The sequence below is a fragment of the Camellia sinensis genome, chromosome 10 (assembly GCF_055761805.1).
Source record: "Camellia sinensis isolate YWXY chromosome 10, ASM5576180v1, whole genome shotgun sequence".
Taxonomy (NCBI): domain Eukaryota; kingdom Viridiplantae; phylum Streptophyta; class Magnoliopsida; order Ericales; family Theaceae; genus Camellia; species Camellia sinensis.
The window spans coordinates 36,208,959-36,281,047 of NC_138970.1; the positions used below are offsets into that span (position 1 = coordinate 36,208,959).

General features: G+C 35.8%; 1 protein-coding gene and 2 pseudogenes across 3 annotated transcripts; all 3 read left to right on the plus strand.

Annotated features, from left to right (window-relative positions):
* Positions 1–7,516: 7,516 nt before the first annotated feature.
* LOC114264233 (calcium-dependent protein kinase 13) lies at positions 7,517–17,076 on the plus strand. Of its 2 annotated transcripts, XR_003629888.2 has the most exons (8): positions 7,548–8,399; positions 9,644–9,787; positions 10,044–10,196; positions 14,038–14,153; positions 14,232–14,399; positions 15,121–15,351; positions 15,431–15,736; positions 16,573–17,076. XR_003629888.2 is itself a non-coding variant. In XM_028204827.2 (7 exons), the coding sequence occupies exons 1-7, from the start codon at positions 7,769–7,771 to the stop codon at positions 15,575–15,577; spliced, it is 1,590 nt and encodes a 529-aa protein (XP_028060628.2). In that variant the 5' UTR covers positions 7,517–7,768; the 3' UTR covers positions 15,578–16,230. The 2 variants fall into 2 exon arrangements, 1 of the variants encoding a protein (XP_028060628.2); XM_028204827.2 differs by lacking the exon at positions 16,573–17,076 and having other exon boundaries at positions 7,517–8,399; positions 15,431–16,230.
* Positions 17,077–27,009: 9,933 nt separating this feature from the next.
* LOC145800302 (jasmonate-induced oxygenase 2 pseudogene) lies at positions 27,010–36,390 on the plus strand (annotated as a pseudogene). Its single transcript, XR_014341443.1, has 3 exons — positions 27,010–27,461; positions 34,932–35,267; positions 36,072–36,390. The product of XR_014341443.1 is annotated as a jasmonate-induced oxygenase 2 pseudogene (transcript).
* A 12,652-nt stretch (positions 36,391–49,042) lies between these two features.
* LOC145800303 (eukaryotic translation initiation factor 6-2 pseudogene) lies at positions 49,043–51,376 on the plus strand (annotated as a pseudogene).
* The last annotated feature ends 20,713 nt before the right edge of the window (positions 51,377–72,089 follow it).

Below are 72,089 nucleotides of genomic sequence, written 5' to 3' on the forward strand. Positions count from 1 at the left end.
AAAACAACCACAGCTTTAGCAACTTCATGGATATTCTCTACACACAAGCATATATGAGTGTGTGTGTGCAGAGAGGGAGAGAGAGGGTCACCACGAATGTGCAACAGAGGTGGAAAGGGTAGCAGAAAGAATAGCTTGTAGGCAATCTAGATGGCCATAGAAAGCAGCATAATGCAAACAGGTTTTTCCATGGAGTGAATCAAACATCAAAATCTAATGAAATTTCATACACAACCAATGATCAATTTATCTTCTACAATTCAACCAATGATAGTATTTTGTTTGCATAAAAAACAAGTATTGCAAGTGGGGGCGACATAAGCTAGCGGTAAACCAGGCCCCTACCGCACAACCACCGCATACTGCCAGCCATATATGTCTAAGGGCGGGCCCAAATTGCTAATGGTAGAGACAGAGAATAAGCACAGAATCAAAAAGTGAACAAAGACACCTCTCTACCTCTAATCTAATCTAATCTTACAGTGAGGAAAATGACAGTAACTACCAAAAATAATTGCCGAGACAATAAAAGAGATGTGTGCGGTGTGGAGGGCTCACTCCAATTGATTATATCTTCCTGTTATTTTGTGATGGTAATGAAACAGGATGATTCAAGATGCTTCACAGGGCTCACACTCTATTGTCAGCAATTGCACCCATGATTGCAAAAATTTCACAATGTGAATTGTAAGGAGTAATCATGACAACCAAAATAAATATTAAAAAATTAGAAGCACATCTGGTTATTTATAGTCACATAACAATAATCAAATTATTTATTTAAACATTGCCACAAAATCTTTTTTTGTATGAAATGGGGCTATAACTTAATTCTCATTATCTCAAAGAAGTTCGAGGCAAATGAACCCAAAAAAAAAAAAAAACTCATTTTGATATGAATGATCATCAGAGAAGTGATGAACCAAAATAGAGCCAGCATATTCAAATAGTTATCTTGCCCAACCAAATTGCCCATTTACAAGTTTATTTACTTTCATTACAAATCTTTGAGGGGCCAAGCTGTGTGAGAACATGTCTGTTATCAAATAGAATTGCAATCCACGAAAAATAATTTTAGTTTAGGTAATGGTCATAGAGCAACTGCAAAATATGCAATGGCCTTAAATAGGTCTAAATTCCATGAATTTGGCTGGGAAATTCATGACACGTCTTCATGAATAATTTGTAAGATTTTAATTTATCATAATCAAATCTTTCAAAGTCTATTACAAACAATAATTTACCATTTGTATTGCTAATCAGTGCTTGTTCATTGTTCAATAATTGCATCTACTAGCTTTTCAATTTCATTAATAAGTGCTTGTTCATTCAAGCACTTAGTGCCAAACAATCAGGTTAACAAAGTGATTTTATTTATTTATTTTATTTTTTTTGTAGGATACATCTCAGTTTTTTACCTTTAGCATCTTCTTTGCCTTCTCAATTTCAAGATGAAATGGATGGCTTGTAACAAAACCCCCTTCCATATTTCTTCTTTTGGGATGGTGACTTTCAACTTCACCATCAATATGTTAATCGGTTATGACTGAATATTTGTTCTAGCAATAATCTCTTGTCTCTTCACTTTATTTATTTGTTTTTAATTTGCCTATAATTTTCTGTTAACACCAACCAGCTTTTTGACTTCGAATGAATAGATATAAATAAAATATATTATTCTATATTAAATATTTGTATATAAATTCTATTGGTACATTATAGTATTACCTTACCTGATTTTCTCTCAGTGATGTCAATTTCCAACTAGCCAAACAAACAGGCTTTGTCAAACGGGCCTTGTGATTCTTCATGTTTATGGTCCTACGATGTGCCTGTTTGGCAGAACTTAAAAGCAGCTTATTTCAGCTTTTAGCTTAATTTAAGCTATTTTGATGTGTTTGGTTTAGCTTATAGCTTATAATTTATAGCTTTTTGGAAGTCAGAAATTAGCTTATTCTTTGAGTGGGGCAGGAGATGCTTAATTTATAAGTCAAAAATCAGTTTATGCTCATAATTATAAACTATAAGCTGTTTAGGCATAAGCTATAAGCACTTTCCCACAGCTCTACCAAACAGGACCGATGTACAGTCTGATATAACATCATCTTTCAGGAGAACAAGTATATTCCTACAGGCTAAAGCATATTACTCACTAAAAATAGATCTAAAAGACATGAAAGGCAATTGTAAAGAAAGGAAATGACAGAGACAAACACTAAAAAGCCTTTTGCAGAGACAAACATGATATATATCAACTCAGAGAATAACAATTCCTGCTGGTCCTATTGTGAAAGTTTTGCACCATCGTTATCTTTACCAAAACACAAATGACAAAAATGCCTAATATATGGTTGGTCTAAATGAGAAATTTCAACGAATTACGAAAAAAATTTCTTAGAGGAGGTGGAAGGCCCCATGATCACATTGAAAGTCTATGATCCGTTTATATCTAAAATACACTTGACTACTACTGCAACCCGCATTACAACACGGTAATGACTGTTAATGAAAAGGTCTATTGTCGTGTTCACATTTTAATTTTTTTGAATTCATTGATCACAGCCCTATCACAGGTTCACCATGAATTTCCATAAAAGCAACATTTCATTTTATCAAAGTGAACAATTTTAGGGAGGTGGTTGGAGGTTTGGCAGTGACGGCTACAGGGCTAAAGTTATCCAGATTTAACTAAAAGATAAAATAGCAGGGAAATTGCATAACATGCCACAAAAAAATAGTAACTTTTTCTTATAATGTGTGCACTTTGTAAATCAATTAAGAACATTGAGACATCATTTAAGTGGCTAGTATAAAACATTTGTTTTATATTGACATAATGTTATAAAAAAGTACAACCTTTTTTTAAAAGCACATTAGACCTTTATACAGTAACAGAAAAATGTTATACAGCTCAACCACCCTTTTTCTACTCATTTTCTACCTACAAACCAATACAGACTAAAAATGCATCGATAGGTAATATTAACTCAAACTGTCTGATCTAATGCATGTATTATTCTTTTGGTTTATTCTGCAGAATTTTACAATACCTCTACAATTTTAATTTTTTTCTTGGGGCAATGTTTTTTTTTGGGCTTGCCATGCCATTTATCACTTCCTTTACAATGTAACAAGCAACCTGAAAAAAACCACCAAAAAAAAGAAGAAGAAAAAGATGCACACAAAAGAACATGCTCTTTAATCTTTATGATGACTACAATTTAACATGTCACATTTTATAATTTTTCAACTTCTCTTCACAAATTGGCCCTCAAAAAAGTGAAGAAATGATATTGAAAAGAAAAACACTATCAAAATCATTTGCAATAGCTAAAACATTTAAACATGATAGATTAATTACATATATATATAATGTTTATTTACCTTCATACGAGGACGCTTCTCTGCGTTGATCTTTCGAACTTCATAACGGATACCTTTGAAGAAAAGCCAGTTCTGCCTCTTCTCCTTGTACCTCAACACACTAGCTTCTCTTTTCCCTAACTTCCACTCCTCTCCTCCTCCACCTTGAAATACTACTTCCTCTTTTACCTTGATATTATTGCCACCATCACCACAGCCATTGCTAATGCTATATTCTGGAACTGTCCACAACCCTCCATTACTTCCCCAACCATCCTTCAACCCCTATAATTCTTTTAATTTTCCTCCAAAGATCAAAATGGTGGTACATATAATAGCTTTACACATTCACCAAAACATGAACATTATTAGACAAGTTTAATACAAATTTTAATGAAACAATTAAAGCTGTAATAGATGGGTTAGTAAATCATCTAAAGCCGCTACATGTATATATACATATATATTTTAGGGGGAAACTGAAATATTTCATGATTTTCAAAAATCATGGATTTTCAAAATAAGGGGTACTAAATAATATATTTATAAATGCTTTAAAAATGATCACAAAGCAAGGGACAGACATTTCAGGAAATGTTCTCTTATAGAGTACAACAGATCAAAATACAAAATGAGGGCATTGATATACAGATTTTATTCTAAACCTAATTCAATCAAATACCTATAAAAGTTACTTTGATTTCATATCAGTAGGTTAATCACTACATATAGCTTACCGACAGTGGCATTTCGAACAGCAAAATCACATGGACATCAAAGACAGATCGAAGAAAACCAGATTAATAATAAAAAACATAGATCCACAACATACGAGAGAATCGATTTGAGCAAGAGACAAATAGAGAACTATAAGTTTTTTTAGTCGAATCTTCACCTGGTCTCGCACATCAGCAGCAAACGGCGGAAACCTGATAATCAACAAACGTCTATGCGGATGTGCGATTGTAAGGGTAGGGACCTACGAATTATGAGAGAAGGCTGTGCAAGATGGAAAATCGGGTAGAGTGATGAGGGGGTTTGTTACCTATCCTGGGAAAAAAAAGAGGGAATTTTGAGAGGGAACATTCACACCGCCTGAATAAAGCAGATCACCAAAAAAAAATGAGGACAATAAAAACAATTTTTAGATTTTTTTTTTGGAAAAACTTAAAATTAATTTGAGAACAATAAAAATCAAAAATATATTTTTAAAATTTTAAAAATTATTTATGGCCTCCCAAAACATAAAATTATACAAAAATAATAAGTATATTTTATTTTTTCACCAAATGTTTTTTAATTTTTTAGAAATTTTGAAATAAGTTTCTAAAAATACAACCAAATATATTGAAATTGATGATCTAACCACTTTGGAAAAGTTTAGATTATCTTAAATTAGCCATCTCAACTTAAGAACGTGTTTGAGTTTGACGGGTTTATTTTGTGATATAATTCGATGATCACTTTAATTTTACAATTCAATAATTAGAATATTTAAAAATTTTTGAAAAATTATAATAAAAATACAAATAACTAGATCACCTCATTTCACTACCAAAACTTTTACCGACGAATAGTATTATCATCGCTAAATGTTTAACTCTTTGCCCATGCCAACTTGTCGTCGCCAAAAGTAAGCACATTAATAGCGACGCTTATTGTGTTGCTAAAAATTAAGCCTCGTAGCTAAAATTTATGAAATTTTGGCGCCAACCAATATTTTTGGCGCCTAGTCAGTGTTATGCTTTTTTAGCGACGATAGTAAATTGCGTTAGTAAAGGTCTACTTTTCCTAACAAAATTGATTGCTGTGTCGCCAAAAATATACTTTTAGCTACGAAAAATTGACGTCGTAGCCAAAAGTAGCCGCCAAAAGTGCAATTTCTTGTAGTGTGTATTGTTGACCAAGGGCAAGATCTTTTGATTTTGAGATCGTCTTCATGGATTTCACAGATCATCTTCACTGATTTCGCAAATCCTTCTCACTAAGCTCATGTATACAAGATCTGTGCATATATGAGCTGAACCGTGTATGTAAAAGGGCAATATGGTAAAAAAAAATACAAATTATAGAATGTCCTTATTGAGCCACGCGTCTCCTACTCAGGGGCTTTTTGAAGAGAAATTCATTGAGTTGTCCTTTATCCTAAAAAAAGGCCCCAAAAAAATTAATCTTTACTTGAATGGAGAAATTATTTGAGAATAAAAAAATGCTCAATTAATTTGTTAGGTATGATACTTAAAATCTATTTATTCATCTTTATTTATCTCATTTAAACTATTTTTTATTAAATTAAATCTTAAAATTTATTTATCTCCTTTATTTATGGTTGAATTTGTATTTTATTTATTGTTTATAAAAGTTCAAAAACTTATTGTGAAAAAAATAGAGTCAAGAAGTTACATTTATATTTTAAAAAAATTATGAAAAATAAATAAAAATTTCATATATATTTAATAGGGTAAATTAAGTTACATTTTGATATATATTTTTTCTTAGAAAGTGCTTTATTTCATTGTGTTTAAATTAATATTAGAGTCTGATTTTTCAATCTTGCTAATAAAATTATATGAGTGTCAGATATACGGAAGAAGTAAAATTAGATAATTTAAATAATAACACTTCGCTACAAATAATAATAGAACAAAATAAAGTTATGAAATTAAAAGATAAAGTTAAAATTCAACCACTAATGAAGGTGAAAAATTAATTTTAATATTTAATTTAATAAAAATGGTTTAAATGAGAAAAATAAAAATAGAATAATATATTTTAAGTATCATACAGCAAATTAATTGAGTATTTTGATATTCTAAAATAATTTTTTCATTGAAGTAAAGATTAATTTTATTTTTAGGTGTAAGAAATAAGAAATTATTTGAATTGTTTATTATCCTCAAATGATTTTTAATTTTTAATCTTCTATTAACTACTTTTTATTTATTGTGAGTCGATTTTTTTTTTTTTTTTAAACTTCTACATTTATTTTTTAATTTTTTTAATCATGTAAGAATAACTTGCATTTTTTTTTTAAATATGCATTGATTAGAAATTTAAGGACTCAAAGATAAAAATTAAAATTTGTTAATAATATTTTAACAATTTAGAGATAAATAGTTTTCTTACATATGAATAAATAAGTAGGGCAAATTGCTAGAAATAAAAATATAATCCATTTGTTTCAACTTAAAAAAAGAAAAGAAAAAAGAAATTTAAATAATAAATATATTAATTAAAATTGATAAATATTTATTTCTTTAAATAGTGTAAAATAAGTCTTATAAGTATTATATTAATTTTTAGAATCTTATATTAAATAGCTTATTAGTTTAAAAAGGTAATATGATCATTTTGGATTGAAAAATAACAACGCTTGTGCTATATTAATGGACTGAGAGAATTTTAATATTACCAGTAAAAATATAGGAGGTTTCTGTAATAAAGAGATAATATAATATAAAAAAAACCAAAAAAATAAAATAAAAAATTACTCTTAACGGAATTACCAAAACAAGCATTAGTAATTACCCAAAAAGAATTCTCGCGGTATTATGCCGTCGTTTGAGATATGGATTATTAGTTTTTAATTTTTTGGTTTTTTTTATTATTTTAATTTGGAATTAAAAAGTTTTATTTGAGATAAATTTTTTAATTTTTTAAACTTTAATAAGAGAAAAAATGAAATAATTATGATTTATATGTGATATTTTATCTTATTGAATTAAAAAATTTATTTTTATTTTTTGTGATTAAAGTAGTCTCAACTCAATCCAAACTTTCATGTCAAACTATATATATATATATATATATATTAGGATATGCTCGTAATTGTTGAAATAAAAATATAATTATTGGGTTAAAATAAAAATTATGGAGCTAAAATGTAATTTATTCAATTTGTTGAGAAAAAAAATTGAGGTAAAAATATAAATAAATGATCTGTATGATTTTGATTTTTAAATTAATTTTATAATTAAATTTTTAAAAAGAATTTGCTCAACTTAAATTTTGTTTGATTGTATATATTAAAAATTAAAAATAATATTTATAAATTTAAAATTCAAAATTTACTTGGTTTAAAATTTTCAAAAATAGTTTTTAAAATTTTAATTTGTATTTTATATATATATATATATATTTAAAAATAAAACGCGCTCTATAAAAATAAAAAAAAATTAAAAACTCTGTGCTGTTGCCGTACAGAGCAAACCCCCTCTCTCTCTCTCTCTCTCTCTCTGCAAATCACATTCAGTCTACTACTCTACTCCTTACCCTACAGCTCCAGATCACTTTCTCTCTCTCTACAAATGCTGATTCTCACTGTTATCATGTGCAGACCTAGTTAGGTCAGGGTTAGGTGGCTTTGCGGAGATTCGATTTTGGTTCCAAATCTGGAATCGATTCCATGGGAAACTGCTGCAGATCTCCGGCCGCAGTCGCCAGGGAGGACGTCAAGTCTTCAAACTTCTCCGGTCACGGCGACGCCCGGAAGGATCGCTCCGGCGGAGCCACAGCGAAGAAGACGATCACTGTCCTCACTGACGTTTCAGAGGAGAACATCGAGGAGAAGTACTTGGTCGATAGAGAGCTCGGTCGAGGCGAGTTCGGAGTCACGTACCTCTGCATTGAACGCGACACGAAGGAGTTGTTGGCTTGCAAGTCGATTTCGAAGCGGAAGCTTCGGACGGCGGTGGATGTGGAGGATGTGAGGAGAGAGGTGGCGATTATGAAGCATTTGCCGAAAGATTCGAGTATTGTGAGCTTCAAGGAGGCTTGTGAGGATGATAATGCGGTTCATTTGGTGATGGAGTTGTGTGAGGGAGGCGAGTTGTTCGATCGGATTGTTGCGCGAGGGCATTATACGGAGCGTGCTGCGGCGGCTGTTACTAGAACGATTGTGGAGGTTGTGCAGCTGTGTCATAGACATGGAGTGATTCACAGAGATTTGAAGCCTGAGAACTTCTTGTTTGCGAGTAAGAAGGAGAATTCGCCTTTAAAAGCGATTGATTTTGGCTTGTCAATCTTCTTTAAGCCAGGTGAGAATTAAACTGTTTTGGGATAAATATTTCAATTTAGCTGTACATTATATCAATTGTTTCAGAATTTAGATATTAAAGTATATTCTAATTTTAGTTGGATGTGTCATAATAACAAATTTTGGTCATTTTCTTGATCATTCACGTGAATGGAGAAGTTCTATAAACAAGTGGTTAAGTTTGTTGACAAGTTCTATTTGGCTCATTGGAATGAGAGGGAATGGAATGGAATGGTGATTCCTTAAACTTTCTTCTGGAATGACCCTTACCTTAAAATGGTGAAAGATGATTCTGTTTGTAATGCATTTGTCATTATTTTTTACTCTAACCAAACACGATAATGAATATTTTGATGGAAGGATCATTCCACTGAACCAAACATTACCTAACAACTTTTGTTTGTACCTAACAACTTTTGTTTGTGTGGTAAAATTTGCAGAGATCATATAGAAAGAAAATCATAGTGATTTACACTTATAAAGTAATTTTTAGAAACGTGTTATAAATGAGGTCTGACGAGTTTGCTTCGATATAGTGAAGCTAGAGTTGGTTTGCACTCTCATTAGAGCACATAGAATGCTGTTGCGGTCACCTTCTCAAATTTGTAAATTGAGAGGTTTCATAAGCAGAGATGCCTAAAGCACATAGACCATGTTTTACTTTGGCTGAGGTGAGTTTGATGCCTCAAAGCGAGCTAATATTGTTATACAGCAAGTACTGAAATCTTTTCTGAAAACATAATTTAACAGTTTTGCAGTATAGGAACTTGATTCTTACTATCAATGCTGCAAGAATTGCACAACAATTCAACAATCTGATGTTGATTCTACTGAGATTTTACTGTCTATAGATTTAGCTATGAGCAGCATGGTTTTTGAGTCAAGAATCTTTAGTAGTCATTTTTGAAATCATTGTCTCTCACTTTTACATTTATATATATATGGAGGCCAGATGCATATGTACGTAACTAGCAGATTTCCCATGTTCATTGACATATTGATTATATGTTTCCTTCAAATGTGGCCTCCTTTCTGATTTATGGTTAATGAGATGTTTGCAAAAGAAAATGGGTAATAGAGCCATTTAAATAGGAGGCTAGAAATCCTTGGCATTTTATTTTATCTCTGTACTATACCTATCAAAGGAAAAAAAAAAGAAAAAAGAAGAAGATAAAGAGGCCAGTTATTTTTATTTTTGTATTTGCAGTTATGCTATTTAGCTCTAATTTTTTCAAACATTTTTAGGTGAAAGGTTCTCTGAAATTGTTGGAAGCCCATATTACATGGCACCAGAGGTGCTCAAGCGGAATTATGGACCAGAAATAGACATATGGAGTGCAGGAGTAGTACTCTACATATTATTGTGTGGGGTTCCTCCATTTTGGGCTGGTAAATATATTCCTACAGACTTCTCTCCATCTGTCTGTGTTTGTGTTTGTGTCTCTGTGTGTATGTGTGTGTGTGTGTGTGAAGGTTTGTTGTGTTGGCACTTGGCATATTTACATTATTATGTTTTTGCTTCATGGGAGCAGACATTTATATTTTTGTCACCGTGATTCCCTTTCCATGATGTGTGACCTAATTCTATCCTCTTCTACCAGTAGAAATTGTTTCCCATCTGGCTAAAGCTAGTTTTCCCATGCAGAATCTGAACAAGGTGTTGCACAGGCCATTCTTCGTGGGATAATAGATTTCAAACGGGAACCATGGCCAAATATTTCGGAGAGTGCTAAGAGTTTGGTTCAGCAGATGTTGGAGCCTGATCCAAAGCTTCGACTAACTGCAAAACAAGTCCTTGGTATGTTAGCTCTTGTTTTTCCTTTCAGATTGCCGTGCATGAAGGATCTATATTGTATTGTATCTTGAAAATATTTGCATTTGGTTAAAATTTAATTTCTCTTACCCTATTTTCTTCATATTTCCTGCTACTTAGCATATTACCTGCAGGGAGGATGCATGGCATCTTGGGATAGTCTGCATTTGAATGTTAGCTGCATCGTTTGTGTGATAATCTTCTGGTAGAGGTGTAATGCCCCTTTATGAACAACAATGGCAAATCAACAATTTTACCTAGAGCATGTCTAAGGCATCTTCTAATGAAAATTAGGTTTAACTTGACTCTTATTTCGATGTTTCTTTTGAGTTACTTTGGCTTGGTGGGGGTCATCAATGAGTCTTGTGATCTGTGAAATTGTGTTTTTGGGTCTCGTATAGGAACTTTGTTATTATGTCTATAACGTTCTTCATGGTCTTAGTAGTGGAGTTGAATTTTACTTGCAAAAAAATAAAATAAAAAATGAGGAGTTGTTTTTGAGAATCTATGTCGAGCTTTTGAAATTTTGTTTGACGTATTATCTATGTTATGCACTCGTTTATGAGTATTGGATGTGGGCACGTGTTCAAGCGTCAGATCTTCTTAAGCCAAAATATTTGGATATTGAGATATGCATCCAAAAGTTGGATATGAATGCGGGGACACACCATAATCACTAATATATATTGCATATTGTATAATATTCTTAGATAAGATGTAAATTATTAGAAATTATTTTGAATTAAATGAGATTTAAGGAAAAAATGAAATTTATATCACATTCATGTGAGAAGCTAGAAAAGTTATTTTTACTAGCAAAAGTGAGTGCCTTTTCTTAAAACATCATAAAAAATTAGAGGATGTTGGACGCATAGGCCATACCCTTACCTATGTCATATCAGGTGGACATGGGTACACTGCTGAAGTAGATGAGTCCATGTGATGTGTTATGCAGTCTTACCTTAAAGAGGTAAATTCTATGGAATTTTTGGTGAGATTCGTATATCCCCTGTTTCCTATTCATTTTCTTTTTCAATAAAGCACAATTTTCAGATTATTATTGATAACAACTCTGATTTCATCCACAAAGCCCTACCTAATCAATCCCCAATCATTTCCATTCCTTCCCCCAAAAGCTTTGGCTATTGGCTTGAAGAAAAAGACCATAAAATACCTACCAACCTTATGCTGATTCTTGAAATTATTTTTTGCAACCACCCACTTGCAAACTAAGCCATAATTACCCTTTTTTTATGTAGAAACCCTAGAGACCTTCTTTTACCTTTTAGAAATCCTAGCGACTTTCCGTAGCCAAAGCCCACTGATGTCCACTTGTTGTATAGGCAGTCTTTTGTCATTGTCAATGGAAGCGACTTTCCTAAAGTTGTTATACATTGGATTTTTTTTTTTTATAAATTTTAGAATTTGCCAAATACTAGGAATGTGAGAAAAAAGGTCTAAAATGAACCTAGTCCTCCTTTGTGGTCATTGTCAATGGCTACATTTACAACGTTCTGTCAATACCAGTGTTGACAGAAAACACTAATACCCTAGGGAATTACATTTTGGAGCACAAGTTTTGAAAAACATGATACACTTGCATTACAAAACGGTAAATTTAGTGATGCGATCTCAAAAATTTTTTCTAATATATTTCCTAAAGGTTTCCTTAAGAGTAAAAAAAGTCAGATGTAATGAACTAGAATGCAAACTGAGTGAAATTTTGACAGGACAAATCATAAAAAATGAGTCATAATGCTTATAGAAATATGTTGCTACATGACTATCTTCTTTTTTTTTAAAAAAAGCCTACATTTTGTTAGATGTTTTATTATTGTTAAAAGAAAATTGCCTTAGAAGTACCTTCAATTCTTATAGTGTAACCTGTACAAGTCTACTCCTATTGTACCACATTTTAGAGCATGTGGCATATCACATTCCCGTTCCACGTATCAAAAAGGTCCGCATCCCAGGTGACATAGTCCGATACATACTCCACCACTATGATAGATTCTACTTTACTTTTAGCATTCTTATTTGTCATGTCAAATTTTACATGCATTTTCTACGATTCTATGTAGCTTACAAGCAAATTATTTAAGAAATTTGAAACAAATCCATTTAAGAGTTTGATTTGATTTTCATGAAAATTAACAACATATATTTTTTTTTTCTTTTTGATTTCAGAATTGTATTATATTGGAACTTGGATAATACCCATAAAGAATTCATCAAATTTAATCTACCACTATCAGCAACATGTGAAGACTCATAATCTGAGACGAACACTTTTATGGAGGCTTGTGGACACACACACTCTACGGACACTCCTAAAAGCGTGCCCAACACTTATTCAATGTGTCATAATATTGGATCCTTTACAAACACTTTGTGGACACTTGAATCTTCTATACACTCGTATGATGAATCTATTCATAGGAACAATATTATGCATTCTTATTTATCCACAAAAAAAGAAAAAAAGAAGCAATATTATGCATTCTTCATAATGCAACTCGTGCACTTCCAATATGCTTAGAAATATTTATAAGATGAATATATCATGTGTATTTCAATGTTTTACAATTGCCTTGCATTATTTAGAATGCAATTGTTATGTGAATGATATCTTGATGTTTAAGTTAAGGAATATATGGTTTTTAATTCTAAGTAGCATTATGTTGTTATTATTTTTATTATATGTTTGACATATAATAAATTCATAAAATATAAAATTTTAACATGTCCTATGCATCTGCTTTTTATTTATTTATTTATTTTTAAATCGCCATGTTGGAGTGTCCATCTCTATGCTACTTCATAACAGATCAGGACCTCTCGCAGACGAATACACCTGTAAGAATTTTGTTAAATTTAGTCCAACACCATAATTGGTTAAGAACTGTCACTAATCACTAATCATCAATCAGAGCTCCTCCATTTACCCTTGCATAGTCACCACTCAAAGACAGATCTTGAAACTTTGTACCATCACATCAACACAAAATATTGCCTTTATTATGTTCATATATTATATATATGTGTGTGCGCGCGCCCTAGTTTTGGGTTAATTTGAGAATATAGGCATAATAATAAATATTTTTGTTGTTGAATGCAAGATTTTTTCGGGAAATTTCAATGTGGATGGTGTTTTCTTTATCAGTCTATTTTATTGTTGATAGTAATTTCTTTGTTGTGGATGTAAAGTGATGGAATAAATGATAAAATGATATTTATTAATATTTAAATGAATATTAATATGTGACAGGTATCTCATGTTCAGCATACTTATGCATTGGGAAGTAATACATGGCTTTAATATTGCTTTGCATATAGTATGATATGGAAATGGAAATTTAAGCATTATACTATATAAATGTTAATCTTTCAAAGTAAAAATCGCTTTAGCTCCATATTCTATTATTTGGGTGGTATATAATGCTCTAAAACATAGAAGAGCACTTTATATTTTGTTGTTTAGTAAATTTATGACTTACAATGTCTTTTTAAGTTCTAGCTGAAAACCAAAGAGAATGCCAGAAACATGACATTAAGAGAAAGGGTCTTGGTGTCTGATACACTTGTGAATGTATCTATAGATTATATATGGATATATTGTCATGTGTTTAGGTATTTAAAACATTAATGCAGCATACCTGCTTTAGTAGATAATGAATATTGTGGATGGAGTTGTACCCACAGATTGTGGGTTAATGTTTTTTTTATGGAAGCATATGTATGAGTGTTAAGTACATGTTAAACAATTGAAGTTGCATGTTTGGATGTAGTAGTGTCTCGCCTTAATTTAGGTTCCCTTTTCTCACAGAGCATGCTTGGCTTCAAAATGCCAAAAAAGCTCCAAATGTTCCACTTGGTGATGTTGTCAAGTCAAGATTGAAGCAGTTCTCGATGATGAATAGGTTCAAGAGGAAGGCCCTGAGGGTTAGTTCATCAACACCTTTATATTATTTTTTGTGATACTTGTTTCAATAAACATCGTAATGTAACTTCCATATGTAGGTTATTACTGATTTCTTATCCATTGAAGAAGTTGAAGACATCAAGGAAACGTTCAGAAAGATAGACACTGATAATGACGGTATTGTTTCTATTGAAGAACTAAAAATTGGTCTTCAAAAGCTTGGTTCACAGCTTGCAGAGTCTGAACTACAAATGCTTATTGAAGCTGTAAGTCTTAATGCACTTTGTGCCTGAATATCATTTATCTTTTCAACTTTCATCAATTGTGCAATTACAAACATCAAGTATGTCTAATAGCTAGTTAATCCATTGTTGGCAAATCACGAATTGAATTGTGAATCGAATCATAAGATTCTCTTTATTTAATATAATATATAATTTTATGTATATACATATATATATATGAAAATGCAGAGTGTTTAAAATGAAATAAATATCAATATAACTAAATTATATATTCATATAAAATCTTGTCTACCAATACGTTCAATCTTTTGATAGAGGCAAAAAAGAGTCTTTTTATGCATTATGGAATTGAACTGAATCGCAGTGAATCACATTCAATTTTCAATTCAACATAAAGATTTGAATTGTTTTTGTTGAAACTAGAATCTAATTGTATGAATTTCATACGAATCATGAGTCTTTACCTTTTGTTATTTGATTTGAAGTTCTGTTCGAAGTTCTTCTTTTTCATTTTTGTTCCCAATCATAGCTTGAACTCATGTTTTCTTTGACTTTATGGATCATGTTGTAGACTTCCAGTTAAACAATTGGAAGACATCAGAATAGTTAAAACTAGTTACCAGTTAATTCTAACAGGTGCTGGAGTTATCATGAAATTCTCTCTTTTAGATTTGAATTATCATGAAATGTTCTCTCTTTTAGATTTGAAAATATCTTGACCGGACAAGGATGTTGACAACAGGTAGATACTAATGGGAAAGGAACCTTGGACTGTGGAGAGTTTGTTGCTGTTTCCCTGTATCTACAAAGAATGGCTAATGATGAGCATCTCCGAAAGGCTTTCTCCTACTTTGACAAGGATGGTAATGGTTTCATCGAGCCAGATGAGCTTCGGGATGCCTTGATGGAAGATGGAGTGGATGATTGTACAAATGTAGCAAATGACATCTTCCATGAGGTTGACACAGACAAGGTGAAAAGGCCCAACATTTTCCATTAAACCATTTTCAACCAACAGTTTTGGATCTTACTTTATTTTTGTGTGAATACAGGATGGGCGAATCAGCTATGATGAGTTTGTGGCTATGATGAAAACTGGGACAGATTGGAGAAAGGCTTCTCGACATTACTCAAGGGGGAGATTCAACAGTCTAAGCGTGAAGCTGATGAAGGATGGTTCTCTGAAATTGGGGGAGTAAGAGCCATGCATGGTTGATTTTCAGACACGCATACAAGAAAGTACTACAATCGTTACCCCATATATATTGAACTTGAACCTTCTTTCGTGATTATTTGTGGGACTTTATTGATTAGGTGGGGGCACTATTGATTGCTGGCTTCCGAGGACCATGGAGGGGGTAAGTACATATAATCTACCTCTTCAAAATGTTAAATGTGTAGAATTCACATGCCTTAAAGCCATGGTTACATCTGTGATTCTGTCCTAAGTGCTTCAACCTTCTGCCTGTATTTCTGGTTGACAATGTGACATTGTTGGACTCTCTCTAGTGTTGTGGCATATTCTTCTTGGAGAAATATGAAGGCCTTGCAGCGGACTTCTGTAAATAAACGATACATGCACTTGACATCCACACACACAGACTTGTCAGGAATTTTTGTTTTTGTTTTTGTTTTTTTGTTTTTGTTTTTGTTTTTTGTTTTTTTGCACAGCATACTAGGGAACAACTAGTTTACATATTGGTTTGGCTTTAAACACCAAGTAGTTGTATGCTTATATACAATGTGGTCATGCTTCAAGCCTTGTGTAGGAACAATTTGTGCTAGATTGTAAAATTTCATGTGTTCTTTTGTTTTTTATTTTTGTAATGTGAGACTTGTGTTAATTTCTCAATTTCTAGTTGACAATGGCCCTGTTTGGTGCAGTTTAAAAGCTGCTTATTTCAGCTTTCAGCTTAATTTAAGCTATTTTGATGTGTTTGGTTTAGCTTATAGCTTATAGCATATAGCTTTTTGGAAGTTAGAAATCAGTTTATTCTTTGAATAGGGCAGAAGATGCTTAATTTATAAGTCAGAAATCAGCTTATATTCATAGTTATAAGTTATAAGCTGTTTAGGCATAAGCTATAAGCACTTTCCCACAGCTCTACCAAACAGGGCCAATAAGTTGAGGCACAAGCAGAGAGATGATAGCTGACAATATGGTGAGCAGGACTTGATGTTCTTTCTTTTACAGCTACCAGCCGAGGCAAAGATTCCAACCCCAGCCCAGGAGTTTGGAGGTGTGTCATGGACCACCTTGGGCTAGCATTCTCACCATGGGACAAAAAAGGGATTTTGTGTTACAGGTACACCTACGGAGTCATGTATCAGTTACTATGCGGGCTCATGTGTGTGTTCCATATGTTGTTAGAGTAGCCGGTATACCATATACTTTATATCTTAACTGTAAGTCTTTTACTAACAGTAGAGCTACAAAAAAATCTCTCCTCTTAATAACATCTTATACTAATACGGACAGACTCTTCCACTAGGGATGCTCCAATTCAATTGTTATTATTGTGTCAAATATTAGTGTTAGCTAATTGTGGCAAAACAATTAGCTTAGAGAGAGAGAGAGAGAGAGAGAGAGAGAGAGAGAGCCTGAACCCACATTTGAGGCACTTTGCACTTGATGATACATACTTTGATACATGATTTAATTACAACATTAAAATGGGTCATGTGTGTCCCCTCTTTTGTATTTTCTTATTGTTTATTTTGTGTCGATTAACACACTAATACACAAATTTAATCATTTCATTGGAGATGTTTTAATTAAGTAGCCAACTTTAATCAAATGTAAAGCTGGCAGTTTCGTTTGTATTTGAGAAACATGTTTTGAGATAAAAAGTACGAAAATTTATTTGGTTTGGTTTTTTTTCAAAAGATGTTTTGAAAAATTATTTTGAGAGAGATTTTTGAAAAAAGTGATTGATTTGATGTGTATGAGAGATTTGTTTGGAAAATTTGTAAATCAAACAAGTTATGAAAAAAAAATATGGAAAAATTTATTTAGTTTGATTATTTTTAAAAATTTATTTGTAAAAAATTTTTTTTAATTTTTTTTTGAGAAACACAAACTAAACAGGCCAAAATTGTTTGGCTGGTTAATTTATACGTCTGATCATCTAGATGGTACCAAGTAGTCCGGGTAGGGATTGGTCTCATGCCCTAATACAACTTGGTACAAAAAATGATTTAGACTCTATAAAGGTATCCTCTTTTTTTGTTTGTTTGTTTGTTGGTTGGTTTGTTAGATAAGATATTCTGAGTCAGTTTACGTAAGTTTTTATAGCCTGAACAAGTTTTTTGAAATAAGATTTATATCTTGCGATTCCTTGTCTCAAGATATGCTTGCTGGCTAAGGGATTTGAACTTAAAATCCGAGAAAAAGTAAATTTCCAAGCCACAATCATCCCTCACTAGACTAATCACCCGTGGTCAACTCTATAAAGGTAGGAATGGTCCCAAGCCCCTAATATTATTAGGGAGACAAAGGTGCCATCACAGGACTTGGGAAAAATTAATCAGTATGTTTGATTTTAGTTTTTTGAATTCAGTTTATTAAAAATTGAATTTTTTATTTTTTGTGTTTTTATTTTTATTTTTAGTGAATATTTTTAAAATTTTAAATATTTTTTTATAATTTTTTTAGATGCACTTTACTTAGAAGTATCTAAAAAGTATAATATTTTTGAAAAAATATTTTAAAAAAATTAATAAATATACAAAAATATAAAAAATATATTGAATATATATATATATATATTTATATTTTTGGTATTTAGTGAATATTTTAAAGATTTTTTCACGAAAATTATATTTTTGAAATGTATTTATGTTAGATGTGTCTAAAAATTTTAAAAATTACGTAAAATATTAAAAAAATTCTGTAAAAATAAAAAAAATACTCCCTCCGTCCCAAAATATTAGTCCCTTATTCCATTTTTCATTGTCCCAAAATATTAGTCCCTCTTCAAAAATCAAGTACAAAAATAATGTAAATTTCCTATTTTGCCCTTCTTTTAAATTAATAAACAATATAAAAAGTACAATTATGACATTGATATTCCCAAAAAATGTACTATCAAAAGGGTAATTTTGAAAAATCAGCTTTTTTCAAATGCAATAATTGTACTACCAAAAAAAGTTGAATTCCCCAAAAGGGACTATTATTTTGGGACGGAGGGAGTATGAAAAATAAGAAAATAAAATTTTCTAAATATGTTTTTAAAAAATTAGAAACAAACGTAGTCATTATGCCCTTGATAAGTGGGTTTTTTATGGTTTTTTTGCTAAATTAGTTATAAAAGGACAAAATAAATTAAAAAATTAATAAGATAAAATGTTACATTTAATTTATAATTATTTTATTTTCTTTTTTATAAAAATTAAAAAAGTTAACTCAATTTTTTTTTTAAACTCTATATTAAAATAGTTAAAAAATCAATCCCCTCTCGAAACAATCAAGAGTGATAAATATTTTGTGATACTGGACCACCACATCATTCTTGGCTCCATTCGTTTAAAATTGATTATTTTGAATAAAATGGGATTTCAATTATGAAACTTGATGCCAATTTTGTTAAACGTGAACAATCAAGTAATTGAAATTAAAGATGACATGATAGTCTCGAATCATTGTCATGTAGTAACTTCAAGTCATGGTTGGAGGAGTCCGGATCGTAAGTCGTCTTCCCTTGTCACCCTTCCTTTGGCACTCCAAAACGACGTCGTTGTGGAGTCAAATTTCAATTAAAAAAAAAAGAACAAAGACAAAACATAAGAGAAGAAGAAAGGCAGAGAAAGAGAGAAGGAGGAAGAAGAAGAAGAAGAAGAGGAGAGGAGGAGGATCGCAACCAAAAAAAAAAAAAATCTTCACACCCCTCCATTGCCGGCCACCTCTCCACTAGCTTCGGCGAGCCCCTAGCCCCTCCCTCCTCTCCAGCAACCCTCCCCCAGTTTCTCCCCCCTTACGGCGACCCTTCTTCAGCCGTACCATCCATCATCACACCATTTCTCAATTTCTTCATTTTCCATCCAAAACCCACCAAACCCATCTCCCTTTTCTCTCAGATGTATTGACCCACCTCAAACTTTGTCTTGTTCTTTCCTAAATTCCTACCAAATTTTGTGTTTCTGCTTTAAAGAGTCGAAGTGGAGGAAGATGAGACAATAATAGCATATTTCATTTTCTCTCTCTAACTTCTCTCTCAACTAAACCCACCAGATTCTCCTCTCCCTCTGTTTTTTTTTCCCTAGATCTAGAAGAAGAAAGAGAGGAGGAAGAAGAAAAGCAAGGAGGGGGTGATGTGGCTGGGAGAGGATCGTTGGAGGGGGAGGAGGGTTAGGGGGGTCGTCGGAGCTGTTGGGAAAGATACACACTGGAGAAGCATGAACTGTAAACAACAGTTTTGTCTCTGTTTTTTTTTTTTTTTTTAATTGAAATTTGGCCCCAAAACGATGTTGTTTTGGGGCGCTGTAGAAAGGGCGACAGGGGAAGGCGACCGACGATCTGGACTCATGGTTGGAGACCCTGACAAATGCTATCCTCATCATATTTTTCTCTCTTATATTTTATTATTATTATTGTTATTTGTCATTCTGGTCTTACATTGTGGATATACAGTGGCCTTGTTTGACAATTTAATTTTTTAGTTTCAAAATTAAAAAATTAAAAGTTAATAACTTATATTAAAAAATTAATTTTTTATTTTTTATTTTTTGTATATATTTTGGTAAAAAATTAAAAAATTACCTTAAATATATTATTTTTTTATTTTATATTTTAATTAAAAAATTATTAGAATAATATATTTCCAAATAAGGCCTAGTTTCTGAAAATATATCCTTTGGAAAATTATGCTCATTTTGTCTTGTTAGGCTGAGTTTGAGTTTCAACCACCAATCTCCATCCTAAACACACCACATGGAAGGAGACAAACAGAACATCAACATCTCTCACTCTCCTAATCCTCCAAATTGCCAAAGCCAAGCCATGCCATGCCCTAGAAAAAAAGTGAACGTGCAACCACTATCTTCAAAACTTAAATGCTTGAAACAATGGTTGCCGCCTAATCTTCAACTCAAATGGGCCCCGGATCCCTCTCGACCTTATATATAAAGAAGACTGCTATATATCATTTGTTCACTGCAGTACTTAGTAACACATTTTTTATTTTGAGGACAAATTTTCCTTTACTTTTCTATAGTTTAGATTATGTGCGATTTATTTTTTTTAATGTTTAGAAATAACCATATAACTTCTATGTAATTTGTTTATTGAAGTACACCGTTAAATATTTTGTCTAATTTAACAGTAATTGTTAAATATGTGGGAGACATACGAGAGTTATATACTCATTTTTAAATTTTAAAGGGATAAATTACACATAAAATAAAGCACATGGGTTAAATCGTACATGGAATAAAGTATATGGAGTTAAAAGTGCACTTAATCTTCCAAACAAATGATGAAAATATGGAAGTATTTAATTATTTTTCATTAAATCGTTAACAGGCCTAATGGTACACTTTAGTGTACAAACCACAAGAGGGTCATGTGGTTATTTCTAAATGTTGAAGATAAACCGCACATGATTTAAATTTCGAAGATTAAAGTGAAATTTACCCTTATTTTAATTAATTCTTTAATAATTATCTTCGAAACCATCATAAGTATTTATTCAGAAGGTTATATTAAAAAAAAAAAGTGACGATAAATCAGTGATATAGCATTCTTTTTATTTTTAAAGGATCAGAGCTCCACTTTCCTTGTAGACTTGTCTGTCAGAAAACTTCAAAACAAAAGGCCCCACTTTTTTCCAACTTTTTTCTTTTCCTTCATTGAATATGTTGCAATTTGCACGGTAATTGTGATAAATGAATGGATCAAATTGGGGCACTTCACACTATGTTTGGATCACATACTTGCGAAGAACGACGATAAGAAGAATATAAGGTGAAAGACGCTACAATTTGTTTATTTTGTAAGAACATGTGTGAAGGTATCATTTCAAATCGGATAAAAAAATAAATGAAAGAAGTTTTAATATTCATTGAATGGACTCTTTAAAAGTTGTCAAAGCTTAAATTCAAATTCTTTAAGTTGTGTTTGGATTATAAATTTGGATAAAAATTTGGATAAAGAAATAAAAGATGTGAGTGAAATGTAAATGAAATATATTTACATTTTAAAAAGAATGAAAAGAATTATTTAACTTTTTCATGAATGAGGTAGGTGTCATATATATATAATAGATTTATGATCAAATTTAGAAAATAATATAAATAAGAAAATAATACTAAATCGGTGATTGACATAAGCACAGATTATATACATAATACTAAAAATAAAAAAAATTTATGTACTCTAATTTTTATATTTAACACTCCCCCTCAAGCTGATGTGAAGATATTCAACAATCACAGCTTGCCAATAGATGACTAGAAGAAATCAAAAAAAAACTCAATGGCTAGTCCAAATAAATGTTACCGAACAAATTTGGTAGTCCACTAAATATAAAAAGGCCAAAAAAAGTGTTTAATACATCAATACCACACCCTATAAAAGGGGGAAAACAGGAATTGAATTGCACTAGAAGCGATGCCGAAGCATCTATGGCTAGGAAACACCCTGGTTGGCATCAGATATCGGAGCTAATGCCGGGAGATAGTTTATGATCGTGTTAGACCATTGTAAAACCGGTCAGAACTAATGTCGGAACAGTTTATGGTCATGCTAGACTGTCATAGGAACTGACCGGAATTAATGTCGGATAGTTTAAGGGGTCATGTTGAACAGTTGTAGAGATTAATCGAAATCAATGTCGAGACAGTTTAAAAGCGTCATGCCAGATTGATGTAGAGAACTGGATGTTGAATTAGTAAACGTGACACATACATAACTTATGACGTCGTGCTGAACGATAATAGCAACAGATGATTGAGTGTGCCAAATGGAGGCCTATTAGAATGTGCGTTGGGGGACGACTTACGTGGTATGCCATGGGGGAGCGACTTAGGTGGTTCACATGGTATATCACTATGTTCACCATAATATAGGTATAATACCTCCCTCAAAAAAAGAAAAAAAAAAGAAACTCAAATAGGTCTTAAGATAGAAACCTATTTGAGGTTGAAATAGAGGGAAAGACAAAGTGGAATAAAAATATACAAAAAATAGATTGCGAGTAAAAAAAATATGATAGAGATATTTGAGATATGAATAAACTAGTCGATAGAGAAAGAGATTACCACGAAGTGATACTGGAAAAAAATATGGCAGTGGAATGAGTTAAGGTTCGACAGGCAGCAAGGCAAGACTGCCGCACGCTACTGAAGCAAAATTATTAGGTACTTAACTTAACTCTGATATAAAAAAGAATGAAAATAATTATTTCGCCTTTCCATGAATAAGTTAGAGGCCATGTATATGTAATAGATTCATGATATAAAAATAAATAAATAAGGAAACGATATAAATAAGGAAACAATACTAAAGTAGTATTTGACACAATCAAAGATTATATACATAATATCAAAAATAAAAAAAAATTCTATATACTTTAATTTATATATTCAACATTTCACACATTTTTTTCATTTTCTTGTTCAAATCTTTATACAAATCAATGATCTAAATACAGCCTTAAGGAATGTACACTGAGGGCTTCTATATATCGTATCTTTTTTTCATCATTTTGCATCACTGGAGTACCTGGCAAGATATCATTTGCTTACATTAATTTTTTAATAATTTTTTTTAAACAAGAGAACCAATTACAGGTATTCATAAATCAATAATACATAGCATTTCTAATGTAAAAGAGGGTTAAGAAATGAAAAAAATGGAGCCAGGTCCAAAACCAGGAGCTCAAAATTTCCCATAATCATTCATTTTTTAAAAAGTGTAAAAATTTGGGGTGAGAATGGAACACATAGGTCCCATATGACTCTTTAGTCATTGATAAAAAAAATTGCATATCTGATCTTAAAACTTGATGACGATGTTACAAACAAATCGAACTCAAAAGATAAACATGTGTTCCACAATTTTGGCCACTTTCACTTCAAATTTAATTGAAAAAGAAAATAATAACAAAAGCCAAAAAAGTGCACACCACACCACTAGACAGAGATGAAGCAAACACCACTTTCAATTCATTAGAAGTGTTTGAATGAATCGCCAATGCAAGGCATTGGTGAATATTATAGTCTTTGGACTACAATGTCTACAAGACTGCACTACGAGATCACGCATTGTTGGGCCCACGGGAAGATTTGTTTGGTTTTATTTTTAGAATTTAATTATTATTTTTTCAATATTAGAAATTAATTTGGTGAAAATTAGGGTGATAAAACGAATCAAACTATTTGAACTAGAGTTATGTTTGATTGGTTAAAAATGTGTTTGGGATTGATTTGTTATATTTTTAAGCTAAATTTGAACATATTTTAAAATTTATTAAGTTTTCAAGTCAAACTTAAATAATTTAACAATTCGTTAAGCATATCTGAATTATAAAAAACTAAATTATTTGAATTTGACTCGTGTTCAATTTGTTAAATTTCTTCTTGATAAATTAGTCAAAATTGAACCCATTTTAAAACTTGTTCAGTTTTCAAGATAAGTTTAAACAATTTACTATTCAAATCAACTCAACTCCGTTTCTGCCTTAGTGAAAATGGATGCAATGGAGATCCTCCATTACAACTTTAAAATGGAGAAAATCACAATCCATGAAGATGATCACTAAAAACATATTTTTGAATTTTTGACAACTATGTTACACAAAACAAATAAAATCAAGAACTATTTTTGTAAGAAGGAAAAATGAAAACATTACGGTACCGTTTGGTAACACTTACGTTTTCAGTTTTCTATTTATATTTACAAAAAATTTAAAAACTCAAATAAAAACTTATTTGGTAAAATTTTTGATTTATAAATCAGTTGTCTCAGTTTATAAATTTAGCCAAAAAATGAAAACACAAAAAATGTGTTTTCATTTTGAGTTTTCAGTTTTTTTTTTTTTTTACCACCCAACACTAGCCATCACCCGCCACCATTTTCCACCACCGTCTTCCACCACCACCCCCCACCCCCCACGACCACGTGCCACCACCACTCACCACCCGTCTGCCACCATCAGCCACCAGCCACCACCAGCTATCACCCACCTGCCACCCACTCGCCACCACCACTACCCACCACCCACCTGCCATCCACCTACCACCACCAACCACCCGCCACAACCATCCACCGCCCGTCACCACCACCCGCCACCTACTTGCCACCACTACTCACAACCCACCTGCCACCACCATCCACCAACTGCCACCACTAGCCACCCACCACCACCAGCCACCTGCCACCCACCCGCCACCACCACCCACCACCCACCACCACAATCATCTACCACCCACCCGCCACCCACCTGCCACCACCACCCACCACCACCACCACCCACTCGCTACCACCGACCACCCGCCACCGTCACCCACCCACTCACCCACCACCACTACCACCCGCCACCCACTTGCCACCACCACCCACCACCCGCCACCACCCACTCACTACTACCCGCCACCGTCACCCACCCACCCACCACCCACCTGCCACCATCACCCACTACCCGCCACCACCACCATCACCACCCACTCGCTACCACCCGCCACCGTCACCCACCCACCCATCATCACCACCCACCCACCCACCACCACCCGCCATCCGCCATCCACATGCCACCACCACCCACCAACCGCCACCATTACCCGCCACCGTCACCCACCCACTCATCACCACCACCCGCCACCACCACCCGCCATCCGCCACCCACCTGCCACCACCACCCACCACTCGCTACCACCACCAGCCACCGTCACCCACCCACCCGCCACCAGCTACCCACTACCCACCATCACCACTTTCCACCACCGTCTTCCGCCGCCACTTGCCACTACTTGCCATTTCTTACTCTTTTTTATATTTTAAATTTTTTTTAAACATTTTGTCAATTACCAAACGCGTTTGTAGTTTATGTTTTTCTAAAAATAAACAAAAAATAAACAAAAAATAGTTTATAAAATTTTTGTAAATATAAATTGAAAACGTAAATGTTACCAAACACACATGTTCTAGAATTTTTTTATTATTTATTCCAATAAATTAGTTTTTGGTGTTTTTCATACAATACATTTATGAGAAGCCAAGAGGAACTTGTGGGGCTTTATCTCGACCGGTCAATTTAGTAATCGTAGCCTATTTAATTTATTATATTTGTTTAAAAAAAAAATAAAAAGTATATTTTGAAAATAGATTATTCAATTTTTTTATGACAAATACAATAAATTGATCTATTTTTTTTTTATGTAGAAGATATACATGAAAAATCTTACAAAATCAACATACCAAATAATCAAAACCATATTATCTATGAAAGTTTAAAAATGTTATTAAATAAAAAAATTATAAAAATATTATTGAAGTGAAATTTTTTTATGTAAATCATTCATTTTTTGATGACAAATACACTAATGGTTATTTTGATTGAAAATGAAGAGACTATTATAAACTATATTATCTATGAAATTTTTTGAATGTAGCAGTGATGTCATTATTAGTGACATGTAAGTATAAGTAATCTTATTATAAAAATATGAAATTTATTGAATTATTAGTTACATTTGACATGTGAAGTTCACTCTCTCTGTGTTTATTTACTATTAGTAAATAATATCACATACCAATTATGACGTGGTATTACCATTATATTGAATTTTTAATCAAATTTTGTATAAAAAAATAATTTATCATTATATAATTTATTTTAAGACTTATATCCATATTTTGGTTGTATTGTCCACGATACATTAGTTACAAATAACATTATTTTTTTTGATGTTTCTCAAAATCAATCGTAAAAACTTGAATAAAATATTTTGATAATTTTTTTTTGATATTGTAATTAATAAGTGTCCATTCTAATTTAATTTTTTAGCCACTACTTATATGTATATGAGAAAAGTTAGGGATCATGAAATTTTTTTCATAAAAATGATCATGAAAGATTTATGATCCTTGGATTATCTTAATTAGTATGTGATGTTTTATTCTAAGTGTAATTCGAGAATTACAAAACTTTCATTAATATTTTTATGAAAATCTTTTCATGATACATAAGATTACTATATATATATATATATATATATACATATAGCACTCTCACCCACCATGCACCTCTCAGCCCACCATAACATGTAAGGTTCTATCTATCTCTCGTAGTGTGTCGTACCATACATATCAGTTTTTTTAGTTTTATATCCATTTGTTTTACTTTAAAAGAAAATGTTTAGTGACTTAAAATTTTGTAATTTAAATGGTTCAAATTTATTAAAACGATAAAATTTTATAATTTAAATGGCTCAAATCTATTAAAACGACATCATTTTATATTAATTTACACTCAAAATAATATCGTTTTAAGTGATTTGTGACACAAAATTTTAAACTAGCTAATATTGTTGTACTTTAAAACTCACATTACACTTACAAATTGACATCCATCACGATTACCATCATTACCACTCCCACCACCGCAGCCGTCACCCCTCTCTCCGACGAGACACAATGAACTCCTTACAATCATGGCCCGAACCAATCATTCGAGTCCAATCCCTCTCCGACAGCGGCTTAACCTTTGTCCCAGACCAGTACGTAAAACTGCTCTCCGACAGGCCATCACTAACCGACCCACCACCAGCCACTGAAATCAACATCCCGGTCATCGACCTCTCCGACCTCTTCTCCCCCGACCGCTCAATCCGATCCGCTACAGCGCGTCTCATCCCACGAGCGTGCCGCGAGTGGGAGTTCTTTCAAGTGGTGAACCACGGAGTGAGCCACGAGCTGATGAAGCGGAACCGAGAGGTGTGGCGCGAGTTTTTTGAACTTCCCTTGGAGGAGAAACAAGCCTACGTGAACTCACTGGCGACTTACGAGGGGTACGGAAGCCGGCTCGGAGTGGAGAAAGGAATGAAGCTGGATTGGAGTGATTACTTCTATCTTCATGGTGGCGTTTGGTGTAGCTGTTAAAACAGATTATAGATTATAGCTTAACAGATTATAGATTATGACTTTAATCAGAAGCGGTTAATCTGTTTGGTATAGCTGTTGGATTATAGATTTAAGTTGCTGAGTAGTGTTTGTTAAATAAGCTGTGAAGTAGCTTTTTCAATTAATTTTTATTTTTTATTATTCACTATTTGTCTACATTTTTCATAAAAAATAATAATAATATTTAATAGTCCATTTGAGTCTTTTTTTATTTTTAAAAAAATAAAAAATAAAAAAATCTAAGAGTATAACCGTGAATTAACATGTCCACAGTAGAAGCTGATAATCAGAAGTAAGGGGTGAGCAGCTTCTCAGAATCAGCTTTTTTGACTTAAAATAAGTTGTTAGAATCAGAAGCTGTTTGAAATAAGTTTAACCAAACAGTCCAAAATAACTTTTTAAAAGCCAGAAGCCATAAGTTGGCTTAAAAAAGCTGCACCAAACACCCCCATTACCTTCCGGAGTCGCTGCGTGATCAGAATAAGTGGTTGAGTCTTCATCTCTCGTGCAGGTCAGCTACGCTCCTCCTTAATGCGCGTGAGAGATCAAGAAATATTTCTCACTCTAATTACCGTAGGGCTTCGTTTGAGAAGATTAGTTTTTTGACCTTTTAATTTTTTTTGATTATTTTAATCTGAGCAAGGCCTAGTTTGGAAAGAATTTTTGAATTTTTTGATTTTTTTGTAAGACAAAGAATGTAATAATTATGCGTTTGATGTGATATTCTGTTTTATTGGCCTAAAAAATCTATTTTATTTTTTGTAACTATTTTAATCAAAAAAATCCTCAAACCTAACTTCCCAAACATAGGCTATGTTTGATACGAGAATGTTAGGAATGTAAAAAATTTTATCAACGTTTTTACTAAATATTGGGCCCACACTCATATGAGTGCTTGATAAAAAATTTAGACTGTATTTGGCTGTTTTTTCTAAATATATTTTTATCCTTTTATTTGCGTTTAATGTTTGTTTACGATTTTCAAAAGTTAATTCTACATTTAATTTTGAAAACTCTGTCTAAGACAGGAAAATTTGGACTAACCGATTGTCCCATCGGATGTCCCACTGGTTATTCGGTTAGTTGACCGGAATAGTACATTTTTTTTGACAATTGACACATATTAATTTTTAAAAAAATTTATGAGTTTTGAATAGAATTTTGAGTTGTGTGTTTGATTATGAGTTGTAAGTTTTTGTATCAAATATCATATGTTACATTAAAAATTCTCCGCTCAATTCAAAACTCTTTTCAAAACTCATTTACCAAATAATTTTTTCACACTCAAATCGCAATTTCAAAACTCACAAACTTAAAATATAACTCTTATTCTCAAATCATATTTAAAAAATTCTACCAAACACTACCTTGAAGGCTCGAGCATTTTTTGTTTGATAATCAGTTAAAATTAACAAAAAGTCAAAATAAAACGATAACTCATTCTCTATTATTTTGTATATTTTCGTAAAAAATTAAAAATTCAATAAAATATATGAATTTTAAATCGCAATTCCATTTTAGTAATGATACTAGTTAAAGTGAAATTTTAACGGATATATATAGTATACAGTAGTGCTGGTAACACATATTCAAAGCATAGATATGTCGTAAATCCCACATGTACCACATCATGTAAGACCCACTTATTGCAAAATCTATGTCTTATTTTGTATTTTGAATTTATACACTTAAACTTAGGAAAGCGTGGTAGCTCGTATTGGAGGGGCTCGAATGGCTTGAATGGGTGTTGATTGGCCGTTCGCCCAGATGACTGGCCAGACGATCGGGTGAAAGATTCTCTACCACGATTGTCACCTTTGTCGATCGCGGCTGTCAACCTCCTCGCTGAATGACCGACAAAATTAATTTCGAGCCATTCGAGCCTATTTCATATTCGGGCTACCAAGCATGACTCTTAAACTTATTGTATAGTATAAAAATTGTACCGTTCTCACTCCATTCTTCATCAAGGCAAGAATGGGAAATTTTGACAAATAATATCGGTAATTTAAATCTCTAATACCGTTATTTACTGATATATTAATTGACAAAGATTGGTATTTGATCATTTTGTTGATACAAATACGTAATCCAATATCATTATTTAAAATCACGAGGAAAATTTAGGTTGCGTTTAATAGAGTTTTGTAAATATGAATTAAGAGTATGAGTTGTATCTTGAGTTTGTGAGTTGTGAAATTATGATTTAAGTGTAGAAAATTTGTTTGGTTATAGTTTTTGAATAGAGTGTTGAATTGAGTTTTGAATTGTATATGAAATTGAGTTTTGAAAGTTTCATTTGACATGTGAGGTAAGAAAATTTGTTTGATTATGAGTTTTGAAAAGAGTTTTCAAAACTTAATTCAAATTGTTATAACTCATAATAAAACACACTACTCTCACACTATTGAAAATTCTGATCAACACTTAAAACCAAACTCTTTTTAAAATTCAATTAATTTTTTTATTATTAACAGAAAATAACATTAATCAATTTTTTAATTGAAAATACTACAAAGGAAATAATTTTTTTTCAAAATAAATATTCAAAAAATTTAAATCATAAATATTTTAATAATTTAAATAATCTAAAAAATTTAATAAGTAAAAAATTAAAATAAATATTCAAAAAATTTAAATCGTAAAAATTTAAATAATTTAAATATTTAAAAAAATTAAATAATTTAAATATTTAAATAATTTAAAATTTTAATATTTTAAATTTAAAAACAACTCTACAATCAAATCATAACCAAACACATAAAACAAAATTCAATTAAGAAATTATTTTTAAAACTCATAACCAAACACATAACTCGAAACTCCATATTACCTTCACAACTCAACACTCAAATCGTAACCAAATACATAACAAAAAAATTAAAATATTTAAAAATATTTTTATAAAATAGAATTTGAATTTATTTTTATAAAATATTTTAAAATTTAAAAATTTAAAATCGTAATATTTAAAAATATTCAAAAAATTAAAAAAATCGTAACATATTTAAATATTAAAATATTTAAAAAATTAAAATATTGATTTGAATTGAGTTTTGAAAAGAGTTTTGAATTATGTGTTTGGTTATGAGTTTTGAAAAATAATGATTATGTTTTGAATTGAATTTTGAGAAATGAATGTAGAATTATGATTTGAAAACTCAAAACAAACACCACACTCAAATCAATGAGTGGAACTATAATTTGAGAGGCTTACCAAACAAAGCCTTTGTATCTAAATTATGACAACAGTGTAAGTACTAATTTCACACAAATATTTGAAAAAAAATTATACAGAAAACTCATATAATGAGATGTGTGACTATGATATTCAGCCTTTTGTTTTCGAATGAATTGATAAGATAAGCCACATCATTTTTCAATAATTTTTTATATATAAATTTTTGGATAAATTACACTAACACCCCTTAAGGTTTATGCTTATTACAGTTCTCTCCTCACATTTAGGAAATTACACTGACCTCCTGTTAATTTAATTTTACGTATGATGATCATTATGGTGAGGGGAGAACTGTTATGAAATTTTAAACTTCAGGGGACAATCTGTAATGAAACTTTAAATCTCAGGGAGGGGAATGTAATTTTCAAAAGATGAGGAGGGAAACTATAATAAATATAAACCTCAGGAGTGTCAATGTAATTTATCCTAAATTTTATTTGTATAACAACTTATGCAACAATGATGTAATGTTTTTCATTTCAAGCTAAAGGAAAATGTTATTTTTCATAAAAAATTGGTTCCTTTGTTTTTCATAATTTATTGTACAACATATTTATGTTTGAATGATATTATTGTAATTAAACATCATTTTAATTTTTTTTTGTTATGAAATGTTAAGTATAAAACGCATTCACATTATTTTATTTAAAATTTTACATGTTTGTTTTGTTTTATAGTATTATTATAACACATATCACTTTTATCATAATTTGAAAACAGTTATTCCATGAATATAAAAGGTTTTTGTAGAAGAGAACATTAGATGTAAGATAAATGATGACTCCCATTTGTGGAGTCAGCTATACGTGAGATTCATTTTTGTTTGACACCTATATCTTATTTTATGAATTTTTTTTAATTATCACAACATTCTTAATGAGTTGAATACAACAAAAATATCAATCATTCTAACTATTAGCTGATTGAGTAGGCCAATTTCTGTCTCTATTAAGATAGCATTTTTTTTCCGGGGTAATTAAACTACGAAAAATATGTTTTAGTATTAAGAGTATAGGGGTTGTTAATAAGTTTATTTTTTGTCCTTTTAGGTTAAAAAGTTAAAAAAAAAATATAGATATTTGGGTTAATTTTTTAACTTTTTATGAAAAAATGTGTATTAAATAATTGTATAAATAAGTATATAGAAGAAATTAGTGAAGTAGGCCGTACAGGTTGGATAGTGCAGTCGACTAGATAGGAGATGGGAAAAGATTGCCTCCTTTTCGGGCTTTAATTGGACGATATTGTTCGGCCTGTGGGGATCCACCACAGGTCCCATTTTTCTAATCGGAACCGTTTAATATGTAGAACTCGTCGAGTACTATATGCTTAAAAAAAATCACGTTGATTAGATATCGATAGTTATTTGATCGTGTTAGTTTCTTTTATCAACTGTTAACTATAACACCATTAATTTTTTATACAAAACTGATTTGATTATGTAGTTAGCGATATCCGATAGACATTATTTTTTTCAGGTATATAGTACTAGACGAATTCTATATATTGAATAGTTTGGATTATTAAAACGGGACCTATGGTAGACCCCCATGGGCCCAACTTTACTATCCAACTTATACACATGTATTTTTTTTTTCTTTCACTACGTTTGTTTTCACGTCAGTACCTAAAGTGACATGAAATTGATTTGTATTTTAATATTATATGTATATATTAATTTTATATATATTTTTGGTAAATAATAATAACTTTTTAATTTTTTTTGATAACTTTTTAATTTTTTTTTTAAGTTTCCAAACCAAGTTGGAAAAGTTGAAGCATGGTGTGAAACTTGTCTATTTGAAAAAAAAAAGTAAAACCGAAACATACATACATAGCCTGTGTTTGGCAAGTGAATTTGCAGGTTTTTTTGGCTATTTTAGTCACAAAAAACAAAATAGGCTATTTTAGCTATAACAAACAAAACATCATATCCAACCCATAATCATTACATTCTTCTCTCACAAAAAAACTCAAAAAAACCAAAAAGTCAAAAAGGCCTTCCCAAATTAAGCTTTTAAGTCCAGACTAAAATAACTAAAAAAGTCAAAAAGCTAAAAAGACAACCCACTTCCCAAATAGAGGCATATCTTAAGAATTAAAGAATCCTTGGCACACGCATGTATGTATGTTTTAAGAATTTATGCATGTATCAAATCCTTGGCAGAAAGTCAAGTCTTGGTTCACAAAAATTAAGGGCAAATTACATATACACCCCTCGAGGTTTGGTTAAATTACAAATACCCCCTGAGGTTTGAGAAATTACAAATTCCCCCCTGAATGTTATATTTACATAAGAAATTAGGGGGTAATTTGTTATGAAATATAAATCTCAGGGGGTAAATTGTTATGAAAATACAAACCTCAGGGGGCGGGATGTAATTTTCGAAACCTCAGGGGGGTATCTGTAATTTTACCAAACCTCGAGGGGTGTATATGTAATTTGCCCAAAAATTAATGACATTTGAGAGGGTAAGGAATCTTTTGTCTTGGGTTTGAAAACACTCACAGCTGATAAATCATATTTAAGATTTTAAGATTTATCGATTTTAAAATTTTTATATGATTTAGCCACTGTTTGGCAAGTTGGTTCTTGGACTTTTTTGGCTATTTTAGCCACAAAAGACAAAATAGGTTATTTTAGCCATAACAAACAAAACATCACATCCAATCCATAATCATTACATTCTTCTCTCACAAAAAAACTCAAAAAAGCCAAAAAGCCAAAAAACCCTTCCAAAACCAAGCTTTTAAGCCCAGGCTAAAATAGCCAAAAAAGTCAAAAAGCCAAAAAGCCAACCCACTTCCCAAACGGAGGCTTAATAATTATTAAGATATTGTTTAGTTTGTTTTTGAGAGAGTAATTTAAAAATAAAAAATAAAAATTTTGCTTGGTTTAGTGATTTTAGAAAAAAAATTTCAAAATTACTTTCTCTCTCTTAGACCATCTCTAACGGTGAACCAAATCCAGCATCAAATTCAAATTTTAATGAAAAACCTACTTTTTCAAGCTCCAATCGTTGCGCCAGATTGATATCAAAATGAGATTTCAGCAAAAAAAGCATCAAACTGAGAACGAGACACAGATTTTACCAAATCACTGTTACTGACCGTTGAAAGAGGTACACCGGTCAACCAGTAAAAGATTCAAACAGTTCAGGAAAAAAAGTTCAAACCGTTAAAAAAAAAAAAAAATTTGCCTAACCGGTCAACCGGCCGGTCGACCACCCCGGTTGTCCCGAAAAAGTTCAGAAAGTTCAAAAAAAAGTTCAGACAACTCGCCAAAAAAAAAAAAAAAAATTTTTTTTGCCTAACCGGTCAACCGGCTAGTCGACCACCCGGTTGTCTCGGGATAGATTTGGTGAAAGGTGAACCGTTGGAGCGAGTGGTATCAAATTTGGTAAAATAGGTCATTTTTTATTCAGATTTGGTGAAAAATTTGAGTCACCGTTGGAGATGCTCTTACATATCAATCAATCATTTTTTCTCTCACACACATCTACTTAATTATAATAAAATATCAAATCATTCAAAACTCCCATATTCTAAGTCTCCGTTTGGAAAGTGGGTTGGTTTTTTAACTTTTTGGCTTTTTTGGCTATTTTAGCCTAGGCTAAAAAGCTTGGTTTGGGAAGGACTTTTTAGCTTTTTGGTTTTTTTGATTTTTTTGTGAGAGAAGAGTGTAATGATTATGGATTGGATGTGATGTTTTATTTGTTGTGGCTAAAATAACCTATTTTATCTTTTGTGGCTATTTTAGCCCCAAAACTACTTGCCAAACACCACCTAAAATTATTTCCAAAATATACAACTAAACAAACTAAAAAAATTTCTAAACTCTCTCCAATTTTTTTTAAAAAAATTTATTTCCTAAAACCAAACCAAACACACCCTTAGTGTTTTCAAACAAAGGGATAAAATTTTTTAAAAACAGAAAATCCTTAACCTTCTATGAACCTATATTTTAGTTATAAATAATTTAAAAAAAAAATATAATTCAATTGAGATTTTAAAATCTTGAAATTAGATTTATTACTCGACATATCTCTTAAAAAATAATAATCTTCGAACACATTATCAATCATTTATTCAATCACAGAAAATAATAATAGTCATAAGATAAGATGGCCAGTATCTATATTTTCTGTGGTTTGTTCTATGAAATATTATTGACTTTTTTTTAAAACACTTGTAGGGAATTGGTAGCAGAGTATGGAAATGAACTGGTTAAACTGTGTGGAAAATTGATGAAGGTTTTCTCAGTGAACCTGGGATTGGAAGAGGAGAGGACTACCTTGGAAAAGCTTTTGGAGGAGAAGAAGTAGCTGCTTGTATGAGGGTGAATTTCTATCCAAAGTGTCCACAACCTGACCTCACATTGGGTCTCTCCGCACACTTGGACCCCGGTGGCATGACCCTTCTCCACTCCGATGATCATGTCGCCGGCCTCCAAGTCCGGCGAGGTGATGACTGGGTCGCTGTTAAACCTGTCCCTAATGCCTTCATTGTCAACATTGGTTATCAAATTCAGGTCTCTCTGTCTCTCTCTCTCACGAGTAGTTTGGAAGAAAACTATATGGTTCGTTTGGTTTGTATTTCTGAAAAATTTTTGAAAAATTTTCTCTACAAATAAGTTTTTAAAAGTAATCAAACCAAACAAATTTTTCCAAAAAAATTTCTCAAAACTTGTAAACCAAACAAGTTTTCAAAACAAATCTCTCCCTCACACACATCAAATCAATCACTTTTTCCAAAACTTTCTCTCAAAATAATTTTCCAAAACATCTTTTGAAAAAAACCAAACCAAACAACTTTTCGTACTTTTTATCTCTAAAACACATATCTCAAACACAAACCAAACATTTCACCATATTAACAAAATAATGAGACTCACTATATCCAAAAACAATGAGACTTATTATTTTTTTGGACAAATATGTTATATATATGTATCTACAAAAAAATATCAAAAAAGTGTTTAGAATTTGAATATATAATATAGATTTAAATTTGGTGTGGCATAAGTTACATCCAAAATGAATTTGATCTATACATTTTAAATTCTCAATATTTTTCTTAGTTTATTTATTTATTTATTATAGTTACGTAACGTTATTGTTTTCTGAATATAATGAATTACTGTATGTACACAAGACATATGTTGTATCAATCTACATAAGAGGTGAAAAAATTGGTGAAATTTATCAACCCCAATTTGTTCTTCATTACCTTGCAACCAAATGGAATTTAATTTATGTAAATTCCTACTCTTTTTTTTTTTTTCTTTTATGGGTTAATTTAATTAGTTTTTGTTGTATTGAATGACTAATTGTAGATTCTAAGCAATGCAACATACAAGAGTGTGGCGCATAGGGTGATAGTGAATTCAGCCAAAGAGAGAGTATCACTTGCCTTCTTCTACAACCCTAATGGCAACATTCTCATTGAACCCGCCAGCGAGCTCGTGACGGAGGACTCACCGAGCGCTGTATCTGGCGATGACATGCAACAAGTACAGATTGTTCATCAGAACAGGGGGTCCTTGTGGCAAGCCACAAGTTGAAGCACTCAAATCACCCCATTAATAATTAGAATACAAGTCTTGTGTTTTTTTTTTTTTAATGTTTTTTTTGGGTCATGTTATGGTTATAAAAACAAAGTTGCATAATGCAATTTGTCTTTTGCATGTTAAATCAGCTTTAGACTATCTTTTCTTCTTTTTTTTTTTTCGGTGAAGAGCTTTAGACTATCCTTTTGAATATTTATAGATGCATAAATATGTTGTCTGAATTCATAATATCTCTGTTTATGTTTTTAGATTGTATGAATTTTAATTTGGTAACCAAAACTTATTGGAAGCTTAGCAAAAAGAAAAAAATTTTAAAAAAATTCCAAACCCAGCTTGAAAAAGTTTAGTCACCGTTTGACATTGACTTTTTTAGTTGAATTTTTTGAATCACTTTTTTAACTTGAGATTGAAAAGTTCGTTTGGTTTGAATTTTTTAGTTTTTTTTAATTTTTATGAGAGAAAAAATAAAATAATTATAATTTAGATGTGACATTTTGTCTTATTGATTTATTTAACTTATTTTATCTATTGTGCTTTTTCAATCCAACTAAGTTAGCCAAACGAAGGTTTAGATTTACTTGGTTGTATATTTTGTTATAATTATATTGGTTGAATAAATCTTACCACTCATATATTATATCAGTATACTTCTTTTAATTTTTTTTTTAAACTCTAAAATTGATAAGTAAATTAAATCACCTTCTAATCGTTAGGCTTTTTTTTTTTCAAATGTCTTTCCATTCAAATCATATGATGATAGCCAAAAAAAAAAAAAAAAAAAATAAAAAATAAATAGAGCTTGAACTTTTATGACATAATAATATAATGACGACACAAAGATGTATGGATTTCAAAATGGACCAAAAAAGGCTTTACAAAAGCTTCACATCCAAAAACAAGAATGGCTGACCAGCAATCATTGAAGCTAATATTACTAATCAGTTTCTACACAAAATACAAGCAACACAGAGAGAGAAGCTAGTTGTTAATGAGACCCACTTATGTCTTAAAACCATATACCCATACACACACTACAAGAATGTGTATTTTTAACGCTCACTTTCTGTGTGGTTAATATAAAAGTTGGTAGTTAAAAGTTATTTTTTGGTGATTAAATATTAATTAATCGCGAATGATTATTATTTTTAGTGATCAAATATGAGTTGGTGTAGAAGGTCATATTTTGGTGACCAAAAAATGAGTTGGTCCCAGAAAGTGGTATGGTTTTGGCGACCAACTACAAATTTGGTTGCAGAAGGTTATATTTTGGCGACTAAAAAATAAGTTGGTCGCGGAAGAGCAAAAATAAGTTGGTTGTGGAATTGGCGACCAAAAGTTTGGTTGCTAAAAACTTATTTTTAGCGACAAAAATCTTTTAGTCGCCGTATATTGAGTTTTGGCTACTAAAAAATGTAGTCGTCGAATGGAAAATAAAAAATTATTTTTTATCTTTTGGCGACCAAAATTTTGATCGCCAAAAATTTTATTTTTAGAGACTAAAAATATTTTGGTCGCCGTATATTGAGTTTTGGCTACTAAAATTATTTAGTCGCCGAATGGAAAATAAAAAATTATTTTTTATCATTGGTCGCCAAAAACTTATTTTCAACGACAAAAAAAAAAAAATTAGTCGTTGTATATTTATTTTTTCCGACCAAAAAAAAGTTAGTCGCCAAATTAATATTTTTGGCGACTAATATTTTAGTCGCCATTAATTAAGCTTTGGCTACAACAAAATTTTAGTCAGCAATTATTAACATTTGCCGACCAAAAATTACTTTAGTCGCCAAAGGTGTGAAAATTTTAGAGGGAAACCATTTAATATTGTCCCCGCCTATTCTCTATTTAAACAAATCAGATTGTTCTCTCTCTTACACAGATTATCCTTTACCCCCACCTCATTGCTAGTGCCTCTCTCTCTTCCTCTCCTAAACACCCACCGCACCAGCTGGTCTCATCCTCCTTCTCCTCCACAGCTGCCTCTGTCAGATGCAAAAGATCGTCGAGATTTGTATCAGATTTGAGTCCTCGTCTCGATTCCTGATCTCTCTCAACCTTCTCTTTATCACACCTGTAACGCTCTCAAAATAATACATATGAACCCAACATTCATGGCATCAATAGACATAACAGAATAAAACATGTTTTTATTTATCAGAGTATTTAGTACAAAAGTATTACATGTTGACAATAAAAAGTAAATGCCCTACAGGCTTACAACTTTCTAAGCCAACGCTTGGTAACAAAAAGAGAGTTCTAACTCTAAACACATTAAGCCCTTGGCTTGAATTTACATGTAACACCAAAAATAACAAAAAAACAACCAAAAGAGTCAACTCTCAAAACCTTCCAAGTTAAGACCTTGGAGGTGGCATCTCACCTGTACCTGAAAATGATGTCCCATATAGGGTGAGCCAAAGTCCAGTAGAGATACGCTAAACCAAATATGAGCAATAACTAAAACATTAGCATTTGATAAATGTTTGACTCATATAAACAAACGTACATCTCTTTTATAACCAATCCATATTCACAAATATATTTCAATCCCTTTCCGTTTCATTATCCAAACCAATTCATAGATATGGTTCTCTGTTTATCCAGACAGTTTAAAATGAGACTACAACTCATATCATCAACAATACTTCGATTATGATCAATTAATATGAGACTACAACTCACGTCATTAACATTTCAACACTTCACTTTCAAATGAGACTACAACTCATAACATTAATACTTCAACACTTCAATTATCTACGTTATACAAACGTAATCAAGATTTCGGGACTTTCACACTGGACACTCCAGCCAACTTAGTTGTCAATGGAGTCCATTCCCTATCTCCTCCGAAACAGGTTTAGGAGTACATCCCCTATCTCCTCCCAGACAAGAAATATATGCAATGTATTTAAACAAGTCGTCATATACAATGACCAATTTGCTAACATATTCAATGTTATACTTCAACCGTCATATTCAATGACATACTCAATTGATTAGTTTTAATTCACCTAATCATCATGCAGGGTTTACAACAAACAAGACTATCCCCCACCGATAGTCCAAAACAATTATTTCTAAACAGATAATAAATTATCAAACAGATAAATTATCTACAATTTCAAAGGTGAGTGATTAATCAATCCAACTCCACCATTCAATCTTATAATCTCCAAATTTCATGGTTTTCAACTCAATTTCATATTTCCATATTTCCCGGATTAATTATACAAATTAATCAATTACAGTAAATTAGGGCTTTTTTCTCATTTTCTCAAATATTGCACCCAAGGCCAAATTTCATCAATCATACACAATGACTTCATTTTAGGGACCACACATACACTTGGAACCCCAAAAATAGAAAACCCCTCTTTTATAATTTCAATTTCAAACCCTAACTTCACCCAAAAACCCTAAACAAGACCATCTATACAAAATACATAATATCTATGTCAAAACTCATAGAAAGAAGTAGGTTATCTCCACCTCAAGAAGAGACCCAAAGGAGATTCTGAAGAAGCTCGAAAGTGCTCCAAACCCATAACTTTTCGGATCAAAATGGAGCCCACGTGAAGCTCAAGCTTTTTATCAAAGGGAAGAGGGTGAGGAGATCACTAGATCTAGCTCAAAATGTAGAGAGAGAGAGAGAGAGAGTATTCTAGAGAGGGAAGCTCTCAAATGAGGGTTTTGATATGCTAGAGAGAGAGAGAGAGAGAGAGAGAGAGTCGAAAAAGTGATTCAAAATGGCTTCTCTTCGGACTGAAATACACACAGTCCGCTCGAGCGTGGAACGCCCCGCTCGAGCGTCAAAAATAGACTCCCGCTTGAGCGTGAAAAGCGCCGCTCGAGCGTAGAATGCACACTTCCAAAAGTTCTGCAGACGAAGGTCCTCGCTCTAGCGTGAAATTGGACGCTTGAGCGTCCGATGACCTGCAGGAAAAATACTGAAGATTGAAGAATCCCGCTTGAGTGTCGGAATGCCCGCTTGAGCAGAGGAACAAATGCAAAAGCCCCGCTCGAGCGTAAAGGCCAAAATCTGGGCATTAACTATTTGTTTCTAAACACAACCAACTTGTTTCAAACCTGCCCAACACATCTCAAAACTCAAATACAAAGAAATTAAAGGACGGAAACGTGATACAGACAACAACAATCATCCACGGAACCGAGTCCGGAATACAATAAACAATGGAAGGAAGACCGGGATCGCTATAACCTCCCCCCCTTAAGGAATTTTGTTCCCAAAATCAGATATAAGTTTCAAAATTGTGTTTTCTCAATTCTCAATAAGATTGTAATTTGACATTCAACATCCTGACCCATTACCGGTCATTCCATCTCTTTTCAAGAGGCAACTTACAATATAAGCTCAATACGCATTATCAACATGCATTTCTTCAAATTTCAACAAATCTCAATACCATATTCCACAATTCTATAACGTATTCAATTTTAATGACATAATTGCGTTTCTACAACATATTCAACATATACAATGTTAAATTTAAACTTCCATTTTCAAGGCATATCCAATAATGCTTCCATAAAACAAAACATATACAATGTTTCTAGACTTCAACAAGAAATAAAATTCCCAATACATGATTAAACATTAACAAACAAGTTCGGATATTTCTTTCGGACCTCCAATTCACGTTCCTAAGTGGCTTCCTCCACACCGTGATGTTTCCACAACACCTTCACCAAGGGTATTGTCTTGCCTCGCAAGACTTGGTCCCGCCTATCTAAGACCCGCACCGGTCTCTTCTCATACGAGGCATCCTCATCTACCTCCAAGTCGGTCCAATCCAATACATGTGACAGATCCGGCTCGTATTTTCAAAGCATACTAACATAAAACACATTATGCACTCCGGACAACTGCGGCGGTAATGCTAAACGGTAGGCAACCTCTCCAATCCGCTCAAGGATCTTAAAAGGACCAGTAAATTGAGGGGACAACTTCCCACTCTTTCCAAACCTCATCAAACCCCGCCCAGGTGATATTTTCACAAAGACGTGATCACCCACCTCAAATGACAAAGGCCTCCGCCTACGGTCGGCATAACTCTTTTAGCGACTTTGGGCTGTAACAAGTCTCTTACGGATAAGTTCAACTTTTTCCATCGTTTTACGCACCAACTCCGGGCCCACAAAGGTGCATCACACTGGAAACCTACACGGTCGGCCATACATGGCCTCAAATGGTGCCATGCCAATGCTCGATTGGAAACTATTGTTATTGGCAAACTTCACTAAGGGCAAGTGCCTCTCCCACGACCCACTAAAGTCAAAGACACAGCCTCGAAGCATATCCTCAAGGATCTGAATAGTATGCTCGGACTGCCCGTCAGTCTGAGGTTGGTAAGTCATGCTAAAAGTCAATCTAGTGCCCAAGGCACTCTGCAAACTCTGCTACAACCTAGCAGTAAAATGCGGATCTCTATTTGAGACAATTGACAGTGGGACTTCGTGCAACCTCACTATGTCCCGAATATATAAGTCGGCAAGATGATCTATAGAATCTCTCACGTGCATAGGAATAAAGTACGCCGACTTAGTCAACCGATCTACTACCACCCAAATAGCATCACTACCCCATTGAGTCCTCAGAAGACCTACAACGAAGTCCATCGTGACATGCTCTCATTTTCACTCATCAATAGGCAAGGGTTGTAACAAACCCGGTGGCCTCTGATGCTCGGCCTACACTTGCTGACAAGTACGGCATTTAGATACAAAAACGGCCACATCTTTCTTCATCCCTCTCCACCAAAACTGGTGACTCAGATCACGATACATCTTAGTGCCTCTCGGATGCACCACAAGGCGTGAATGGTGAAACTCTCGGAGTACTTCCTCTCGGCAAGACTCCTGCACAAACAAACGATCTCGGTACCTCACACTCAGGTCGGGATACACAGTCAAACCCTTCTCAACCTTTCCACTGGAGATTTTCCCTCGGAGGGATTCTACCTCAAGGTCACCCCTCTGTGCCTCTAACACTCGATTCACAAGCATAGGTTGTGCAACCACAAAAAACAAGGCTGCAGACTCAACAGATTCACCCAGAAGCAAATCAAACTTGCCAAGTGCACCCAACATTTCCCACTCCCGGATGGCTATTTAAGCTACATCACTAATGGATTTCCTACTAAAGGCATTGCCACAACATTGGCCTTCCCCGAATGGTAATGCAACTCAAAGTCATAATCTTCTATGAACTCTATCCACCTCCTCTGCCTCAAATTTAAGTTTTTCTATGTAAACAGATACTTCAGACTCTTATGATCCGAGAACACCTCGAATCTCTCACCATAAAGGTTGTGCCTCCAAATCTTCAAGGCAAATATTACAGCTGCTAACTCTAGGTCATATGTAGGATAGTTCTTCTCATGTGTTTTCAACTGACGTGAGCCATAGACGACTACTTTCCCCTCTTGTATCAACACATAACCCAGACCTTCTCGTGAGGCATCATAATACACTGCATAACCCAAACCCCTCTCTGGAATAATCAAAACTGGAGCTGTGGTAAGTCTAACTTTAAGCTCTTGGAACGACTTCTCACAAGTCTTACTTCATACAAATTTGACCCCTTTCCGCGTCAACCTAGTCAACGGCGAAGCTAGCCTAGAGAAATCCTTCACAAACCGACGGTAATAACCGACAAATCCCAGAAAACTGCGGATCTCAAAGACACTCTTAGGTTGTGCCCAATCTTGCACTGCCTTTATCTTGGATGAATCTACAGTCACCCCTTTCCCGGATACCACATGGCCTAAGAATTTAACCTTTCTTAGCCAGAACTCACACTTTCCAAACTTGGCATACAGCCTATGGGCTCTAAGCAACTCAAGCACCACTCTAAAGTGTTCCTCGTGCTCCTCTTCAGAAGGTGAATAAATCAGAATGTCGTCCACGAAAACGACCACAAAGCAATCTAAGAACTCCCGAAAGATCCAGTTCATCAAGTCCATAAACACAGCCAGTGCATTGGTGAGCCCAAAAGGCATCACCAGAAACTCATAATGGCCATACCGCGTACGGAATGCCGTCTTCGGGATATCCTCCTCCCTGACCTCAACTAATGGTAACCCGATCTCAAGTCTATCTTAGAAAAACAACGGGACCCTTTCAACTGGTCAAACAAATCATCTATACGAGGCATAGGGTACTTGTTCTTAACCGTAGCCCGATTCAACTTTCGATAATCAATACAAAGTCTCAAAGCCCCATCTTTCTTTTTAACAAAGAGGGTTGGTGCTCCCCACGGTGAAGTACTAGGGCAGATAAAGCCCTTATCTAGCAACTCCTAGAGTTGAATCTTCAACTCACTCAACTCGGCTGGGGCAAAACGATGCGGTGCCATGGAAATTGGTGCTGTGCCAGGCATTAAGTCAATAGAGAACTCGATCTCTCGATGGGGTGGCAAACTAACAAGATCCTTGGGAAAAACGTCCGAGTACTCATAAACCACTCTCGGCAACTCAGTTTGGGTCTCATCACACTTACTACTCATACAACTAGCGAGAAGACAACTAAGCTCACTCCGCCCTCGCGGATCATACACTAGTGGCAATACTATACCAACCCGATCTCCCAAGAAATGGAAACAATCCCCGCTCAAGGTACACACAGTAACCCTCTGGCGGTAGCAATCAATAACAGCCCGGTATGAAGATAACCAGTCCATACCCAAAATCACATCAAAACCTGACATAACCATTACTACAAAAGAAAATAGAAGCCGGCAGTCAGCGACCTCTATATCACAACCTCTACACCCTTGTTTCAAAATCAAATCACCCCTAACAGGTAATACAACACAAATAAGAGAAGCTAACTGTGCCAACTCCAACCCCAAAACAGATGCAAATGTAGCAGATATAAAGGAATGGGATGCACCCGTATCAATCAACACATTAGCAACCGAGTTGTAAAACAAAAAGGTATCTCTCACAACAGATGGAGCCGATACTAGGTCCTGCGCTGTAACAGCATACACGCGCCCTGAAGGTCTCTGATATACCTGTTCACCTCTCGGAGCAAAAGACTGCTGCACAGACTGAGCCGAAGAGGCTCCCTAATTGGCCCTCGTGGCCTGAACTGACTGAGCTGGCTAATAACTCTGCCTCGACCCAGATGCACCAGATGTGCCACTCAACTGTCAGCAAAACCTCTTCAGGTGCCCCGCTTGAGCACACTGGTAACAAGAGAGCGGCTGGCCTCTGCCCTGACTCTGGCTCTAAGGACGAGCCGAAGATGAAGCTGCTCTCTGTCCTCCTCCCCTCTGCGGGCAAGCTGGAGACTTGTGTTCCAGCTGACCACATTTGTAACAAGTAAAGTCTCCCTGACTGCCTCTCCTAGAGCCTGAACTCAGCACTGGAAAGGTAGATCTCTTAAACGCACCCTGGGACTGCTGAGGGTTAGAACCCCTCTGCCTCTTACCGTCCCCCTGGCCCTCCTGACTCCTCTTGGAACCCCTCATCCTATCCTCTTTTGCCTGCATAATGGTCTCAAGATGGGCTGCAGCCTGCATCAAGCGCCCATACTCCTTTGTCATGGACCCGACCCATCGAAATTGGAGTCCGGTCGTCAACTTCTTCTCAAACTCAAGACAACGGCGTTCCTCAAACACCACCAACTTAGGTGCAAACCTCGACAAGCTGGTAAATGCAGCCTCAAACTCGGCCACTGGTGTATTCAGCTGCTTGTTGACAGAACTAGTCTCTCAACTTCTCCCTGACAGTGGGAGGCAAAAACTTCTCCTGAAAAACATCTACAAAATCCTCCCAAGTTCCTCCAATACGACCTCGTACAAACTTCCACCACTGACCCGCATCCCCTTTTAACTGGAAAGACGCCAAGGTCACCCTCACGGCTCCGTCTTCGATGCCAAGCATGTCAGACGTCTTCGTCATCTGTTCAAGCCACTCGTCAGCCATAAGTGGCTCTTTCGGATCGCTCAAAAACTCGTCCGGATTGGACCAGAAAAACTTCCTTTTCAAGAAAGAAGGCCCTACCTCAGCAATATGGGCCTGGACTTGATTCTCAGCTCTGAGAATGTCCATGGATTCCCTCAACGCTTCTGCCATCTCGCGGGCTAAGGCGCCCATGGCTTGCTGACCTACTGGCTCGGCCACGTTGGCCTGACCAACTACCTTCTGCTGCGCCGGAATCTCATCCGGTATAGGCATCTCCTGCCTCCTAGGCCTACCACGCCTACCACCACGTCCTCGTCCTGACATCCTAATAAAGGTAACGAAGACATTAGCACATTCACAAATGTGCCGAAGCTATTTCACTCGCGTCCTAATACAATGGACAGCAATAATTCACTGCACGTAAGCATATAATCACATAAACACTTATGAATTTTATTTCAGGAAAATGACTGTCCCGTGGCGTTACTAGAGTTCCAGTTAGAAACGGCAGTGATCAGGTGCCTTTCCAACAGGACTCCCAGAAAACCCAAGGATCCAATCAACATCCTAAAAACTAAATTTCAAACCCATATAGTCACATAAACATGTTATCACATAAGCACATAACATTACACTTAAGTCTCTAACAAGCGAGACAAACCCATTGTGGTACTAACCATTTCCCAGGTACCCAAAGTATTCAAACCCGGTAGGCTCTGATACCAAGTTGTAACGCCCTCAAAATAATACATATGAACTCAACATTCATGGCATCCATAGACATAAGAGAATAAAACATGTTTCTATTTATCAGAGTATTTAGTACAAAAGTATTACATGTTGACAACAAAAGTAAATGTCCTACAGGCTTACAACTTTCCAAGCCAACACTTGGTAACAAAAAGAGAGTTCTAACTCTAAACACATTAAGCCCTTGGCTTGAATTTACATGTAACACCAAAAATAACAAAAAAATAACCAAAAGAGTCTTCAACTCTCAAAACCTTCTAAGTGAAAATGATGTCGCATTTAGGGTGAGCCAAAGCCCAATAGAGATACGCTAAACCAAATATGAGCAATAACTAAAACATTAGCATTTGATAAATGTTTGACTCATATAAACAAACGTACATCTCTTTTATAACCAATCCATATTCACAAATATATTTTAATTCCTTTCCATTTCATTATCCAAACCAATTCATAGATATGGTTCTCTGTTTATCCAGACAGTTTAAAATGAGACTACAACTCATATCATCAACAATACTTCGATTATGATCAATTAATATGAGACTACAACTCACGTCATTAACATTTCAACACTTCACTTTCAAATGAGACTACAACTCATAACATTAATACTTCAACACTTCAATCATCTACGTTATACAAACGTAATCAAGATTTCGGGACTTTCACCCTGGACACTCCGGCCAACTTAGTTATCAATGGAGTCCATCCCCTATCTCCTCCCAAACAGGTTTAGGAGTATATCCCCTATCTCCTCCCAAACCATGGAGTACATCTCCTATCTTCTCCCAGACAAGAAACATATGCAATGTATTAAACAAGTCATCATATACAATGACCAATTTGCTAACATATTCAATGTTATACTTCAACCGTCATATTCAATGACATACTCAATTGATTAGTTTTAATTCACCTAATCATCATGTAGGGTCTACAACAATCAAGACTATCCTCCACCGATAGTCCAAAACAATTATTTCTAAACAGATAATAAATTATCAAACAGATAAATTATTACAATTTCAAAGGTGAGTGATTAATCAATCCAACTCCACCATTCAATCTTATAATCTCCAAATTTCATGGTTTTCAACTCAATATCATATTTTCATATTTCCCGGATTAATTATACAAATTAATCAATTACAGTAAATTAGGGCTTTTTCCCCATTTTCTCAAATATTGCACCCAAGGCCAAATTTCATCAATCATACACAATGACTTCATTTTAGGGACCACACATACACTTGGAACCCCAAAAATAGAAAACCCCTCTTTTATAATTTCAATTTCAAACCCTAACTTCACCCAAAAACCCCAAACAACACCATCTATACAAAATACATAACATCTATGTCAAAACTCATAGAAAGAAGTAGGTTATCCCCACCTCAAGTGAAGAGACCCAAAGGAGATGCTGAAGAAGCTCGAAAGTGCTTCAAACCCACAACTTTTCGGATCAAAATGGAGCCCATGCGAAGCTCAAGCTTTTTATCAAAGGGAAGAGGGTGAGGAGATCACTAGATCTAGCTCAAAATGTAGAGAGAGAGAGAGAGAGAGTATTTTAGAGAGGGAAGCTCTCAAATGAGGGTTTTGATATGCTAGAGAGAGAGAGAGAGAGTCGAAAAAGTGATTCAAAATGGCTTCTCTTCGGACTGAAATACACACAGTCTGCTTGAGTGTGGAACGCCCCGCTCGAGCGTCAGACACAGACTCTCGCTCGAGCGTGAAAAGCGCTGCTCGAGCGTGGAATGCAGACTTCCAGAAGTTCTGCAGACGAAGGTCCCTGCTCGAGTGTGAAAGTGGACGCTCGAGCGTCCGATGACCTGTAAGAAAAATACTGAAGACTGAAGAATCCCGCTCGAGCGTCGAAATGCCCGCTCGAGCGGAGAAGCAAATGCAAAAGGTCCCGCTCGAGCGTGAAGGCAAAAATCTGGGTATTAACTATTTGTTTCTAAGCACAACCAACCTGTTTCAAACCTGCCTAGCACATCCCAAAACTCAAATACAAAAAATTTAAAGGACGAAAACGTGATACAGACAACAACAATCATCTACGGAACCGAGTCCGGAATACAATAAACAATGGAGGGACGACCGGGATCGCTATAACCCCTCGAAACAAGCCAAACCCTAACCTCACCGCTCAATCTCGACCCTCAATCAGAGTCTTCTCACCCCCTCTCGAGCCCCAAATCACCATGAAATCGACCAAACGCACTTGCACTGTGGGAGTCGCGCTCGATTGCTACTTCAAACAAATCTCTCAGATGCCTAGTTGGATGAAATTGATGGAATCTGTTTCTTATTATTTTTCTTATTATGTATTTCTTATTATGAAACAAGCCAAACCCTAACCTAACCGCTCAATCTTGCTCTGTTTCTTATTATGTATTTCTTTTGATGGAATTGATGGAATCTTGCTCTGTTTCTCTTTGTTATTATCTATTCTACTTTTAAGAGTGTCTTTATTAAAATTACTTATGTTAGCTAGAGTGTCATAGCTAAATGATATTGTTGTTTTTAATTTATTTTTTTTTTCCTCCCCATTTTTCTTGCTCTAGAAGAAGGCAAACAAAACCTTTCTTGTCCAAGAGGAGATACGTTAGAGGGTTTCAATGATTTGAGTGATATTTGCTTTGTTATTGGCTGTAGAGTAATCCTATACTTCTTAGTGGTCTATCAAGCAGTTACTCATTCAGTTGAAACAACTTTGTTTAAGCCATAGTCCCTGAGTTATGTTACAGAATTTTATGCTTTTTCTTTTTTTCTTCCATTAAATTTCTATGGGATGATTGGATCTTAGAACTGTTTAAAGGGTTTCAGAAGAAGAGCATGACCCTATTAGTGTCTTAGGTTAAGATCTAGGAAGCCATTTTGTTATCTTCTGTTCAGCTGCAGAAGGGTCTCTCTTCCATGTAGCTCTAGTATATTTCTACGATTTTTTTAGGGCAACTGGCACGAGTTGTTCATCCTTGTGGGAAGTGGAACAATCTATTTATTGATTGCTCTATTAACTTTATATTCTAAATGTAAACGGGAGCTGTCATGGCAGTCTTTGACAAGTTCACAATTCTTCAAGAACTTCAACACCTGAGGAATAGTCTGCCAGAACAAGTTGTTGTTCAGCACATTGAAGAGAGATTATCTGCTCTAGGGAATTATATAGCATGCAATGATTATGTTGCTCTAACACACACTGATCTTTACAAGGTAAAGCTGCCTGTTTCTTTTGGAAAAATATCTTTGGAGATTGTATTTTGATGATTCCTTTCCTCCATCTTCTTTACTTTTTTTACCTACAAAGGGTTTAAATTAATGTGCTAATGTTCTAATCCACTTTGGAAGATGCATTCACAGCTTTCTTTACTTCTTGGACTTGAAGGCAGGTAATATCATGTGGACACAAGATAATCCACGTTCATAATTTTGGGTTTGGGGTACTTGCGCACCTGTATGCATACTTGAATGTGAAATAGATTATTTTATGCTAGAAACCTAAGAGCTGGCTTTCCTTGTCCTGACCATGGTTTTACACACATGCTATAAAGTTGAAAGCATCTCCTACATGTACATCTACAAGCCAAGACTAATGCAGGCCATAGGTTGTGTTCCTTTTTGTTGGAGTCTTCATACTTTTCTAACTATGCATCTACACTAAAAAAAAGCTATTTCGCAACTACTTCTGGTTGAGTACCATCTATGGGATTGTGGCTATATCTTCAGTACAATAATTTTATGTCGTCTTTTTGCAGCCTTGAGTCTTTCTAAATGATTTTCTTTCTTTATGAAAAACTTTCTCCTTGCTTGTAGGTTGCTTTGAGTTGAACCAGTCCACTCCTTTTATTTAGTGCAACTTTTGGTCTTTATTTTGCATAGCTAAACAATCTTAGCTAGTGTTATCCACTATGCACTCAAAAAACCTTTGATAATTTGATGCATACATGTAGGTTTCTAAATTGATCCTCTAATTTTTTTTTGCTTACCCATCCATTTCAACATTCTTATTATGTCTCATTGATTATGTAGTTTTGCTGTATCTTTACTTCCGATTACTCTGATTCCATGGAAGATGGCTCGACTTATAGCTATTTTGTGCAGATTTTCTGTTAATAATTAGCAAGCATCTGTTGGGCATACTATACTCCAGTGACAATTGTGCACTTCGTTGACGCCATCAGTTTATATAGCTTGTCTTCGTTAGTTTCCCCTCTATATGGGTGATTGCTGTGGTGAAGTCTCAGTCACCAACATAGCATTATTATTCCATTGTTTCCAATCACCTGTTTCTACCCCCAATTTTGCTAAAAAATACATTTGATATACTCTCTTGGTTTATTAAACCTTTGAATTTCATTTTTGATTCTCGAGGTAGCTTGTAAGCCTATGCGATTGCAAATCTACTATTTTGTTCTTTTGGAATGTCCCCGGGCCATAATTTTGTTCTTTTGGAATGTCCTTGATCTTGTCTGTTCATCTATTACTTAGCCCATGTAAAGTGGAGCTGCACATAACTCACTGGGTTCTTGAACAGTTCTAAAGACTGGTTGCATTGTGTTTTTCTAGTTTATGGTAATTCATTCAGTTTGGGTAATGATTCTTCCTTAAATTTAGGTAGATGTCGGCATCAACAGGCAGTGATGATTCTTTTTTTTTAAGTTGAAAAAATTAAAAACTTCTATTAGATAACACTTGTATTCATGTTGACTTGTAGGAAACTGAGGAGATGATTGCAGATGGTCTTGGGGTAGAAGTTTTTAGGCAGACAATTGCTGGTAACATTCTTGTGGGCAGCTATTGTGCCTTCTCCAATAAAGGTGGCCTGGTAAGAAATTATATCCTGCATCTGTGGCAATCTTATCAAACATCAGGTACCAAAATTTTATCTTCTTTTGTTGTCCCCTTTCTAATGGAAACTGTGTTGGAGCAGGTCCATCCACATACATCCATTGAAGACTTGGATGAACTTTCAACCCTTCTTCAAGTTCCTTTGGTGGCAGGGATTGTGAACCGTGGTAGTGAAGTGATAGTCGCTGGCTTGACAGTTAACGACTGAACAGGGTTCTGTGGATCAGATATTACAGCAATAGAATTGTCAGTCATTGAGAGTGTCTTCAAGTTGCGAGAAGCCCAACCTAGTGCCATTGTTGATGAGATGAGGAAATCATTGATTGACAGCTATGTTTGAGTCATTAGTTTGATGCATCAACAATGCGTTGGACTTTTTTCTTGTAGTTGGAAGGTCTAAAGCACTTGCTCTTTGAATTACTTTTCACCATAATTTTCTATTTTTGCCTTGAGAAATGAGCTATAAAATGCTGTCTTCTGGTACATATCAACATATGCTGTGCCCTAATGATAAGTTTGTCATTGGTTTTGAAATGGGTATACTCGTCATTTGTGCTGTTTGGTAAATAGATCTTGAACATGTTCATGTTCTTTTTTTGTCATTGATTTTTGCTTTGGTTTTGTTATTTGAACTCTGTGGTTCAAAGCATATAGAAATGCTAATGTTGAAAAGGTTCTGATGTTACTGTGATTATCTATATGTACCCACAATAGTAGTGAAATTTAGAATCCTCGAAGTGTCACCCCAATGTGACATTTTAAACCCCAAGGAGTTGTGTTCCAAGTTATTCAGTTGGGTGCCATGCACCTTCGATTTTGTTTTTCGTGTTTTTGAAAATAGAGCATTTGAAAAATATCATATTTATTTTTGTCTGATTTAAAAAAAAAATTAAAAATAACATTTTTGTGTTTTTCAAAAAAAAAAAAAAGAAAAAAGAAAGAGATTTGGCGACAAAAAAATTGGTCGGCGAATTCTACACTTTTGGCGACTAAAATCATTGGTCGGCAATTCCTTACCTTTGGCGACTAAATTGTTAGTCGGCGATTCCTTGACTTTTTGCGACTAATCTATTTGGTCGTGGAATGTGACAATTGGCGACTAAGATATTTGGTCGGGAAAATATCATTTTTCGCGACCAAAGTGTTTTACCGACAAAATGGATTAGTTGCAGTAATGATATATTTAGCGACCAAAAATTTAGTCGGCAAATTCAACTTTTTCCGACCAACAAAAATTTTGGTCGCGAATTACTTTTGCTGACCCCTCAATTGGCGACCAAAGTAGCAACCAAAAAAATTGGTCGCGGATAACTTTTGCCGACTAAAAATGGGCTTTTAGCGATCAATTTTTTGGTCGGCAAAAGTATTATTTCTTGTAGTGACAAGAGTCAGACAAGATGATTCATTTGACATCAAATTTTTGCAAATAAAAGAGACAACACGTGACATCTTTCTTGTTTTAGTTCTTATATTACGTTTTGATAAAAAAAATTTATAAAAAAATATGAGTAAAATATGAATGAAATATAATTATATTTTATTTATTTTTAATTTTTAAATTTATGATTTCATTATTTTTGTGGTTTTTACATTGGGATTCCTATGTTTAAGCTTGTTTTCCTAATTACCTTTTTTTTTTTCCCCTTACAAAATAATCATTATTCATGAATATGAATTTTACATTTTACTTGCATCACAAATCTTATTGGGTTTGTGAATTGCTTATTTAGTTTTTTCTGATAATTGCCAAAAAAAATTATTTGTTTTAGATTTTTTTTCAAATACGTTTTTTGATGAGAAATTATCATATTATCCTTATAGTATTGTGTGAATCCTTTGTGGAGGCACAATAGAATTTTTTGAAAATATTGAGGATAAAATCACTATTTCACAAATTTACTAAAATATTATTTATTATTATAAAAAGGTGAAATTACCTTCCAATGATAATCTTCTTTTTTTTGGGTACATTACAAGAAATTTCACTTTTGGAGACTAAAATTTTAGTCGCCAAAAACCTTGTTTTTAGTCACCAATTACTTTTGGGGACTAATATATTTGGTCGCCCATTTGGTCGTCAATAGTTTGTCGGGGAAACAATCGGTGACTAAAATTTTTTTGATAGCCAAAAGTGACCTATTGGCGACTAAAACTTTAGTCGCCATATATTTTTTAAAAATAATTAAATATATATACTTTTTACTTTTAGTGACTAAATTATTTAGTAGCCAATTTGAGCATGTATGTTTGGCGACTAACTATTTGGTAGCCAAAAGTTTCTTTTTTTGAGAATTGGCGACTAAAATTTTAGTAGCCAAAAGCCAACATGTGATATTTGTTTAGTCACCAATATGTCTCATTTAGTTTTATAATTTGTTCTGTAATATTTTTTGCGCCATCTGTAACTTGTGCATATACAAAATTATTCATTCATTCATTCAATTCTCAACCATTCAATAAAATTATTTCTCCAGAATTTGTAGCATTCAATTTTCAACCATATACAAAACTTAACTATTAACCGTATATATCAAAGAAAATAAGAATTCATAAACATATTATAATCCAACAAATACATATACTATCCAAACCAACAATTAAAATCCAAATTAAAAAAATTCTTAATAACAAAACATATTAGGTGTACAAGTTTTCTATAGACAAAAATATAATGTAAATTGCGCCCAAGCAAACATTATCAATCTGGCCCAAAAACATCACTGTATCCATGCCAACATCATCAATCTGTAACAAAAACATAATATCCATTAATATTTTATTGAATAACATTGCATTTACAATTATTAAAAAAAAATACATACAACTTGAAGAGCATAGATAAGTTGGGACTTAGTAATTCTAAACCTCTAATGAAATGTGTGTTGCATCTAATAAAATAAATAACTAAAGAATGGGATTGGGGATAAATAAATAAATAACTAGGTGAGGATAACTAAAGAATGGGATTGGGGGTATCCATCTGACCATCATTCATCATACCAACACCCAGACTTAAAGAGCTACCAAACATGTCACAGCTAGGTGAGGCCTAGGTGGCATCACCCAAATCAGATACTTTATGCAACTATGTGTTAGGACAATGCAAGATCAATGATTCTTGATTGCTATAGCTTATCATAAACAAAATGGACACAAAAGCAGACAACTACCTTTAAGTATCTGTTGGATAGCATAGATCAAATTTCCAGTTCACTACCATCATAATTGAACTCACTCAGCACATAGGCTCCTTTCAAGTAGAACCATCTCAGCTTAAAAATAAGTTATATGAGAAAGATCTGTTAAGAATTATATACAAGTAATCCTAATAATAAGTAGAAATTCAAACACATGAATCTAGTTACTCTATTTGATGTTCAATCTGAGTATATACAACATAGATTAATATATACATATTAGTCCTTCAAGAACCCATACTAATTGAAAAATCAGTTCAAAAACTTGCCTTTCAACATATATAAAATAGACATTAAGTAGTTACAACTACTTGCCTTTCAACATCACCCCCGAACGCCTTTTTCTGACTAAGTTTATGACATTTTCAACTCAAAGGTATTGGTTGGTATTGTTTGTTAGGATTCAAGAATTAAAGAAAGAAAGCAATATGTTTCATGCTTATCACTGTCTCCTCCAATTTCTCAAAGCCCTCATCTTGTTCTGCTTCCAAGGCATAAGAATCGATGATATAGAAGTCAAATAAAGTATTAAAAGAAAAATGATTCTAAAGAAGTTACAATAACTTGCCTTTCATTATTTGTCTTTGAAGACCAACAATGCTGTAGTTATCCAAGCCACTTGCCCTGCTCATGGCATCAACTGGCTTAATTTTTGGCCCAAGCAAGCTGTCTCTGTTGGGGAACTGTAGACACCTCATTTTTGACCGCCCTTAAGACTTGGGCGCCATTGATTGATCACTCGATGATGAAAGTTGTGCTATGCAAATGTTCGATTTCTTCAGCAAGAAGGGTTTCTAAATCCCAACCTTACAACCCATTTTGGACAAAAACTATTTTTGACCAAAATTATTTTAGACCTTAAAACCCTCACTTTCAAAATATTTTTGAAAATGTTTCTACGATGTTCCGAGGCTCGCATTTCGTTAAAAATTACCTTTTTTGGTAAACAGAGTAAGAACAAAGTGGAAATAAATGGAAGAGATGTGAACTCTTTGAAAAATCTTTTTAAACCTCTTATTTATAGGTTTGGAGTTGAAGAAAATTAGAGGGAAGGGAAGAACACTAGTTGGGGAAGAAGTTGGACATCAATCCGTTTAAGATAGAAATGAGCAACCTTCACTAAAATATGCATATCTCTTTGTATACTTAGAATTTAGATGTGAGGCTACCTCCATTGAAAAGTAGACTTCTGGGGCTTCAATTTAGACTTAATAATGACATAAAACTAAATCCGGATAAGAGAGATATGTCCATTTGAAGTTGGGCCTGGAGAGCAGATTTTTGTAGACGACAAGCCTCCTTTTGTGGACGGTGGGCCACCATTAGTGACCAGTCGGCCACCACTTCTGGCCTTCCGGCCACTGGTAATTTTGTCCTTTTTGAGTGATTTGACCCCCTTGACCCCCCTAGTGATGTGTCAGCCACTAGTAGTGTGCTGGCCACAAATAATGGACGGCTGGCCACCATTAGTGGCCTGCCGGCCATCATTGCCGGCCACTGGTGCAAAAAAATTAGATATTTTGTGCCAACTGTTACCAGTTGTTTCCAGATTGCTCCACATGTCCCTCTATAGATATTTCGACCTGAGGCCCTTGTTTTCTATATATAGAGGACCTCTCTTCTTGTTTTGAAGGTTAGAAAAGTTTGGGAGTTAAAATTCTCTCTCTCTCTCTACAATTCTCTCTCTCTCTTTTGCAATTTGCATAGCCTTAGCCCAAACTCTCTAAACCAAACCTAAAGAGCTTCTTGCTGAGATTATTTGAGCTTGAATTTGAGCTCTTGAAGCACTTAAGAGTATGAAATTGGTGGTTGGTAACTTAAGGGTTCATTCATCTTCAAAAGGTATACCTTCTCTTGCTTTTGTACCATCTTTACACCGCTTGTTTTTCATCTTTTCTACTATTTTTTGGGCTGTATAAAACCTGTATTTTTTGGCTGAAACTTGTGGTTTTAAGGCCAACAAGGTTGAGGGGTGGTTCACCCTTCTTTATACCTTGCTCTCAAGGCCTTTACCTTTTTGTTTCCCACATTTACATTATCTTTTTTTGAGCTTTTAAATACTGAATTTTAGAGTATATTTAGTACTAAAAATCATGTTTTGAAGTCTAAATTTGGAGGGGTTAGCCTCCCCTCCTTGTGTTTTGTTTGCTAGCCTAGACAATTTTATGTGTTAGCTTAATTTTCTAGCCTTTTGTAGCTTAATTCCAGCATGTTTTAGCTTCTATTTTGGACTGTCTTGCCTCTCTTTTTGGTTGGATGTTGCATTTGAGTCTTGTTTTGCATGGTTGTAGTGTAATTGTCCTCACAATCTCGGTGTTTTAGACATTTAGACACTACTTGTTTGAGTTGATTGCATGTTTTAAGTGTTTTTCTTACTTAATTTTAGCACTCATTAATCTCTGTAATCTCCCCCATTTCTTGACTCTTTGTTTGCTTTGAGGGTTGTTTCAACCTTGGGATTGTTTAAGCTTGAGATTGAGATCCATACTTAATGGTTTAATCCTCTTTTGGGGGTTCATTATCAACGGCATGGCACCTCTCTCTTGCCTTAAACTACCCCTTATTTGACACTTCCTTCTCTTTTAGAGGACTCTTCTCACCAATGGACTTAATTGGTTAAAGAATGGAAGGGTAATTAAAATGAGTAACTAAAATTTGAAACTAAAATTGTGCAAAGATAAGAATTTGGTTATGTTTTGGTGTGTTCAATCGGACGTTAATTGAACAGAAAGAAAATTGGGGCATTTCATACTCAAAGTTGTTAGGACCCTACTTGTCAAATTCTGTGGACAAACTTGAGATTCATTGTGTTGTAATTTTCCTTTATTTTTGATCTTCCCACTCGAGCGAGGAACGTGGCGCTCGAGCGGAGATTCCACCATCACAGTACTTTGGCTTGTATGCATAAAATACTGCATGGTGTGATTTTACACTCGAGCGTGGGTTCTTACACTTGAGCGTGAACCCTGGTTTGGAACACGCGTTGTAGAGTCCCTGCTCGAGCGCCTATTCCTACGCTTGAGCAGACCTTGCGATTTCAGCGTCTATAAAATCTCAAGTTGCCCCAAATCTAGGGTTACATTTTCTAGATCTTCTTTAAGGGTTTTAGGGTTTTCTTTTGGGGCTGTTTTGCTGGTTTTCCTTGATGTTTGATTGAGTATTGAACTCATGTTTTGATAAGCACACATCAAGGAGTTTGTTTATTATTCTTTAAGAGTTTTCTTCTTCGGTGGAATCTGAAGATTTAAGCACAGAGTAAACGAAGGACTTTGATGCTATGTGCAGTCGTTGATTCGATAATGGATGTTGTGGATTCAACATCAATGTAATCAATTTCAAGATGAAGGTTGCGATGAAAGATATACAGAAGATTTGAAGACAAATTAGAAGCATTTGGGTAATTTGTTTGGTATCTTTGTAATCTTTATTTCTTCAATAGTGGATTGATTTGTGGCATTTCGCCTGTGATTTTTAATCACAATTGGAGGTGCTCCAATTGTGGTTTTTTACGTAAAAATCGTTTGTGTCGATTTATTGTTTCGAAAACAACAATCTAAATCACGTTCGTACGTGCTTGATGATTTAGATTGTTAGTTTTTGTTGTTTGGGAATTGGTACAATGAATTCTTGATCTAATCACGAATCACTTAGGTTTTTTAATTGGTATCGGAGCGGGTCACTCTTTGTTTTTATCAAAACTATAGGAGTGTGATTTTGTGTGATTGGTGATTTGGATTCAATTCGTGAATGTAACTCAACCCATAGACCTCCGTTACTTGATGGTACAAACTATTCTTATTGGAAAGCTTGTATAAGAGCGTTTTTAAAATCTATCGATAAGAAAGTTTGGCATTGTGTGATCTATGGGTTAAGTGAACCTGTTGTCACCATTGATAGTGTTGATATTTCCAAGCCCCTTGATAAATGGGACACATTTGACTATCAAAACTTGAGTTGGAACAGCAAGGCTCTTAATTCCCTCTTTTTCTTTGTCACACCTGAAGAGTTTTGCCGTATTTGCATGTGTGAGGTAGCAAAAGAGGCTTGGGATATCCTTGAAACAATTCACCAAGGTACTACTTCTGTTAAAAGGTCAAAACTTCAACGTCTCACCTCAGCCTTTGAAACTCTTTTTATGCGTGATGATGAGACGTTTGATGATTTTTATGCTAAACTTAGTGACATCGTGAATTCCTGTTTCACACTCGGTGAAAAAATCCCTGAAGCTAAGGTTGTTGGAAAATTTTTGAGTTCTTTACACCAGAGGTTCCAATCAAAAGTGACAACTATTGAGGAGACTCAGGGTGTTGATACCCTCAAGCTTGATCAGTTGGTTGGAAACTTGCAGACTTATGAAGCCCACCAGATTTCTAAGAAAAAAGAAAAAGATAGTGTAGCTTTCACTAGTGCTCATAAGACTGCAAAAACTCCTAAAATTGAGTTTGATCTAGAGTCCGAGATGACGGCTATGTTTACTAAACAGTTCAAAAAAAAATTAAAGAAAAAGAAACTTAATTTCAAGGACCCTATTTCAAAAGATAAGAGGAATGAAAAACCCAAAACTCTTCAACCAAAAATTGCTTCAAAAACTGAAAAGAAGAGTGTAAAGAGGCAAGGGGTCAAGTGTTACGAATGTCAAGGGTTTGGACATATTGCTCTTGAATGTCCTTCGAAAAAGAACTAGAAAAAAGTCCATACAGTGACTTGGGATGATGAAAGCGGGTCAGAGCAAGAACCCGATGAAACCGAATCCGGTGAAGACGGAGATAGCACTTACATGGCATTCTGGTCTATTTTCACTCAACCTTCTCCAAAGCCAGTGGAAATTTCTTGTGATCAGAATCTACACCATGCTTCTACCTTTGATGGGAGTAATTACTTGTATTGGAAGATTAGAATGAGGGCGTTTTTGAGAGGTTACGACCTTGAGGGCTGGCAAGCCATTGAAGAGGAAAGCACTGACAATCCGAGCAATCAGAGAGTTCTGACTACCATTCGTGGAGCAATTTTTGATGAAGAACAGCAACAGGTTGCTCACTGCACAAAGGCCAAAGATGCATGGGACATTCTAAGTCAATTTCATGAAAGATGAGTGTCATCTTCACCACCATCTATCACCTTTCTTGCCTTAGTTGCTTGACTGGATGAGGTCCAGAAGACAGAGGCGTAAAAAGAAGAAGATGAAACATTAGAGGACAATAATGAGATTGATGGTGATGATCTACAATAACCTTACGAAAAGCTTTATGATGAATCTCTGAATTTGTCCAAGATCAATGACAAACTCACTTCCAAGCTTAAAGCATGTGAAAACAAGAACGTCAAGCTAAAAGGAGAAATTGCAACAGCAAAGCAGAATGTCATCAAGATCTCTAATGACAGGCAAGACCTATGTGGGAAACTTCTATCTTGTGAGACTGAAAGGAATGACTTTTTGAAAATATATGCCGCATACGAAGAGAAGATTGAAAGCCTTAAGATGTCACAAGTTACATTGGAAAAGATGTTTGGTCAAAAAGATGAAGAACTCAGATATACTAGAGCCACAATAGCCATGTGGAACAAAGGTTCCAAATCATTAGAAGACATCCTCGGGTCTCGACAAATGGGTTGTGACAAAAGTGGGCTAGGCTATGGTAATGCGACAGCTCACAAGGGACAGGCCTCTACATCACATGACCTGAAGACTCAAGCAAAGGGAAAGCTGAAGGTGCACCAGGGTGATCCTTCTCTTCATCTACCTAACGGGGGTAAGATCAACAAAAAGGAGGTAAAACTTGCTTTTGTTTGTCATCATTGTGGTAGGTATGGCCACATTCGTCCTTATTGCTTTGAGTTGTTTGTAAAGTGTCTCAAAAGGGTAGAAATTCTAATGCTTTTTGGGTTAGGAGACAATCTTACACGTCCAGGTGGAACACCAAGATTCATGAGGGTGTTCACAACACTAAGACATTTACCAAGACCGCCAGTCCTGATTTTGTTAAGACCAAAAATATATGGGTGAGAAAGGATGACTTGCTTGTTTTGTTGTTCACACTGCTCTAAAAGCACGTGACTCACACATGTGGTACCTTGATAGTGGGTGCTCTTGTCACATGTCAGGTGACAAATCCTACTTCACCTCCCTTAAAAAAAATGAAGAAGGAATTGTTACCTTTGGAGATGGTGGCACTTCTAGAGTCATTGGTAAGTGCTCTATAAGTGTGGCTGGTCTTCCCAAGCTCAAAAATGCATTATTTGTTGATGGCCTTAAAGAAAATCTTTTGAGCATCAGTCAAATGTGTAATTCCCACCATAAAGTATTATTTTCAAAAAGTAAATGTGAAATTTTAGATAAAAAGGGAAATACTGTCATACATGGGGTTCGCACATATGATAACTGCTATGGGATTATTACCACTAATGATCTCAGTTGCCACTCAGCCATCATAAGCAATATTGATCTGTGGCATTGTAGACACCCCATTTTTTACCGTCCTCAAGACTTGGACGTCATCGTTTGAACACCTGGTGATTGTGCTCGCTCGTGTTCATTTTGAGTCCCTGAAGGTCTTAACTAAGCGCCTTGTTTTGGAGCCTCTAATCTTGTCTGTTTTATGCTTGGTTGTGGGCCAAGAGCTTGTTTCTTTGCTTTTGGAGGAGAGGGTGACCTGTCGGCCATCCCTTTAGTTTGCCGGCCATGACTTGAGCCTGCCGGCACTGGTCAGCTATGTTGATGGCCGGTCGGCTACATTGATGGCCGGTCGGCCACTAATGATGGCCGACGACCATTTTTCTCTTTTTTCATATATTTATTTGCCAGTTGTGCCAGCTATTGATCACTGATGCTCATCTCCATACACGTATATGGAGGGATGAATGCAAGCCTTTGGCTTGTATTTCTATATAATAGGGGGTCTCACTCCTATTTGAGGGGTTACAAAATTATTGAGCAAAATTTCCCCTCTCTCTCTACAATCCTCTCTCTCTCTCTCTCTCTCTCTCCATGTTTTGTGCTTGAAAGTGAGAATTCTCTACACTCTTGCAAATAGACCCTTGACCAAACACCTTTACCTTGGAGTTGAGGTTCTTTGAGGCTTGGTTTTGGTTCAGAATTTTAGTTGTTTTAGTGCTGTGCTTCAAAGGTAAAGACTTACCTCTTTTAAGCTTTGTTTTAATTGATTGCTTAGCCATTTTTTTGCACTATTTTGACCTGGTTTTTCAACCTTAAACAACTCTGTTTTTAAAGTTTTAAAACGATGGTTTAAGTCTTGTTGAGTGAGGGGGGTTGTCTCCTCTTTTGCTCTTTGGCTTGTGAAGCCTTTTGTGCTATCTTTCAAACCCTTTTAAATAAACCTTTTTTGGCCTTTTAACCACTGAATTCTAAGGGAATTTCAGTAGTAAAAACTTAGTTTTGAGATCCAAAATAGGAGGGGGTGGCCTCCATTTCTTGTCTCTTGTTTGCAAGTGTAGATAGCCTAACATGTGAGCATGTTTTTCTACCTTTTTGTGACTTGATCTTAGCATGTTTTAGCTATTGATTTGGCCTACTTTAGCTCTGTTTTGGGCTGCTTTGATCATATGACTCATGCTTTGCATAGCTATAGTGCAAATGCCTTCACTAGCTTTGTGTTTTAAGGCCTCTAACATGCTTTGCTTGGGATGATTGCATGATATAACATTATTTAACATGTGATTTCAGTGCATATATCTTTTTCACACTCTCATTTAATTCACTCTTTCATTGCTTTTGAAAGTTGTGCTTTGAGCCTTGTTTGCAAGCTATCATGTGCACATGTTTTTTTCTTGCCTCTTATGTTTTAATCTTAGCATGTTTTGGCTACTGATTTGGCATGTTTAAGCTTTGTCCAAGGCTGGTTTGGCCATTGAAGCTTGATATTGCATGTTTCTAGTGTAATGCTCTTCACTAGTTTAATGCTTTTGGCTTTTGAACATGTCGTGCATGTGTTGCTTGCATGATTTAGTGCTATTTTTCATTCCATTTCAACACTGAAAAGTCTGCAACCTTCCTCTATTCTTCACTTTTTAATTTGCTTTGAAAGTGGTCTTGAGCCCCTTGTTGGCTTGAGTGTGAACTTGAGGCTGTCATGCCTAATGGCTTTAACTCTCTCTTGAGGGTTCCTGCTAACCAACAGCATGAGGCTTCTTTCATGCTCAAGACACTTGTGGCTTAGGCCATCTTTCCAATTAGAGGGCTTTCACCTTGAACTTAATCGGTTAAAGGATTAATCGGTAATCTAAAATGAGTAAATGAAATGAACCAAGTAAAACTTGAGCAAGATAAGCATTTGTATTTGCATTGCATGTGTTCAATTAGGCGTTATATTGAACACAAGGTAAATTGGTCTATTTTATACTTAAGTAATGAAATGAGCCAATCTCCTTCGTCTCCATCACCTTTGATCATGCATGATAGGGTGGTGGTCCTTCGAGTCTTATTTGTGCATTCATTGACTTTATACAAGCTTGACTCTATGGCTATCATGCATTGAAAATGCTTAGTTGATGGCTTAAGATCCAAGAATTACACTCTTTTGAGCTTGAGAAATGATAAGGAGGGTAATAGTACATATATTGTGTGAGAATACACTGCTTTGCCTCTGTTTGCTCTCTATTGCAGCAAAAAGGAGAATTCTAGGGAAAGGGTGGCCGACCGGCCACCAGTGGTGGCCGACAGGTACAAACAGTGGCCAACCGGCCAGCGGTAGTGGCCGACAGCCACCTATGGTAGCCGACCGGCCATCAGTGGAAAATTTGTTCAAAATGTTCCTGTGTTGAGGCAGAAGCAGTCTGGAAATTGGTGCAATGTTCAGAGATCAAAGCAAAGTACAAACAGAGGCATCCAAAGGCAAGGTGGTGGATTTTCGGAAGGAAGCCAACCGAGCATGCATGTCTCCCTCGCATGCGAGGCCACTTTATTGCTTTATTAGCTAGTTGTAGCTAATTAGTACATGTGTTGTAATTAATTAGTTTAATCAAGTGTTGTAATATTTTAATTAGCTTAGCATAGCTAGTTATTCAATTGTGTTGTAATTAATTAGCTAGAATAGTTAATTAGTTGTTTTGTAATAATTAGCTTAGCTTAGTGTATCTTAGCTTATTTATTCAGACCCTCATTCGCGAGGGCGCAATGTTGTAATAAGGGTGCGTGCGTGTGTGCATGTCTTCTAACCCCACTTCTTTCTTCCTTTTATTTATCCTCTTTCGATGGTTAGATTTGGGACATATTTCAATTAGCATACCTTATGCTTGCATGTTTGCATCTTCATTTGTCTTGCATGCACCAAGGCTCAGCTCATCATTCAAATTGCATTGGATTTCAAGACTTATCTGAATACATGTTTCAAAGCATGTTATCAAATTGTTGTATTCATATGCCATCTTAGATAGCCGATCCTATTTAGTTGCATTATTGCATGTGTAGCATTAGGCATTCTGTATAGTTAGGATCATGTATTGTTTCTAACTAGCTTTTGTTTTGGCTTGGAGTACTCGGTAAGTTTTACGCTTTAGCATGCTTGCATGAGTGTGATTGCCATGTTGCCATGATAGCATGCTTGCCATGAGGCTATTTGCTTAAGTGATTAACTGCATGAATGTCTGTGGATGAAGGCTTGGTTGCTTGAATTGAAACAATTCAACGAATGTGTGTTTTAAGCCCACTTTACGAAGTGGCAAATCATGTTTTTAAGCCCACTTGAGGGTGGCAAAATCGCATTTCTAAGCCCACTTGAGGGTGGCACCTTCAAACCATTTTCAAAAACAAACATGAGTTGAATTCATTCCAATTCTTGTGATTTTAGTCTATACTTGCTTGTGTGTGTCACATAGTAAAGTTAGCTAATAATCAGAACAAGAACACATGTGTTTTTAAAAACAACATATCATGATTATTAGAGGCCGATCTTTTGATCGAGCGAGCGGAAGTGCTCATTTCAGGACCTTCCCCTCTCATACCCAAGTTCTAGAGTTGAGGCAACTTTGGTGATGACGGACACATGGCCTTTGGCACGAGTCAGGGTTTTCTAAATTTGCCAAAATAAAATATTTAGGTGGCGACTCTGTAATCTGGCAAAGCAGTCCAATTTTGGCATTATTTGATTTCAAATCGATTTTCCAAAATGATTTTCCGGATTGGACTCTTTGGTGTTTATCAGTCTCACATTGCACTTTGTGAGATTAGATTCAGAACTGTGACAGGAGTTCAAACTGTAGGACCAATTTGAGCTCTCCGAAAGGGGGCGCGAAGAAAGTCGAGTCCACAGTTTCTGGTGACTCTGCTGGGGATTTAGAGAACTTGTCTCGAACTCATGATATTTTGTTTTATTTACATTTATGTGTTTTTTTGCATTGCATTTGCATTGGTGCGCCTAAGTCACAGTGTTTGCCATCTACTATTCTTGAACGGTTTGTCGGAGGCTTGCTTGGAAAAGCGTGCCATAAAGCTAACCGATTGCGGGCTCTGCCACGATGGGAACACAAACCTCGGGTCTGGATCACCGCTGTACCATTTGATCCTCTTTTCACTTCTCGGTGATAAGAGCGAGAGGTATATTAGGTGGTCTTGCTGAGGCACCTTTTTTGACCAATTGACCTAGTGGCATATCGGAAGCCATAGAGACTGTTCCAAACTAAGACAGGTTGCTTACCTGAATACAAGATTGTTTGAAACTGCATGCGTGCATTGTGAATCCCTAGCTCCGGACGAAAATAGGACAGGGAAACCTTATCCCACCATAGGAGTGTTTTGGCTTCTACTTGCTTGATATGTGTTGTTAAGGTGTGTCTCTATAGGAATGTATGTATCAATTGCAAGTCTGGGTATTAGTTTGAGGGTATCAGTTTTGAGGCAGAAATTTGGGGACAAAAATCAGTGTTTGAGTACAGTTTGTCCAGCTTATGATTTCAACTGTGTGTTGTTCTTGTCTAAGCCGAGATGCTATGCGTTTGCTGATTGTTATTTCCTTTTTTTGCTTTATTTTCTTTTTGGAAGGTAGTGTTTCACAATAGCTTCTGATGAGGTAAATACCCCCCGAGCACTCTGGACCAGGGTCAGGAGGATTTACCGATCTGAGGATCTTATTGGAGGACAACCAGTGTTTGCTTCACTACCCCCGGTTACGAGACAGAGGACAGTCAGGCATAGATCACCGATTCAACAGTCGCCAGTTCAGCGGTCACTATCTACGTCCCTTGTGCGCAGTTGGGCCTAGTTTTCCGCTTCCATCTCAGAGAGAGAGTATACACCTGTTCAGACAGATCAGCACCCCTCAGACAGTATGGAGGATATCATGCGTCAACTTCAACAGACTATCGAAGCCATGCAGCAGGATGCTGTTTGCCAAGCGGAAGTTACCGCTCGCCAAACAGAGGTTGTAGCCCTGCAGGCTGAACTAATTGTTAAGCTTTAACAGCAACAGCAACAGCAACCACAACCAGTAGCAGTTTTTGCTTGGCACCCACCCCCACCTAAGGTTCCAACACCTAGGGATACGGCTAATGTCCAGGAGAATACGGACATTCCAGCAGGACTAGTCCCGCTTCAGACTTCCAAAGCACCAGCCTACCCAACTGACACACCGTTCGAGTTTGAGTGTCATCGCCGAATCTATTTAAAATGCCTCACATAGACCGCTTCGACGGCTCAGGTGATCCTATGGTCCACTTGAGGCTATTTTCGGATATTCTGCGGCCAATGAGCCTGACTAGATTACAGAAGCTATCCTTCTTTGTTCGGACCCTGTTGGGTATTGTGGCTATCTGGTATGCTAAATTGGAGGATTCTTTGAAAAGGAGCTGGGAAGAGATGGCCGAGGCCTTCATCGCCCAATATTCTTACAATACTCAAATTGCGGTCACAACTCGTGATCTAGAGGCTATTCGGCAAGAACTGAAGGAGGGCTTCGCCAACTTCGTCACTCGGTGGAGGGCCAAGGCCTCCATGATGACTACCAGGCTAGCTAAGAAGGACCAGATAAGAATGGTCGTTTGTAATCTGCAACCGAAGCTGCTGCAGAAGATGATTGTCTTACCCTTCCTTACCTTTGCTGACCTTTGTGAGATAGGGGTACAGATAGAGGATGTTATGAAACAGGGTCTGATTGACCATGAAAAGGAGCAGCCCAAGAGGGCTTTTACACGCAGTTCAAATGCGGCTACAAGTAGCAACGCAGCTGCAAGGACCTCTAACGTTGGTATGGTCACCACCACACCAAAAACAACTACACCCTTTACCGGCACATCTGGAGCCACCTCATAACCTGCAAAGTACCCACCCCGGGACCAGAGGGTTTTCACCCCGCTCTACATGTCTTTGTCTGCGGCCTTAAGGGTCCTGATCAGAAAGGGGCATCTGAAGCCCTTGGAACCACGCCCATTGCCAAATCCCCTCCCTCCAACACACAACCCAACCAAGTATTGCATATTCTATTAGCAACATGGTCATGATACCAACCTATGCTTTAGGCTCCGTCATGAGATTTAGGATCTCATTGACAACAAAGTAATAGCGCCTCCTGAGAAGCCAACGTCACTACAAACCCACTCCCACCACATAACCAACCCCCTCTTTCACCCAAGTAAGTAAACCTTAGCCAAACAATGGCCGTCCCATACGACCCCAGCATATATATCACTCCCTTCCACCTACCTAAGCCGGCGATGTTCATCCCAGAAAGCACAGACTTGTGCATGATGAGCGTGTCCATATCCCAACCCGAACCTGTGGTGGTGGCTGTGGTAGAAGAAGGCATGCCTGAGGGCTCCGTGAGCTTAACTGAAGAAGCATACAATCCTTGCTGTTACATCGTGCCAACTAGCCAAGCCAAGCCGATGGTGGAATTACCGATGGGCTGAGCCAGGGGCTGGATGATTTGGCTGAGCTTGAGAAGGATATCAGTAACCTGCAATACTTTGATGAACAAGATCTGGGGGATATACAGATCGCCTGGTTTGATATGAACGGATCAACGGATAATACATGGTGGACTAGTGATGAGCCAGATGTTGCTGAGGGGTCTCAACCAAAGCAGGAACAGTCAGAAACAGGAAATCTGAAATAACCAGAACGGTCAACAAGGGGAAGTTGTCGGAGAGCACTGGTACTGAGAATTTTGCATAGGAATTGAGCAGCGTATGTACAGCTGATACAGAACAGGAGGCCGCACTAAAGCGGTTCGAACAGGAGAGAATTGAGAATGATCAAAAGGCTAGAAAAGTCAAAGGCCCGGTGGGGATAGAATGTGTTGTGAATACGGGAACAATTACAGTGGAACTGGACAGTTGTTTGTCGGTGGTCGAAGGAATGTGGTGGGAAGACGATGATTTGTGTCTTGCCCATACTAATAAGGACTAGGGACAGAATCAACCAAATGATACTTGGTATACCAAAGAAGTGGATCACATGACTCGGAGTGGGCGGTACTTCAAGCCCCCACACCTGGACCAGCAAAGGCATCACGGAAAACCAAGGAAGCAGAGAAACAGGAAGATAAACTGCTAGAGGAGGAGGAAGTTGTACTGAAGCAGCTGAAGAAGATTCAGGCGGATATCTCCATCTGGGGATTACTCATGGCCTCACGGGTGCATAAACAAGCCGTCCTATTAGCAATGGATAAGGCTAAACTCTCTATTGACACAACCCCCGAACAGTTAGTGGGACTGGTGTTCCCAGGTGGCGCTTCACCGATTTGAATTTTACAGAGAAAGAATTGCCACCTGAGGACTCTGAGCATAACAAGCCATTATACATCTCTATGGAATGTACAGAGAAGTGGATACCAGTTGTCTTGGTTGATACGAGATCTGCAATTAATGTGTGTCCGTCACGCACAGCCTACGTTATCGGTTTGAAGCTGGCAGATTTCGCACCAACAGCCTAGATGATTCGGGCTTATGACAATACAATTCGAGAAGTGATGGGGACAGTGCAGATCAGAACTCAGGTTGGCCCGGCACAACAAGACATTGAGTGATGGCTGAGCTAAGTAAGAGCTGTCTCTTCCACTCTGCATTAGATGTTGAAGTACCCCCATCGGAAGGGGGTAGCTATTATTTTTGGAAATTCTTCCATACATCCACCGCCGAAGGTTACTACATCGGTCTTGGAAATTGTACACGACGAGAAAGATGTCTTTTTGTCTGGGTTCACCTTGGCCGAGGCCCGGGTAGTACAGGATATTCTGGCTGTTGATAAGGGACTGTATGTCAGTGCGTAATCCGTCTACCTCATGAATAAGCTTCAACATGTACCCGGAATGGGATTGGGAAGGAGCGGCCGGAAAGTCATCGCTGTGTTGGCTGAAGTACCACACAACCCTTATACCTTTGGTCTAGGTTCTACACCTACTAAAGAGGATTGGGTAAGGAAAGGAAAGGAAATGGCCGGAAGAGCCACCGCTAAGCAAGCCGAGAAGCACTACGAGCTGGTGCATAGACCTATTCAAGGAACCCTAAACGACTGCTTTGTCCAGAAGGGGGAAGATTTCCCGTTTTGCGCCTTTTCGGAGCCATGGCTGAATTCTGAGAAGCAACGTTTGCCCAGCTTCGAGATCTTTTTCGACCTCAGTTGAAAGGGGATGAAGTTGCAGAAGAGCAGATTGACCTACCAGATAAGGCTAAATAGTGCAAAGATGATGAGTCTGATGGCACATAACTCGAAATAGGAGTAACGCTGGCTTGTCTCCTCTCGGATCCTCAGATCACACCAGAGAGCTTGGGGGGTGACTTCTCTATTTCCATGATTGGAGATCCATCGGCTATGGGCCCTTCTTCTAGCATTTTGGATGCATCTATCGCACCCTCCCTCGTTTGGCAGTACAAGGAGGGCTTTTTGTACAGTAGTTCTGAGTCAGGTAGTGAACCAGAATCTGATTCCACAAAATTTGTGGAGTCGGAATCAGATTCTAGTTCTTCTGAGTCAGAGTCCGGTATTTCTGGGGTTAATAACCCAAATGTCGTTGTCTTGTCCAGGTTGTCTTTTTTATTTTCTTTTGAGTCGGTTGTAACCGAAGAATCAGACGAACTGGAAGTTGTGAATGAAAATGATACCGCTGCTGCTTTTGAGTACTTTTCTGTGCCACTTGTTTATTGCATTAATCAAGACTTTCAAAACTTTAATGAAAGTGACGAGGAAGAAATTCCTCCGGTTTTGAAACATTTGATTGATCGAAAGTAGGAGAGGTTTGTAAAACCTTTGGCTGATGAAATCAGTTCAATTAATGTTGGTACTGAGAAGGATCCGCGTCTGGTCCAGATCGGGTCCACGTTGTCTTCGGAGGAACACGAGCGCTTAGTCGCTTTATTAAAAGATTTCAAAGATGTTTTCGCGTGGTCCTACGAAGACATGCCTGGAATCGATCCTGAGATTATACAGCACCGGATCCCTCTTGACCTTAAGGCCCGACCCGTCAAGCAGAAGCTTTGGAGAATACACCCGGATTGGGCTCTGAAAATCAAGGAAGAGGTCACCAAGCAGATAGATGTAGGGTTCCAGTTAGTAGCTGAGTATCTTACTTGGTTGGCCAACATAGTTCCGGTGCCGAAGAAAGATGGCAGAATTCGGGTATGTGTGGACTTCAAAGATCTGAACAAAGCTAGTCCAAAGGACGATTTTCCTCTGCCACATATCGACGAATTGATGGACTTCACCGTAGGCCATGCGCTACTCTCTTTTATAGATGGATTTTCTGGGTACAACCAGATCTTGATGACACCCAAGGATAGGGAGAAGACTGCCTTCACCACCCCGTGGGGAACCTACTGCTATAGGGTGATGCCGTTCAGTCTGAAGAACACTGGGGTTACTTATCAACGGGCTGCAACTACGATCTTGCATGATATGATCCACAAAGAGGTTGAGGTGTACGTGGATGACATGATTGTCAATTCCAAGGAAAGAGAAGGCCACTACACCGCCTTGAAGAAATTTTTCCAACGAATCAGAGAATATCGGTTGCGGCTGAATCCTCAGAAATGTACTTTTGGTGTCACAACAGGGAAAATGCTGGGGTTCTTGATTACACAAAGGGGCATCGAGGTCGATCCTTCCAAAATCAAGGCCATACTAGAAATACCACCACCAAGGACTGAAAAGGAGGTGCGAGGCTTTCTGGGTAAAGGGCAATTCACAAAGAGGTTGAGGTGTACGTGGATGACATGATTGTCAAGTCCAAGGAAAGAGAAGGCCACTACACCGCCTTGAAGAAATTTTTCCAACGGATCAGAGAATATCGGTTGCGACTGAATCCTCAGAAATGTACTTTTGGTGTCACAACAGGGAAAATGCTAGGGTTCTTGATTACACAAAGGGGCATCGAGGTCGATCCTTCCAAAATCAAGGCCATACTAGAAATACCACCACCAAGGACTGAAAAGGAGGTGCGAGGCTTTCTGGGTAAAGGGCAATTCATAAGACGGTTTATTGCAAAATTAACCTTGACTTGTGAACCACTATTTGGTCTCTTGAAGAAAGGAAAGAAATTCCAATGGGATGACTGATGCCAAGTTACTTTTGAACAGATCAAGTAGTATCTACAAAACCCACTCGTGTTGTCGCCACCAGAGCCAAGGAAGCCGTTGATTTTGTATCTGTCAATAACCGACATGACAATGGGCATCATTCTTGCACAGGAATCTGAAGATAGAGTGGAGAAGGCCATCTATTACCTGAGCAAGAAGATGCTGGAATATGAGACCCGTTACACTCTGCTTGAGAAGGCTTGCTTGGCCTTGGTATGGGCTACTAGGAAGTTGAGGCACTACATGTTGGCTCATTCCGTAATTTTGGTTTCGAGATTAGATCCTATCAAATATCTCTTCGAGAAACCAGCGCTTACGGGTAGGCTAGCCCGTTGGTTGCTTCTTCTCTCCGAATTTGATTTGAAGTACATGATGCGCAAGTCTGTGAAAGGAAGAGCGGTAGCGGAGTTCCTAGCTGGGCACCCGGCGGAGGGAGACGAAGCAGTAGGGTATCTGTTCCCGGATGAGGCCATTCTGTAGGTCGAAGAAAAGATTTGGACTATGTACTTTGATGGAGCATCTAACCAGTACGGGTATGGGATAGGGTGTTGTTGATAGCGCCCGACAATTCCCACATACCCTTAGCTTTCAAACTCCGGTTCAAGGTATCAAACGATGACGCAGAGTACGAGGCATGTATCGCTAGCTTAGAAGCTGCCCTAGAACTAGGGGTAAAACGGTTGGACGTCATTGGGGACTCAAACTTGGTTGTTTCTCAAGCAAAATGAGACTAGAAGGTTAAGGAAGAAAGGATGAAAATCTATCACCAAACCCTAGATGTTTTGATTCCCAGGTTTGAGAAGCTAACCTTCACGCATCTGTTAAGAGAGAGCAATAGGTTCGCTGACGCTTTATCAACTCTATCTTCCATGATAGACATCCCTTTGGGAGTCCGGATACGTTCGATCATTATCGAACAGAGGTATGTGCCGGCCTACGAGTTGATTACTGCGATAGACGAAATACGAGATCAGAATCCCTGGTATCATGACATCTGGAACTTCTTGGAAAATGAGGCGTATCCACTAGGGGCAAATGCCAAAGATAAGAGTGCAATATGGTGAATGGCTGCTCAGTTTATCATCTATAAGGGTAAATTATACAAAACGAGGCCATCTGGGAATGCATAAGTTGTGTGTTGATGCAGAGGAATCGAAGCGCTTAATGGAGGCTATCTACGGAGGAAAGCGCGGATCGCACTTGAGCGGAATGATGCTAGCTCGGAAGATTCTCAGACAGGGTTACTACTGGTCAACCATGGAGGAGGATTGTATCGGTTTTGTTCGGCGATGCCACAATTGTTAGATCCATGCAAATTGTATGAACATCCCGCCGTCGAAGCTGTACAACATGACTTCACCATGGCCGTTTTCAGTCTGGGGAATTGATGTTATTGGAGTAGTTACTCCGAAGGGGTCAAACGGGCATGAGTATATCCTAGTGGCAATAGACTACTTTACAAAGTGGGTCGAGGCCCAATCCTATGTAGTGCTGAAAGCGTCGCACATAGCCAAGTTCATCAGGAACAATAT

Bases quoted from the DNA above. Each gene is read 5' to 3' on its own strand.
- LOC114264233 (XM_028204827.2), top strand. From the start codon at position 7,769: ATGGGAAACTGCTGCAGATCTCCGGCCGCAGTCGCCAGGGAGGACGTC. The intron at 9,788-10,043 runs GTAAATATATTC...TTTCCCATGCAG, and splicing joins GGTTCCTCCATTTTGGGCTG to AATCTGAACAAGGTGTTGCA. The intron at 15,352-15,430 runs GTGAAAAGGCCC...GTGTGAATACAG, and splicing joins ATGAGGTTGACACAGACAAG to GATGGGCGAATCAGCTATGA.